At 41.8% G+C, this 72,089-nt stretch overlaps 1 protein-coding gene across 2 annotated transcripts; it reads right to left on the reverse strand.

Moving 5' to 3' along the window:
- Positions 1-11,773: 11,773 nt before the first annotated feature.
- LOC105922454 (1-phosphatidylinositol 4,5-bisphosphate phosphodiesterase delta-3-A) lies at positions 11,774-59,173 on the reverse strand. Of its 2 annotated transcripts, XM_036129817.1 has the most exons (15): positions 58,971-59,173; positions 52,712-52,879; positions 29,761-29,989; positions 29,463-29,592; positions 29,147-29,372; positions 26,096-26,297; positions 16,424-16,568; positions 15,755-15,907; positions 15,365-15,502; positions 15,129-15,288; positions 14,924-15,040; positions 14,385-14,563; positions 12,921-13,056; positions 12,683-12,832; positions 11,774-12,573 (listed from the first exon to the last, which is right to left on the reverse strand). In XM_036129817.1, exons 1-15 carry the CDS (start codon positions 59,044-59,046, stop codon positions 12,491-12,493), a joined length of 2,292 nt encoding a protein of 763 aa, XP_035985710.1. In that variant the 5' UTR covers positions 59,047-59,173; the 3' UTR covers positions 11,774-12,490. The 2 variants fall into 2 exon arrangements, with proteins under 2 accessions (XP_035985710.1, XP_035985711.1); XM_036129818.1 differs by lacking the exons at positions 52,712-52,879; positions 58,971-59,173 and adding an exon at positions 38,065-38,626.
- Positions 59,174-72,089: the final 12,916 nt, after the last annotated feature.

A 72,089-nucleotide genomic window follows, 5' to 3' on the forward strand; every position in this document is an offset into this window, starting at 1 on the left:
AACAATACAGAATAGGTTACAAAACAGGATCAAGACGCTGGGAGCTCTTACCAGGAGGGGACCACAAACAGGGGATGCACACATGGAATAATAGGTGACGACCCGACAGGTAGCAGAGGACTGAGGGAGGTTTAAATAGGCGGATAGACAGGTGAGCGGAGGGAAACTAATCAAGGACAGGCGGGAGTGATTAAGGGAGCAGACAGGACACTTGAAAATAAACCTAAGACAAAACCGAACAAACCAAGCACAGAACTAAAAACAGAGCAAAAACAGGGACCAGATAACACACACAAAAAAGGGGCTAAACTAGAATCCAAAAACGGAAATAAACCCAAAGGCGGAAAGAGCTATTAAACCAAATAATAAACATAGACCAGAACAGAACGTGAGAATAACTTGTATTTATAGAGTGCCATTTTGAGGGAAATAGTTTATTAGAAACCCACAATATTTGTACTTGGAAGTCTGACTTCACTGGACCATTTCTTTAACCTCTAATGCTAACATTTTAGCTTATAAGTTAAAATATACAATTTTTGCTGGCTCCTTCAACTAAACCTTCTTATTAAATGCTTTGTTCTTTACATAGTTGAATGTGCTGACAACAAAATCACAATAATCATCAATGGAAATCAAACCATGGAGGTTTGGATTTGGAGCAACACTCAAACTTTAAGTGGAAAAACACACTACAGGCGGATCCGACTTTGATGTAATGTCCTTAAAACATGTCAAAATGAGGCTCAGAAGCATGTGTGGCCTCCATGTGCCTGTATGACATCCCTACAGTGCCTGGGTGGCCTCCTCCACATCTCTTGATGTACTGGCCTGTCTCCTGGTAGCCCCTCTATGCTCTAGACACTACGCTGAGAGACACAGCAAACCTTCTTGCCACAGCTCGCAATGATTTGCCATCCTGGATGAGCTGCACTACCTGAACCACTTGTGTGGGTTGTAGAGTCCGTCTCATGCTAGCACTAGAGTGAAAGCACCGGCAGTATTCAAAAGTGACAAAAACATCAGCCAGAAAGCAGAGGAACTGAGAAGTAAAGGTAAGTTTATTTGTGAAACACTGCTAGTAAAAAGTGCCTAAACATCCTAATAAAAACTGCTTCTCTAAAACAAGGCTGAACAAATAATATTAAGTCAACACTCTTAGACTTGGCGAGGAGACAGCTTGAAAAACAGCTTGGGAAAGTAGACAACAAAAACATTTTAAAAGATTTTTTAAAAGATTCTTTCGCAAACCCAAAAAAAAAAATACTGAATGGGACTAATCTAAAACATGTTTGGAATGTCAGTTTCACTAAAGGCAAAATATAAAGAATGAGGGATCTGCACAAACCAAAGGTCTGAAAACAACAAATGATTCACTAGATGTGAATGTAACCAAATACCGGAATGTTCAAAGACACAGCCACAAGATGACCCGATATACACAGTGGTGCAGGCATTTACATGACAAAAAGACCCCAAAATATTCACAAACTGATTATTTGAGATTTACAGCAGAACAAGCGAATACAGGTTTTCACCGACCTTCTTTAAATCATATAGTTTAAGATTATCTTCACATAGAAATAATGAGAGTCATGTATAAAACATGAATAACCTATGACACCTTATTTGTCAGACAAAAATAAAACTATCCAGGATAAAGTTTTAACATCCAAATAGCATGCTACACATTTCTACAATTAACCTTTCATGGCAAAATAAAACTGCATGTAGGGAATATTACCACTATGAGAATGTATGACAATATTTTAGCCAACAAATAAAGCTGAAGGCATGAATCAGGCTCATCATTATCACGAACATGAGATCATGAATAGGACATTTCCCAAATGGAAAAACTGACCTTCGTCTTAAGGTTGATACCAAATACTGAATACCATACAAAATGAAAGAAATTATGAGCCTTGAGAATAAATAACTGTTAGGGATGTCTCCGAATTTAAAAAGTCACCAGCTTGTGTGGGGTTTATGTTTGATTGTTACCCGGTTTATGGATTATTAAAGCATGTGCTGAGGAATACTGTGGAAAAACTTGTGTGCCACAAAAATATGGGTTTGTTAATTTTTAGGCTGATATTTCCTCCTGCCACTCTATCCCTCTCACATTTTATTTCTTTATTATATTATTCTCTGAGCTATAAATAAATAATAAAATCTAAATAAGTTCTGATTACATTTCTAAATGTATCCTTCAATTCTTGAAACCTTTTCCTCTCAGAATTTTTCACTATAGTACAAAAGGCTGTTAGACCCTTGTAAATGTCAAATGGACTGAACTTATATAGCACCTTTCCAGTCATACTGACCACTCAAAGTGCTGGACACTACAGCCATTCACTGAGTCACACTCACTAACACACAACCATATACACTGATTAGCAGCTCGGTAGGCAACTTAGGGTTAAGTGCCTTGCCCAAGGGCACATTGCCATGTGACAAGGGGAAGCTGGAATTGATCCCACAACCTTCCGATTGCAAGACAACTACTCAACCCACTGAGCCACAGACGCCCATTCAATTCTTAAATGTTGAGTCAAGCATACCTGGCTTAAAATCTGTGTTGAAAGCTATCCATTTTAGTATTTTCCTTTCCTTGTTAAATTTTAGTTGTCTTGCTATTTTGAACTTGAACCTGAGAGCACTTCACTCTCAGACTGCAGGTCTGCTGGTGGTTCCTAGATTCTCTAAAAGTAAAATGGGAGGCAGGCCCTTTAGTTATCAGACTCCTCTCCTGTGGAACCAACTCCCAGATTTGGTCCGTGCGGCAGACACTGTGACTACTTCTAAGACTAGGCTTAAAACTTTCCTTTTTGACAAAACATATTAAGAATGAGTTAAAATGGCTTAGTTTACCCTAAGCTATCTCCACAATTATGCTGCTATAGGCTTAGTCTGCTGGGGGACATCAGGGTCTATTTTTTCACTCTGCTGATTTCTCCTTCTGTTATCAAATTTGCATTGATTGTTGTTATTTCATATTTTACCTTTTTGTTCTGTCATTTTTTCTTCATAATAGTACACCTGGTCTGGCACTCTGTTAGCTGTGACATCATCCAGGGAAGACAGCTCATCCACTATTACCATATAACATAGAAAGGATTCCTAGATCAATGTGTGCTTGTGTGCTTTTTGTGTCTCTGTTCTGTCTTCTCTAACCCCAAGGCGGTCGAGGCAGATGGCCACACTGAGCCTGGTTCTCCTGGAGGTTTTTCCTTCCCGCAAAAGGGGAGTTTTCCTCTCCACTGTTGCTTCATGCTTGCTCAGTATGAGAGATTGTTGCAGGGTATTGCTGCATCTCAAGTGCCTTGAGATGACATTTATCATGAATTGGCACTATATAAATCGAATTGAACAAGGTATCCAATGTGTATTTGGTCACTGAGTTAAGAGCATTTTTTTCAAAGGATCAGGTATACGGTCCTCTCCCAGGAAAGTCTGTACCTGTTGCCCAGGGATACATGTCTTAACCTCTTTCCATCTGGCAAAAGAATTAGGGTCACACCAGTAACACAGGTAACAAAGTTGTGCTGCATAAAAATATAATTTCAAATTATGAAGGGCCATACCACCATTGTTCTTAGGTACCTGTACTGTTGAATACCTAATTCTGGGTCTGTTACCACAGTGGTGGTATCTTATCCTACTCTATGTATTGTTTAGATGGTACGTCAACAGGGAGTGCTTGGAATAAATAAAGCAGTCTTGGTAGAAGTTTAATTTTTATCACATTTATCCTGCTAGTAAAGTCTAATGGGTACATGGACCATCTTTCATTATCTGCTTTCAGATTTTGATTAATTGGGTTATAATTATCCTCATATAAAAGTGATGGATCCTTAGTCAAAAACACTCCAATATATTAATTTTTTTTGCATCCTACTTGATACAATATTTATTCACCACTGCAGCAGAGTGGGCATGGTTGAAAAGTAAAATTTGGGTTTTTGAGATTTACAACTTATATCCGGCATATGTATTACATTCTTGTAATAGATCTATTAGTCTAGGTAAGGAGATATTAATATCTTCAATGTACAACAAGACATAACCAGCAAACAATCCAAAAGTTTGGTCTGTTCCACCTATACTGACACCCTTCAGGTCAACACACTGCCGTATCGCCTGGGCTAGCGGTTCGGTGTATGGAACGAATAGGATGAGGCTCAGACAACATCCTTGTCATGTACTCATGTACTCAGCTAAAACGCTTCATTAATGAACCATTCACTTTTATTCTTGCTGTGGGTTTTTGACAGATTTCTTTTATACACCTAATTGAGTCTTCAGTAAAACCAAACTTTTCTAACATTTGATATAAAAAGCCCCAATTCACTCGATCAAACGTCTTTTCAGCATCTATGCTGATCAGGGCTAAGTTTGATTTTGTAATGCTCTGTATTATGTGGAGGGTTCTTCTAATACTGTCATGACTTTGCCTACCTATTATAAAGCCAGTCTGGTATTCGTCGATTACATCAGTGATAAATGTGCTAATTCTTTTGGTAATAATGGATGTGTATAATTTGTAGTCAACATTTAAAATTGATATTGGCCTGTATTTGGCACAATTTTCTTTAGTTTTGTTTTCTTTGGGGATTAAAGTTATAATTGCCTCCTTCCATGATGGAGATGTTCTATATTCCTTGTGAATATAGTTGAAGGATCTAAGAAAAAGTAGCTTCAGTTCCTCCCCAAATACCCTATACCATTCCTTGGGGAAACCGTTGCTACCTGGAGCCTTACTTGCTTTTAATCTGCTTATAGCCTTATTTAACTCTTTCATAGCAATTTCAGTTGAGAGTTTTTTGCTTTGTATTTCTCCAATGCCAGGGAGGTCTAACTGATCTAAGAACATTTTAACTGTATCAGGGTTCTCTGTTTTCCGTGCTTTCCAACTCTACTTCACAGGTGGCTGCAGTTGACGGGTGGGCGTGGCCCGCACCTGCGGCTCATTAAGGAACCCTCGTCTCAGGCTTAAAAGGAGTGCACAGACAGCTGGAAGACGCCAGAGTGTTACCCTGTCGTGGTATGCCTAGGTCACAGATCTGTCTCCCAAGCTTCGTACCCGTGAGTTTTTGGACACCCTGTTTTTGGACTAATCCTGTCTCCTGTCTTCTCCAGTTTGTCATGTTTTGAATTTACTCACCTGTTTTGGCTCCATGCTCTGAGGACCAGTCATCCAAATCCTCACTGCTCAGAGTTTGCTCTGACATCTCCACTCATACTCCCTTGGTGGTACCAAGCCGGGCGTGAGAACCCCCTTCCTGGATTCTCCTGGTTCATCAGTCACACTTTGGTTCTTCCAGCTGCTCCTCCTGCCTGCTGCCGCAGTGGTGCTGTTCGGGCACCCCGCCTGTATAACATCTGCCAGCCGTTCTGTCACTCAACCACCACCTACCATCAGAGAGTTATGGTCACAGAGTTCCTTTTTCACCCATCCCCCCTGGACAGATCTCCCAATCCAAACGGTAAGCGGCGTCGCTTCTGGAACATTTCCCCCTGGTTCGACCCTATGTAAACATATCATCTTTCTTCCCGCAGTCATTCCAGCCCTGACATTCAGACCTCACCTGTCGCACACAGCGTGTGCTTCCCTCTTTGTTGAGCCTTTAAATAAATATCTTAAAACTGTTCCTGCTTCCGTCTGTGTCTGCATGTGGGCCAAACACTTAAAAACATGACAAACCAATTCCTTGTCAGGAGCCCCCTCTTGTGAGTATAATGTGTTATAGTATTGATGGAAGTTTTTTTTATCTCCTTTGGGTTTGTCTGTAGTTTTTGTGAAATTTATTCTCTTATTTTAAGGATTGTAGCATCAGCTAGTTGTAAGATATTTGGCTTTTTTTCCCCTACTTCCTGATCTAGAAAATTTACAAGCTTGTATTACAAATTTTGTGTTTCCTTTCGTGTCCTTTGGTCTTTCTTTAATTGAAATCTATGTTTTTGCTCTCTCAAATTATTTGTTAGTTTTAGGTATTGTTCAGTTCTGTTTTTCTTTATGTATGTTGCCTTGCCTTGGCTATTTCTTCCACAAATTACAGCCTTGAGCGAAACCCACAAGACTGATGGGTCAACTTGACCCTTATCATTCTGCTCAATAAATGTTTTAATTTCTTGTTTTATTGGCCATCAAGTGACTGATTGTTCTTAGGCCAACATTAAGTCTCCATACAGTATGTCAGGACTCAGCGAGCAGAGCCAGACAGTTTCTGCCGTCCCTGCTCTCTCCCTCCTCTTTTCCCACAGGTGACGGCAGTTGACTGGTGGGCGGGGCGCGCACACCTGCAGCGTGTTCTGCAGCACTATAAGATCTGCGCTCGGACAGCGGGAGGATGCCAGAGTATTAACCGTTGTCGGTATGCTAGACGGCCTTAGTCCTCTGACAAATTGTTTGATCTTTTCTAAGAAGCTCCTTTTTTTGTCTCTAAGGTTCTCCCTTGTGTCCCGTGGCTTCAGCCTACGTAACCTCACCTGCTCAACGACTCCCATCGGATCAGTCTGGTTCCTCCCGCTACCTGTATTTTCGCCAGTGCTGCTCGGACCCTGCCTTGCGCCTACGCCCCCGATCATCTGTCCGCACCACTCCGTCTGGAGCTGAGTCCGTTGCGCCCCCCCCCCCCCTCCGGTCCGGCTTCCGAGTCTAAGTGGTAAGCTTACGCCGCACGTCCTCACCACCAGTTCCGTGTGCTGACGCGCCTAACTATTCTCTCCCTTGTCCCTTCAGTCCCTTCAGATCGTTCGTGCACCCATCCGAGTCTCTCTCCCCGTGATCACTCCATTGTGAACCCTTTTCGTTCTGCAATTACTTCCCCGAACATTTTTCCTGCTGTTATTTTCAATAAACTCCGTAAAACTATTCCCTGTGAGCCAGTGTTCTCTGCATGTGGGCCAAACACATCAAACCGACCATGACACAGTACTTTTCCAACTTTTTTCTTGTTGTCCGTCCGTCCGTTTTCTTCCGCTTATCCGGGGTCGGGTCGCGGGGGTAGCAGCTTCAGTAGGGAGGCCCAGACGTCCCTCTCCCCGACCACTTGGGCCAGCTCCTCTGGTGAAATCCCAAAGCGTTCCCAGGCCAGCCGGGAGACATAGTCCCTCCAGCGTGTCCTGGGTCTTCCCCTGGGCCTCCTCCTGGTGGGACGTGCCCGGAACACCTCACCAGGAAGGCGTCCAGGAGGCATCTTAACCAGATGCCCGAGCCACCTCAACTGGCTCCTCTCGATGTGGAGGAGCAGCGGCTCTACTCTGAGTCCTCCCCTGATTACTGAGCTCCTCACCCTATGTTTAAGGGAGAGCCCAGAGACACTACGGAGAAAACTCATTTCGGCCACTTGTATCCGGGATCTTGTTCTTTCGGTCACGACCCAAAGTTTGTGACCATAGATGAGGGTAGGAACGTAGATCGACCGGTAAATCGAGAGCTTCGCCTTTTGGCTCAGCTCTCCTTTCACCACAACGGATCGGTACAGCGCCCGCTTCACAGCAGACGCCGCACCAATCTGCCTGTCGATCTCCCGCTCCATCTTCCCCTCATTCGTGAACAAGACCTCAAGATACTTGAATTCCTCCACTAGGGGCAGCACATCCTCCCCAACCCGGAGAAGGCACTCTACCCTTTTCCGGTTCAAGACCATGGTCTCGGATTTGGAGGCACTGATTTTCATCCCGGCCACTTCGCACTCGGCTGCAAACCGCTCAAGTGAGAGCTGTAAATCACACCCTGATGAAGCCAATAGGACCACGTCATCCGCAAATAGCAGAGACGCAATCCTAAGGCCACCAAAACAGATCCCCTCGACACCTTGGCTGCGCCTAGAAATTATGTCCATAAAAGTTATGAACAGAATCGGTGACAAAGGGCAACCTTGGTGAAGTCCAACTCTCACCGGAAACAAGTCTGACTTACTGCTGGCAATGCGGACCAGACCTGACAGCCCTTATTAAAGGGCCTTGTACTCCATACTCCCGGAGTACCTCCCACAGGATCCCTCGGGGGACACGGTCAAATGCCTTCTCCAGATCCACAAAACACATGTAGACTGGTTGGGCAAACTCCTATGCCCCCTCCAGGATCCTGCTGAGGGTGTAGAGCTGGTCCAGTGTTACACGGCCAGGACGAAAACCACACTGCTCTTCCTGAATCCGAGATTCGACTATCCGACGGACCCTCCTTTCCAGAACCCCTGAATAGACGTTACCAGGGAGGCTTAAGAGTGTGATTCCTCTATAGTTGGAACACACCCTCCGGCCCCCCTTTTTAAATAGTGGGACAACCACCCCAGCCTGGCAATCTAGGGGAACTGCCCCCGATGTCCACGCAATGCTGCAGAGCTGCGTTAACCAACACAGCCCCACAACATCCAGAGCCTTAAGGTACTCAAGGCGAATCTCATCCACCCCCGGAGCCTTGCCACCGAGGAGCTTTTTAACAACTTCGGCAACCTCAGCACCAGAGATGGGAGAATCCAACCCAGAGTCCTCAGGCTCTGCTTACGCAATGGAAGACGTGTTGGCGGGATTAAGGAGGTATTCCGAAGTATTCCGCCCACCGACGCACGACGTCCCGAGTCGAGGTCAGCAGCACACCACCTCACAACAAACAGTGTTGGTATGCACTGCTTCCCCCTCCTGAGACGCCGGATAGTGGACCAGAATCGCTTCGAAGCTGTACGGAAGTCTTTCTACATGGCCTCTCCGAACTCTTCCCACGCCCGAGTTTTTGCCTCGGCGACTAGCCGAGCCGCCTGCCGCTTCGACTGCCGGTACACATCAGCTGCTTCCCGGAGTCCCACAGGCCAATAAAGCCCGATAGGACTCCTTCAGCTTGGCGGCTTCCCTCACCGCTGGTGTCCACCAGCTTGTTCGAGGGTTGCCGCCGCGACATGCACCGACAACCTTGCGGCCACAGCTCCGACCTGCCAGATGTTCCCACTAAACCCTCACAATACGTTTGGGCCCTCCAGGTCTGACCGTCTTCCTCCCCCACCATCGGAGCCAACTCACCACCAGGTAGTGTTCGGTGGAGAGCTGCTCCCCCCTCTGAACCCGAGTGTCCAAGACATGCGGCCGCAGATCAGATGAAACGGCAACAAAGTCGATCATTGAACTGCGGCCTAGGGTGTCCTGGTGCCAAGGGCACATGTGGACACCCTTATGCTTGAACATGGTGTATGTGATGGACAATCCATGAAGAGCACAGAAGTCCAACAACAGAACACCACTCGAGTTCAGATCAGGTGGGCCATTCCTCCCAACCACGCCCCTCCAGGTCCCAATGTCATTGCCTACATGAGCGTTGAAGTCCCCCGGCAAAATGAGGGAGTCCCCAGGAGGGGCACTCTCCAGTACCCCTTCCAAGGACTCCAAAAAGGGTGGGTAATCTGAACTGCTGTTTGGTGCATAAGCACAAACAACAGTCAGAACCCGTCCCCCCACACGAATGCGGAGAGAGGCCACCCTCTCGTTCACCAGGGAGAACCCCAACGTGCAGGCACCGAGATGAGGGGAAACAAGTATGCCCACCCCAGCTCGGTGCCTCTCACCAGGGGCAACTCCAGTGTGGAAGAATGTCCAGCCCCTCTCGAGGAGACTGGTTCCAGAGCCAGAGAGGTGCGTCAAGGTGAGTCCGACTATCTCTAGTCAGAACCTCTCAACCTCACGCACGAGCTCAGGCTCCTTCCCCACCAGAGAGGTGACATTCCACGTCCCAAGAGCCAGCTTCTGCAGCCGAGGATCAGAACGGCAAGGTCCCCGCCCTCTACTGCCACCCGCTGCACAATGCACCCGACCTCTTTGGCCCCTCCGACAGGTGGTGAGCCCATCAGAAGGGGGACCCATGTCGCCTCTTCGGGCTGAGCCCCGCCGGGCTCTATGGGTAAAAGCCCTGCCACCAGATGCGCGCAAACATGCCCCACGTCCAGGCCTGGCTCCACAGTGGGGCCCCGGTGATCCGCGTCCGGGCGAGGGAACACGAGATCCATTAATGTTACTCATTATAAGGGGGTTTTCTTGTTGTATGGTTAAATAAACTGATTTGTGGTCTGATACATCTGCGGCTCCGATTCTACATTCTGTTATTCTGTAGTGATCCTCTTTTTTCACTAGAAAATAATCTATCCTTGAGTGTACCGAGTGACGTATTGAATAATGGGTCAGGGTCTTTCTCAGCTGAATGAAGATGTCTCTTAAGTTGGGCTAATCAGATAAATGGATGAAAACAATCAAGCCATTCTTGGTAGGATATTATTCAAGCAATTCTTAATCCAATATTATTTTTGAACTAGTTTGTATTTTATTTTTTCCCATGTGTTCTGATTTTCCCAGGTAATTCAAGTGTTGTTAGGTTAAAACTCCTGCAGGCGTTCTCGTGCTCGTTGAGTTGTGTCTCTGTGACGCTGAATGTGTTGCCATGGCAATGCCTGCTACAGGCCTTTTAGCGCTACCGTTGATGAACTGTTGGTGTCTTCCTCAATGCCTATCTGACAGTGAATCCTCTGCGATGCAAATCCTCTTCGGCTTCCTTTGCGCTGTTGTAAATTTGTGATCCGCTCTCCCAATGGATACGCATATTTGTGAATACCGTCAGGAAGCGAACACCCTTCTCTTTCAAAACAGCTTTCACACACTTATATGCTTTGCGTCGCTGCACTACATCTGATTTATAGTCATGCTCAAACGACTGTCATTTTGCCAAGTAGGAAATTTTTTGTCAAGCTAGCTTGAGAATTGTTTACTTTACCTTGAATTGGAGAAGGTTAACCACTATGGATATAGGCAGTGCATTGTGACGCGGCTTTAATGCGAGTCAGCGGCGTGCTCGTTGTATTTGAAGATCTGGCCCGTCTTTGATTAACTTCTCATCTATTATCAGTTTCTCCACAAACTCTAGCACTGAGTACCGCTCCGCCCCTTCAGGCACCCCATAAATTCTCAAGTTATTCCTCCTTGACCTCGATTCTAAGTTGTTGATCTTGTCCATCAGTGTCCTCTGGTCTATAAGTGTTTGTTGAAGTGCAGTATGTACCGTGGCTGACTATGTTTCCAGCTCGACAATTTTCGGGACAGCTCGTCACTTCTCCAACTTTTTCAAGTTAGTTTTAAATTCAAAGTGTTAGATCTTGCTTGAAGTCATCTCTAAGTGTGTCCAGGTCTGTTTTTAGCTCAGTTCGAAGATAAATTTTTTTATTTTTTTTTTTTTAAAGATGCATCAATGTATTCTGTTGAGTCACCGCCGTGTTCTTTCCTCTTAGCGTTAGCATTAGCTGCAGGTTCTTTGCCTGAACTTGTTTCTTTCTTTGCTTTTTCTGGCTTGCTTTTGCTCTTGGATTTGGTTCCCCTACTCATATTAGAATAGCAAGTCATAAATGTCTCCTATTAGATGAATGAGAGTGGGTTAAATAGCCCAACTGCATGGGGCTCCATTTAGGCATCCATCTTCTTCTGCTGCAAACCCCTCCCCTCAACAGAGCTCAATTTTTACCCACGGAGTCACAGTATAAACTGCTTGGCATCAAGAAGTCTTTGATCAAAATGTTTCATATGTGACACCGAGCTTGATACACTGAACTGGACCAAGAAGGTGCACTGTAACAGCCCCTCTCTGTGCTGGACTGATAGGTATGTGGTAGGGGCCTGCTGGAAAAGAAACCGCTCTGGAAGTTCAACAAGCTAATTGCTAACATCCCTTCCCCCGCTTCGTCCCACTGGCAGAAAGTGTGGGAAATGTAAGAATTTGTTACAAGAAATGTTAAGGTTTATGCTCTGATTTATGTTTTTATTTCACAGATTTGTAAAAGGAAGTGATGTATGAATTGGTTTTGTCACGTGGTATGGTTAATAAAAAGCAGAGTTCAGGTGGGTCGGGTATGCCCCGGCCCTCCTCTCTCAGGGCACAAACGCAACTAGAGTGTGGGGTCCTGTTTCTGCTGCCAAAATATATCTTCTGGGATAACAGGTCTAGCTGCTGTGTAGCCACTTCTGCCAACAATAGATATGCATGACTATGAATGTTAAAACGTCCACAGAGAGCCTGCACAGTATGTGTACAGTACGCCCAAGCATGTACGAGTCTTTTTTGAGGTTCAGTAAGTATACTGCGTATTCCAAAATATCAAAGTGGGGTCATTGTCTCATGGAATACAAAAGTGTGAACAATCATGAATCAGAGTTAAAAATAAAGATGTCTGTCTTCAAGTATCAACCAATAACAGTGAATCTCATTTTTACTGGCATTCCTTTAAAAACATGCGTGGCTGTAAGCTTTGCAAAGCCATCATGTGAACATATTAGAAATTGAGCTCAGTTTGACTGCATCAACAGTTCAACTCCTGATGTTTAGAGGTCAGGGGCCAGATCCTGTAATTACATCCAGGCACAAATCTTCAAACCTCCAAGTTGCACTAGGGTGGAGATGAGGTCATGGCTTCTCTGCTCAAGACTTGGCCGTTGACCGAGCCCGTGGTTCTGCTGATTAAGTGACCTTAACATGGATAAAGAGAGAGGCCGGTGAAAGGCTGGAACCATCCGATTTCAGCAGACGCACATGGCGATACCCTACAGATGGGTAGGGAATAAAAATACAGTTAGTGACAAAATTCTGGAAACCCCTAGGAAGTCTTTGCTTCAGTGTCCTCCATTTTAAACTAAATGTGTGCACACACACCTGTGCGAAGACTAGTGAAAGGCAGTGTAAACTGTCCTAAGAAGTCATTACTAGAGGTATAGTCATGATCCTCCACTACGAACCGAACCAGAGCCAAGTCAGGTACATGAACAGTGAAGTTAAAGGTACAGTCCCACCGCGGGTTAAAGCCTGAAACAAAGAACAAAGTCAAACATGATCCTACAGCAGGATGCTCTCATTCAAAAGTTCTACAAGCTTATTCATTCAGTACTGGTACCATTGTTGTCCACATGATTAGTTTTCTTCTTAATGTTGTCAATGGGAACTCCATGTATCTCCACCCACACCTGAGGGTCCACTATGGAGCTGGGTTTGTCCCATTCTGGTTTGGGCAGCTGTTGAGCTGAAATTACCTATTGCAGGAGAGATATGAGTGGCAAGAGCAAAGATGGGAGAAATGTGTAGTTAGTAACACCCTTTCCTTTTAGTTCCACATTAGCAACATTATTCGTTCTGCTTATTTCCACCTTCACTCCATAAACCACCTCCAGCCATCCCTCTATCCACAATCCTCTTCTATCCTTATTCATAGCTTAGTCAGCTCCCGTCTTAACTATTGTAACTCTCTCCTCTACGGTCTTCCACAGAAAACCCTCAATAAGCTTCAGTTGGTTCAGAATTCTGCTGCCCGTTTCAAGACCTTAACCTCCTCTTTCCAACACATTACCCCTATTCTACAACAGCTGCACTGGCTTCTTATCCAATTTAGGATTCCGTTTAAGTTACTCCTCCTTACTTTCAAGGCCACCCATAACGTTGCTCCTCCTTATTTGTCCGACTTTATCCTTATTCACACCCCACTTCATCTCTCAGTTCTTCCTTTTCCATCCGTCTCTCTGTCCTCTCCATTCACCTTAACATTAACATTGCGGATGTTAGTAGGCAGTTGATTCCTGACCTGTCAAGCTGAATAGGAAAAGGCCCTCCATAGTCTATGGAGGGCCTTTTCCTATTCAGCTTGACAGGTCAGGAATCAACTGCCTACTAACATCTGCAATGTTGTCTCCCTCTCCCATTTTAAAAGTTGCCTCAAAACTTATAATGTTAAAACTGTCTCTATAAATGTTTTATTTTCTATTTGTTTTATATTATTGATGCTTTGTATGTATTGCTATTTGTTCTGTTTTGAATTTGTTGAGTGTCCTTGAGTGTTGTGAAAGGCGCTTTTAAAATAAATGCATTATTATTATCTATCCATTTTCCTTGTGGGGGAGTACCTGGAGAAAATAATAGAAACCCACACATGCACAGGAAGAACATGTAAACTCCACGCACAAAGACCCAGGGTCGGACTCGAAACCATGAACTTTTTTTTGTCAACAGCGCTACCCACTTCACCACTGCGCAGCCCATTACCATTAGTGATAATCTAAAAAACGTACAACCTTCTACAAAGTTAGGCTTTTAGACATCAGAACATAGAAAAAAGTATCTGCTTTTTTGCAGGTTCTGTATTTACTTACATATAACCTCAAGTATAAAGATACACAACTAAATCACACACAGTCATTATTTATAAAATAAAATAAACCCAAAATGGAAAAGTACAACCTTGATGCACCCACATAATTTAAGAGGGAATGTAGCTGCAGATGTAAACTCTATAAAATTAAAGGGCATAAAACTAACAGTTCTGTTTTTTATTAAAACCTTATTATGAAATAATAATGTTCCATCTCACCTGAACAGTGAGCAGGATGGGTCTGTGGCCAGGACCACCTCCAACATTCTCTGGGTTAAAAGAAGTGTTGGGCTGCCTCATGAAAGAGGGCTTTAGGACATATCCACAAAGACCATTCTGCAAAAATCTTCCTCGATTTAGGTCCATCTGTTCACCAGCTGTCTGGAAGTTCAGGGCAACTGCAGAGGACACATCACAGCAGTGGGAGTTGCATGAGTTGTCCACAAGGGGGTGAGCTGGGAGATGGCAAGCTTATGGAGGGGTACAATTATTTCCATAGATATATGTGTGACCAGGGCTGGACTTGTATGCATGTCCTCTTTCTGGCCTTGAGCTACTCGTGCCAGTCTTAAAATAAGAACAACAACACTTTAGTTGTGCTTCGAGCGAAGGTAAAATACTTTATGTCTTTGCTTCAGCAGTTGGCAGAGGAAAATTCAACCGTGTCCAAAGTTTTGCCTGAGTGCAGCCCTGTGTGTGGTTGATAATTTGCCTGTTTGCTATTCATGTAACAGAATAACATGTAAAACAGCTCCTACCAATCTGACAGCCAGCATTCCACATTTCTTGAGGATTGTAGTTGGATGATTGAAGGCGCTGGCCTGAGGGGTAGATCCTGCTGATCTGATGGCAGTTGTGACGTACAAAATACATCCCTGCAGAAGCAGGACGGGGAACACTTGTTTAGTTTTGGTGCCAGCTAAAGACAGGCTGTGTGGGTTTTGCACATACTGTATATCCTACCTGAATCCTTGATAAGCCTGAGGGCTTCACTCTCAGAGAATGAAGACATGTCAGTTGGTGGGTTTTTGGCAGCATAGTCGAAGCTTTTAAAGGGAACACTGCGAGTATACACCACCAACGATGATAACTCTGGACTCAGCTTGGACACGCCTGCCTGGGCTTGCAAACATTTATTGCATTATTAAAAATGCTATACTAAATGTGCTAAGGAAGGGGAGCCAGTGATGCTGTACCACCTTCTTGTCTTCTTTCATTGCTGAGGATTTTCCAACACTGCCTTCCTCTTCTGATGAGTCCAAGTCTGAAGAACCGGAAAACCCTTCTTCCATCATCCTCTCCTTCTTACCCTTGACCAAAATTTTACCCTTCAGATCCTGCAGATCAAATCAACATTCCACATCAGATATCTTTTTTGGCATTCAGAAAATAAATATTTCTTCTATTTTAACTTTCCTATTAGATGCAACTGAAATAAGTTCAAAGTAGTCTTCAATCTTTATTGTTTCTGGGCTATGAAACAAAACAAAAAATAAGCCAGTCAAACAAAATAATAATCTGTACAACCTATGAACTTTTGTTTGTTTTAACAGAGAATAAATAAACACCTGCCTAGTCATAATATCTACCTCTGGATATGGCAAAGAAGATGATTCCAGTTCACTGAGGGGTTTAAGGAGCAGCTTGTCCCCCAGTATGGATTTCAGTTGTCGAGCCATCACAGTCTGCTGTTCCACAGAGCAGTGGTTCTCCAGAGACAGGATTAGGGGATAGGGAGATGCCTGGGTGACAGGAATCATGGCAAAAGGAAGACATAGCTTGATAGCTCAGACTACAGGATATCACATTTTATAGTTGTATTCTATTAAACATACTTTTCATTAAGCCAATATTTCTGTATTAATTTTTCATTGGTTTGAAGTAATACTAAAATTTTTAATTCCATTTTTGATTAACTGTATGTGGATAATCAGAATTAACAACAATAAAGGCTTAAAAACAGTCTGTGTGGAATTGATCTATATAAGATGTTTCACCTAGTGACTGAGTTACTTAATGTTTCTGTAACATTCTCATTTATTGAATATGACTGCATAAGGCTGATCTAAGGAAAATACACAGACTACACTTGCTATAGGTGGTCTACACCTGACAGGATTAAGATGGATGGATGGATGGATGGATGGATGGATGGATGGATGGATGGATGGATGGATGGATGGATGGATGGATGGATGGATGGATGGATGGATGGATGGATGGATGGATGGATGGATACTGATTCCACATATCCTCACCTTAAAGGCATACTCGTCGATGGTCTTGATCACTTCCACAAAGGGCACTTTAGATGTAAGCGTGTGGCCATGATAGATGAGAGGTTCTCCACCATCTCCATCCCAGCAGTCCAGCTCCACACAGCGGCAACCATGACTCAGAGCTCTGAGAGAAAACCCAACAGTTTGTGTGTTCAAGTAGAAGCGGTAAAGTGGTCAGAGCAGCTGAGCTTGACTGTCAGTTTTTATAAACAGCATCTTTTACTTTTGTCTATACTGACTTTTACAAGGATATTTTAAAACATGTCAATTTAAAATAAAAGACCTCTGAAAATAAATCTGAAAACTAAGTGGCATGAAGTTTTAATGAGTTGTTAAAGACAATCATAATTCCTTTTATGCCACTACGTAGCACGTCTGATCTCCAGATGGGGAGTGTGTGACGTAGTCCCTTAGAGAAGGCATTGTGAGCTAGTGAGATCACTGCTGAGGGACCTTAAACAGGCCTGAAATAACTAGAATTGTGAATTGTAGAAGTGATATCCCAATTTTCTCAGAGCTAGCAGGCAAATTTTGAGGAAGTGGGAAAAGAAAACATATAGATATACATATATACATATAGATATACATATATACATATATATATATACACACACACACATATATATATATATATATATATATATATATATATATATATATATATATATATATATATATATATATATATATATAATTATTTGTCAGGGTTCTCTGTGTGTTCCGTGCTCTAACTTTGCTTCACAGGTGGCTCTAGTTGACTGGGGGCGTGGCCCACACCTGCGGCCATTTTCCCGATTGTCGGTTCTTCGGTTGTACGTGTTTGAAATTTGATTAGTGAGTTTAAGAGGGTCTTTTCAGCCGAGTTGGATCCAGTTCAGCAATCACGCTCATTACTCTCTCTAAAGCAACGCGGACGACGCGTCTCTGCTTTTTCAGTAGAGTTTCGCACATATGCTGCGGCCGCCAGCTGGGAGGCTAGACCGATAAACGCAGTCTTTTTCCAAGCGTTGGATGAGAACTTAAAGGATGAGTTAGCTCGAGTTGAAGAACCGAGTACGTTAGAGGAGTTACTTGCGTTAGCCATTCGGCTGGATTCTCGGTTACGTAGTAGGAACCGGGGTCCATCTGCACTGGGTATGGGGTTGCAGCGACCCGTTGTAGCACTACCATCGCCTCCCGAACCCATGCAGATACGCCGCATTAATTTAACTAGTGAGGAACGTCAACAATGATTCTCGGGTAACCAGTGTCTGTACTGTGGCAGAAATGGGCATTTTGTAAATTCCTGCCCAGTACGACCAAAAGACCGGGTCTGTCACCTGTAGTGGGGAAGACGGCGGACCGTTGTCGAGTTTCCTCCCCCAAATCTTTGGATAATCAGGTACCGTCTCATTTTTGTCTGCCTGTAACATTGATTTTTGATCAAGACAGTCTGAATGTCTCAGCCTTAGTTGACTCGGGTACTGATTTTAATTTGATTGACCAAGGGTTAGTTACCCACAAATTAAGACCATTCCATTATCTGCGCCCCTCCAAGTTTCCGCTTTAGATGGAGAGGAATTAACTCTGATCACTCATCAGACTAAACCTCTGGAAATAATCGTGTCTGGTAATCATTGAGAACAACTTTCCTTTTTTGTTTTCCCGATAAGACACTCTCCGGTGGTTTTAAGTCTAGCTTGGTTAGCTATTCACAATCCTCATTTAAACTGGGCTGAGGTTCGGTTAGAGTCCTGGTCTCCTGCCTAGAGTCTGCTCATCTTGTTTCCCATCCCTCTATCTCTTCCACTAGGGAGGAGGACATCATCGATTTAACCCTGGTTCTGGAGCAATATAACGATCTGCGTTTGTTTTTTAGTAAAAGCCAAGCGTGCTCTCTTCCTCCACATCGCCCATATGATTGCGCTATTGATCTGTTACCAGGGGCTCCATTACCCTCCAGCCGCCTCTACAATATCTCGAGGTCTGAACATCAGGCACTCGAGAAATATATTGGTGAGTCGCTCTCAGCTGGATTAATTCGACCTTCCTCTTCTCCCTTAGGTGTGGGGTTCTTTTTTGTAGGGAAGAAAGATGGTTCCCTCTGGCTGTGTACTGACTACCGAGGGCTAAATCAAATCACCGTTAAAAATAAGTACCTACTTCCCCTGTTGTCTTCAGCCCTAGAACCAGTCCAGAAAGGCGTCATTTTTAACAAGCTTGACTTGCTTACCATTTGGTCCGGGTTTGACAGGGTGACGAATAAAAGACGGCCTTTAAGACCCCGCTGGGTCACTTTGAGTACTTGGTCACGCCTTTTGGTTTGTGTAATGCTCTGTCCGTTTTTCATTAGTCAATGACATCCTATGGGATTTTCTGAATGTTTTCGTCTTTGTTTATCTAGATGACATTTTGATTTACTCTAGTTATCCAGATCAGCACCAGAAACATGTTTGCCTAGTCCTTCAACGCCTCTTAGAGAACCGTTTATTCGTTAAAGCGGAGAAGTGCGAGTTCCACCAGGATTCAGTTTCCTTCTTGGGGCTCATCTTAGAGGGAGGACAAGTCAGGTCCGATCCCGAAAAGATTAAAGCAGTGGTAGAATGGCCAACCCCTGATTCTCGGAAACAGCTCCAAAGATTCCTAGGCTTTGCTAACTTATAGACGATTTATTAAGAATTACAGCCAGATCGCATCCCCTGTGCATGCTTTAACCTCTACCAAAGTCCCTTTTGTCTGGGGTTCTGAGGCCGAAGCCTCCTTTGCCGCACTTAAGTCCATGTTTTTACAGGCTCCCATTCCTATTCATCTCGCCCCAGCTAAACAGTTTACACTGGAGATAGATGCATCTGATACTGGTGTGGGTGCAGTATTATCTCAACTATCGAGTTCCGGTAACAAGTTACATCATTTTGCCTTTTTTCTCGCCGGCTGTCTCCAGCTGAGCGAAATTATGACGACAGGGACCGTGAACTGTTGGCTATTAAGCTAGCTTTAGAGGAGCGGCGACACTGGTTAGAGGAGTCCAAGCAGCCCATAATAATCTAGACTGACCACAAGAACCTCGCCTATCTTCAGTCTGCCTGACGTCTAAGCCCCCGTCAAGCCCGATGGTCTTTGTTCTTCTTCAGATTTAATATCTCCATAACCTACTCCAGAAATATCAAGCCTGATGCCCTCTCTCGACAGTTCGCAGAACAGGAACCTGCGCCTATTCTTCCCCCCTCATGCACCATTGGAGCGCTACGTTGAGATCTGAAGGACCGGATAAACCAGGCCCTGCTCCTTGACCCTGATCCAGGCACTGGACCCGCTGGACTTAATTATGTTCCCAGATCTGTCCGCCCCGAGGTGCTACGTTGGAGCCACGACTCCAAGTTCTCCGCTCACCGAGGAATCTACAGAACACAGTCTCAGGTGTCCCCTCGATTCTGGTAGCCTTCATGGATTAAAGCTGTTCGGGAATACGTTCGGGCCTGTCCCATTTGTGCACAGAACAAGCCCTTCCAACCAGCCTCCCTCCGGGTTGCTCAATCCACTCCCTATCCCCAAACACCCTTGGTCCCACATCGCCTTAGACATCGTTCCCGGACTCTCATCTTCCCAGGGAATGACTTCTCCAAATCATGTCACCTTATCCCAATGCGCAAACTACCCAACGCCCTGCAGATGGCTCAATTACTCATCAACAGTGGCGGCTGGCCCATAGGGGGTGCTCGGGCGCTGCCCTCCCTAGATGTGGAGGGGAAAAGTCAAAATATATATAGATTTTAAAAGTATTATTAATGTCAGTGTTTACTTAATAGTACGTGGCTACATGTAATAAGAATTATTAAAATACTTCTACTAATTGACTCTACCAATTGACTCTCATTTAACAGTGCATTTCCACCAACAGAACGTATCATTTCTCTTCTTCTACACTTTTGGGGCTATCACTCAAGGCGCCCCACAAGTGTAGCGAAATAACCAATCGTATACTGTTGCTAGGGAAAATTTATAAATATTTGGCCAATCAGCATCGCCAAAATGAAAGGCTTTGGGGCTACTGGAATCTTTGCCCCTGCTGCACAGTGATAGGTGTATATACCAGTTCACGCCTGACGTCACAAGCTACATCCGGGTCACGGTGGTAGGTGAAAACAGTACTGTTTTTGCCTACCACCGTGACAAAACGGGTGAATTGGAGCGTACTTTTAGTTAGTTTATTTTTGGAATCTAAACAAGGCCTACGACTTGTTATGCTCCCGGTTGCACACAAAGGCATTCCAAATCGTCGGATGTACGTTTCTTTCATTTACCGAAGGATGAAGAAAGAAGAAAGAAATGGATAATTTCAATGAAAAGGATGCAGGCAGACAATCCCAATCGACTGGGGGAGCCATCTTACCACGACAGCATTTGCAGTCTACACTTCATCTCTGGTAAATACAACTTAATTTTGCACTAGTCATTGTTCTACCTAAATCATTATATAAATAAAAAATTAGGATATATATTTAAGTCAAGACGTAAACATTCATTTCGTAATAATATACGTACATGTACAATGTATGCAAACCTTCTGGCATGAGTCTGTGAAAAGGATTAAAAAGACAAAAACACCAAAATAATCCTTTGTGAACAATGTTTTTTTATTAATTAAATGCTTATTGTGGAATCGTACTAATTTTCTGACTTTTAATTTCAAATGCATGCACTGGGTTAGGCAGGAAAATCTATTGGCCAGCCCCACCAAGATATTTTTTTCACCAGCCGCCACTGCTCATTAAACACATATTTAAACTTCATGGCATACCTGTGGACATCCTTTCTTACCAGGGTCCCCAGTTTGTTTCCCAGGTCTGGCGGCACTTCTTAGTTATCAACCTCCCCTCCTACCTGCCGATGTACTTCAAATACCGGTTTCATCAGTTAATCAGTACATCACCTGTTGTCAGGAGATCTGGAGATCCACCGTCACTGCTCTCACTTGCACCGCAGAGCAGAACAAGAGGTTTGCTGACCAGCACCGTGTTCCTGCCCCTCAATATTGCCCCGGTCAGAAGGTTTGGTTATCATCTAAAGATGTTTTGACTAACCCATCAGCCAAGAAACTTGCCCCCCGATTCACTGGACATTATGAGATCGAGACCGTCATCAGTCCCACCTCTGTCCGTCTGCGCCTGCCTTCGCACTTCCGAGTACACCCTACCTTTCATGTTTCCCAGATTAAACCAGTCATAGACAGTGAGCTTTGAGGGGGGGGGGGGGTAGTGTCAGGCTTCTCTGTGTGTTCCGTGCTCTAACTTTGCTTCACAGGTGGCTCTAGTTGACTGGGGGGCGTGGCCCACACCAGCGGCGCGTCTGGAGTCATCAGCATGGGCTTCTTAAGGAGTGCTCAGACAGATGGAAGACGCCAGAGAAATAACCCAGTCGTGGTATGCCTAGACCTCCGACCTGTCCTCTGAGCCTTGTATCTGTGAGTTCCTGGAAAACTTGTTTGTGGACTAACCTTGTCTTCTGTTCTCCAGTTTGTCGTGTTTGGATTTACTCACCTGTCTTGGCGTCGTGCTCAAGGAACCAGCTTCTAAGAATCCCCACCGCTCAGATTTTGCTCTGGCATCTCCCCTCATACTCACTTGGTGGTACCAAGCTGGGCGTGAGATTTCCCCTTCCTGGATTCAGCTGGTTCACTCACAACTCTCTGGTTCTTCCATCTGCTCCTCCTGTCTGCCGTCAACTGTTGTGCACTTTGGATCCCTCGCCAGTTTACATCAGTCAGCCCTCCAGTCACTCAGCCACCTGCCACCATCAGCGAGTTACGGTCACAGAGTCCCCGCATCACTTACTCCTCCCGGATAAATCTTCCCGACTAAATGGTAAGTGGCGCAGCTTCTGGTATTTTTCCCTGGTTCGGTCCTCAGTAACTCAACCTTCGTTGTTCCCCACAGTCGATCCAGCACTGACGTTCAGATCTCGCCTGTTCTCCACACCGTGCGATTCTGCGTTAACTGAGCCTTTAATAAACATCTTGAAATTGTTTCTGCTTCCGTCTGTATCTGCATTTGGGCCAAACACTTAAAAACAATGACATTATTATTATTATTATTATTTTTGATAGATGTGGCAAACCCTGCTGTTTTCTGAAACAATAAAGCAAAGTGTAATTTTCTTTCTAAAAAATATCTGATTAAAGGCTGGGTCAAGGGTGCACTGTGGACCAGGTATAAGAATTGTTGCCCTGCAGGCAGAAGGTCACTGGTTCAAACCTGGAATCTTTCTGCATTGAGTTAGCATGTTCTGCCTCTGCAATTTTGGGTGTTCCCAGGGCACTCTTACTTCCTCCACAGCACAAAAACTAGAATTGGAGGTTAACTGCTCTTTATAAATTTCTTGTAGGAGTGAGTGTATGGGAGTGGTTGTCTTAAAGGGGCCATGACAATAAAAAATTTTTTTTTTGAGGATTTGGGGAGGATTTCTGAGGATCTGTTGTGCACTGATGAGACCGTGTGAATGTCAAGACGGGTACCAAAGGATCGGCTCATGGGTGGTCAGCTTTGTTTCTTTGCTCACGGTCAGATCCGAAAACAGTTTATCTTTCTATGTAGGTGGTCTTTCTACATAATTCATATTTTCCAATTAGAGCACACCATCACACCCTCCGCACCCCAGCTTATACACCGGCCAACTAATTTAATGGCGAGCCGTGCTAGCATGTCTGACTGAATCACTTTAGCAGAGGATGGTTATCAAAGATGGGAGCTGTTCTGTCTAAGAGTGCTGAAAAACGGAGGGATGTTTCCACTTGACATAGCACGTCATTTGTTTCCAAAATGAGAATGGCTGAAGTTCATTAATGAGGAGGTGCTACACAATTATAAATCAAAGTCGAGCTGTGGTGAAGTTAGTTTTAGGTTCGATTTTAGATATTCGCACGCCATGGCTTAAGCAGTGTCCACCTCCAGTTCAAGCCGATACAGGAGGCTGATCTGGGGCTGCTGCTCTCAGTCTGCTTGCTCCAGTGACGTGCGGTAGGGTTCATAGCTGGTGAGGCACTGACGTCATCAAAGTCAGATTTACAAATATATACACTCTACAGAGTAGACTCATTGCAAAGTGCTGAAGGATACTGATTGACCCAAATAAATTTACCAAGAGACATGGAAAAATGTTGATTCTTTGATGAAAAAATTCTAAATTATTTGTCATTTGATTGGTAACAGTTTATGAGTTATGATGGATTTCTGCATTTGTAACACATTCTAAAAATATAACACACATTACACACACTTCCCACTCCCGGCTGGCCTGGGAACGCCTTGGGATTCCTCCTGAGGAGCTGGCCCAAGTGGCTGGGGAGAGGGACGTCTGGGCCTCCCTACTGAAGCTGCTACCCCCGCGACCCGACCCCGGATAAGCGGAAGACAACGGACGGACGGACGGACATTACACACATTTCATCACAAATACAAACCATGAATAATTAGCCCTGTCTATGTGGCGCTCTTTCTGAACAAAAATATCGGTCATTTTCTGGTAAAAGTTCTCTTTATCTTCTTCAGTTTTAAAACTCTCTCAGTCTCAGTGGAGATCACTGCCAGGGAGGAAAGCCTTCCTTAATCAGTCCCGTTCCGGCTGTATGTTCCAAACCCTAACCCTAACCTTAACCCACGAGCATTGCTCCTTGAGCAGATAATTCAGCAGTTAAGTTCCTCCTCAAGCTGCCTTGATGTTCTCCCCACAGCTTTCTTTAAAAAAGTTTTACCTGTCATAGCGTCTGATTTGACTCAGATAATAAACGCGTCCCTTCTGTCAGGTGTTTTCCCCCAGTCCCTAAAAACAGCAATTATCAAACCACTGCTGAAAAAGAACAATTTAGACAAACTTCTACTCCAGAACTACAGGCCCATCTCAAACCTCCCCTTTATCAGTAAGATCATTGAAAAAGTTGTATTTCAACAATTAAACACCTTCTTAACTACGACCAGCCGCTTTGATGTTTTCCAGTCAGGTTTCCGTGCTCACCACAGTACAGAGACTGCCCTTATCAAGGTGTTTAATGACATCCATATAAATACAGACTGTGGAAGAACCACCGTGCTGGTTCTATTGGACCTCAGTGCAGCATTTGATACTGTCGATCACTCCATTCTGTTAAAGCGCCTGGAGAACTGGGTCGGTCTCTCTGGTACAGCTCTCAACTGGTTTAAATCCTACTTAAAGGACAGGGACTTTTTTGTATCAGTAGGTAACTTTACATCAGAGATGACAAAAATCACATGTGGGGTTCCCCAAGGGTCCATCCTTGGTCCCCTCCTATTCAATATCTACATGCTCCCTCTAGCTCAGATAATAAAAAACAACAACATCAGCTATCATAACTATGCAGACGACACACAGCTTTACATCACCATGTCACCAGGTGACTATGGACCAATTCAAGAGCTGAGTAAATGCCTAGAAGAAATCAATACGTGGATGTACCACAATTTTCTTCAACTGATTAAAAACAAAACTGAAGTAATAATATTTGGACCAATAGAGGAAAGATAGCAGACAAAATACAAAAGTTAGCACACAGCTTCAGTCGCTTCAGCTAAAAACCACTAATCAGGCCTGAAATCTGGGTGTAGTGATGGACTCAGACCTGAACCTTCAAAAGCATCTAAAGACAATTACAAGGTCGGCTTTCTACCACCTGAGGAACATTTCCAGGATTAAATGATTAATGACTCAGAAGGATCTGGAAAAACTAATCCATGCGTTTATATTTAGTAGAATTGATTACTGTAACGGTGTTTTCACAGGTCTGCCTAAAAAGTGGATCAGACAGCTGCAGCTGATCCAGAACGCTGCTGCCCGCGTCCTCACTAAGACTAAAAAAGTAGAGCACATCACCCCAGTTCTAAAGTCCTTACACTGGCTCCCTGTATCTCAGAGAATAGACTTTAAAATACTTCTGTTAGTCTATAAATCCCTAAATGGCTTAGCACCTAAATACATTACAGACTTGTTATCAGTTTATCAACCCTCCAGACCACTCAGGTCTTCTGGCTCCAACCTACTCTGCATACCTAGAACCAGAACTAAACAAGGAGAAGCAGCATTCAGTTCCTATGCTCCACTTATCTGGAACAAACTTCCAGAAAACTGTAAAAGTGTGGAAAGCCCGAGTTCCTTTAAATCGAGATTAAAAACACATTTGTTTGAAATTGCCTTTGAATGTTCTAGTCAAACTGTTTTACTATTTTTAATGTTCTTTTTTGTTTCTACATTCCATCCCTACTTGCTTTTATTCCTATATTTTAACCATGTAAAGCACTTTGCATTGTCTCTGTACTGAATTGTGCTATATAAATAAATTTGCCTTGCCTTGCCTTGTTAACCATGGACTCATCATTACAAACTGTATAAAGAGGAAAATGTTTTTTCCTCCCAGCTTCCTTTCTTGTGGTAATATCCAACCTTTATTGACTTTTCATATTGCAATACATTCATGCTGTTACCTCTCTGTTATGATTCTATTCCTTCTCACAACAAATGAAAGGAAGTTGATGAGACAGAAAATGGGCAAACTGGGCTCATTGTGTCTGCACAACAATGGTGCAAATAAATCTATGCTGGATGTTTTCAGATGCATCTTTCAAACCATTCCAGCATTTTGTTGTGATGTTATAAGATGTTACTCACCGTATATATGACTCTGTGCTGCTCTCCCCAGTCAGCTGGTCCTTGGTGAGGTAGGTGTTGTGGGAAGAGGAAATGAAGTAATGTGATAGCGGATGTTTCATGTCTTGGTAGACTCTCAGGTGTTCGGGGTTGAACACACAGTTCTCTTTAGACAGCATGTACATTGTAAAACCATTAGGGGTCATGAAATGGTTTCTCTGGGCTGAAGAAGGTAAAAGGTGCAAACAGGAAATAGTAAAAAATAGTCAGCAAACAATCAAAGTGATGTAATCAGTCACAGTGTTTAATATACCTGGACATTTTCAGCTGTGTTTAAGCTGGTAAATATTGTCAGTTGGAATTCTTTTTAAATGGGCATTAAAGCTGCAGTAGGTAACTTTAGTACAAATGTATTTTTCACATTTGTTAACACTGTTATTGCAGGAAGCACAGCACTGTGGCTATTGTGGGAGCAAGGCATGCTCCCACAATGGGCTAAGTCCCCGTTTTTATCAAAACTCCCTACCGCAGCTTTAAGTGACTTGTGAGTTGAAAGCATATATTTCCAAGCACTGTTTAAAGAGATACATAAACTGTTTTTATCAGTCTGAAATCAAATCAGAGTAAACTTTTTCCTATTTTAGGTCAAGTAAGGTTATCTAAGTTATTTCTATTTGTTAAATTCAAGAATAACGAGAAAGAACATTTCTTGGGAGATATTTTTCTACTTTATACAAATTCAGAAGTCTGCTTAGTCAGTCTCATAATCTGAAAGTCGGGAGTGAGCCAGAGTATGTCCTGAAAGGAATTTCACCACAGTAACACTCGTTGACAATAAAGAATATTGAACCTTGAATTGAATCTTGAATAGTAGTACTTATTTAGTATTTGGCTACAAACAGGCGTGCATCCACTTAAGTCAAATGTTGTGAATTAGAATTAACACAGAAGCTTCAAAACCCATGGCATTATGAGCTTCCTCAATTTGTTTAGAGACCTAGTCATATGAAAAGGTCTGACTTTGAGGAGAGCAATAAAAAAAGTTCTCACTGTAAATATTCTGACATTTACATGTATACAGCCATGTTATATCCTTATAAAAAAAAAAAAGACCAAAAAGCGTTTGATCATGATACAATAAGGTTATATACATCAAGCCTCCATCTTTGCTAGTGTTCTGATAGTCCTTTTTGAGGCTGGATAAGAATACAGCACTGGGCGCCATGAACAGATATACATAGATGTGGCGCCATCTACTGGCAGTATTGCAGAATAGGGCTGGACGATTTAGAAAAAAAAGCTTATCGATAAAAAAAATGCATATTGATCGATATCGATAATTATTGAAAATATTTAAAACCATATTTTATGTGCATCTCTGCCTGGACATTTGACATGATATTGCTAAATTATTTAATTTTAATAAAGAAAACAAACACAGAATTCCAATTAAATCTCTATTTAACCAACTTTTTTAATCATAAGATTTTTTTTTAAGAAAAATAACTTAAGAGACCTGAGTTATGTTATTAAATAAAGACTTTATTATTAAATAAAGACCAAAATAAATATACCAAATAAATAAATAAATAAATAAATAAGCCTATTTAGGTGGGAATAGTACACTAGTTACTTCTCAGGTTTCATAATTGAGAGGCTGACGCAGGGCTGAGTTCTGAGGTTGTGGCGTGTAAGGACACAGACTGCAGCTCATTTTGCACTGACTCCCTGCACTGGTTGCACAATTTAGGGAGCGCTGTTAGAGAAAAACTTGCATCCTGGAACTTTATATCGTGGACTTTATACCTCGCGGAGTGGCGAGTAATTGTTTGAAGCCAGGTTTTTTAACTGCAGACAACAGTAGCATGCCCGCGGTGCCGCGCGTGGCTGCACAGCTCGCGCAGCAGCGCGTGCGGTGTGAGCGGCTGAGCGGCTTACGTGATGAAACAAGTTGGTTGCGTTACCAGACTTTGTTTTTACCGGTTCCTTGCAAGTTTTACAAATCACTGGGTTATTTCTGTCAGACTGGCGAACTAGTAAAACCCCGTTTTGGGACCGTTTCCTCCGCCGCTCCTTGCTGCGACATATTCACGTGCTCTGTGTTGTGGTTTGAGAGGGCGGCGTTTGTGACGGCGTGCCTGGGTCCGCGGTTACGATTGGTCGAGAGATAGTAGTGACTGTAGCATCAAGTAATATGATAGGCTGAAAGGAAGGAAGGAAAACTATTTCTAATGAACTTTTATCGACCCTATTTTTTCCTATCGCGCCACACGTCTATCGATCGATATATATTGTTATTGAATTATCATCCAGCCCTATTGCAGAACTATCATAATGCCGGTTTGCTTAATTAATAAATCACTTGTAAATAATGCCTGAACGAGCCTGACCCTATGCAATGCCTCACAGCTTGGTGTGATCAAAGACCAACTGTTATTAATTAAATACACCGATCTACAGCAACTGTAAGAGCCTCATATCACAACGTTTACTCACATCACCGCTTCAGTGAACACCAATGTTCATACTGTATGGCCAGCAACATTCCAGTCTTTTCCCTCTTGGAATCATATATTTTTTTTGCTTTTTTTCACCCCTGAATCTTGGACCATTCTTCATTTTTTTTGCTGGGTGATCTTAATAGCCATTAGATGCTTCCTTGTTTTATCCCTTGCTGTGCATGCACAGTGTCAGACTTCCTCTGTTATTAAAAATAAACACGGAGGGCTTTATTTACCAACCAATTGAGCTTAAACAAAGCATAAAATTGCTAAAACTATATTAATTTACGAAAAATAATACGCCAGCAGGACGTGATAATCTTTCATATAAACTTTGTATAGAACCAGAGTGAGTTACTGACATAAAAATAAATAAAAAAGTAAAATAACGTTTAAGCAAATAGAAATAATGTTGATCATCCTTACTGACATTAAACAGGAAATGTTTAGTCTGATTTCATGTTAGAAACAGACTTTTTTGTGTGTGTTTTATACAGTGTCTGGTTTTAACTGTATATTTAAACACATTTGCAGTTGACTACATTAATTCTTTATCAATAAGGTACCACACCCCACTCATTGAGTTCGTAGGTGAGAATGAGGCTTTGAGCATGTGTGATTGAGGCATCTTCCCCCTGGTCCCTCAAGAAATCCCTCAGGTCCACAGTGGAAAGGACACAGCCATTTGCAGAGTAACGAATGAAGACAGCGTCCAGTTCTGGACGGCGTAGCAATTCTTTGCAGAACACTTCAATCTCTTCATTGTCTAGACGTCCATCAGTGGACCGGTCACATTTCTGTCAGTCAGACAGAATGTTGCTGTAAGCTGTGTGTTACTTAACAGTGAACAGTTAATGCCTAAAAGCTCAGATTGTTAGTTAGCCTACCTGAAAGAGGCTGCGAGCGTATTGTTCACTGAAGTCAATGTTGATCAGCTGCAGCAGCTTCTTCGCCTCTTCATAGCTCATCTTGTCATCACGGTTCTGATCTGCCCGACTCAGAAAAGCATGGATCCAAGTGACACAAAACACGGTTAAGGAAATCAGCAGTTACCATTCCACTCATACTTTGTGTCATGTAACAAATACAACTTATATCGAAAACAGATTTGATTGGATTGGATTTATGTTTTTAAAGTTTCCTCTGAGAAATCGCTGCTGTTTGAGCCCAGCAGCTAAAGGATATTGGTCCAGTTTCTCCCTGTGGGTCATGTTGTACACTCTCTCCTGCAGGGTTCGGAGGCCCCGGGCCCAGCGCTGAGCCTCCTCCTCACTGCTACAAAGGAGATCCAGGCTCTTCCGGGGTCCTTTGAAGACCACAGTCAAACAGCGGGCCTCTGGCACTGAGCTTGCCATCTGCCGCAGGGTTTCTGACTGGCAGCCTTCACGAACACACTCCACTTCCATAACAGAGACTAAGGGATAGAAAAAGAGAGCAGAGGAATAAGAAAAAAGAGCAAGTTTTTTTTTTTTTTTTTATTCTGGAGATATTTAGTCCAGGAAGAGCTGAATGAGTAGCCTTAAAAACAGAGAATTTGCTTTTTTTAAACAAACTGTGCAGAATTAATGTACCCAAATCTAACTGAGTTCTCCACCCCCAAAAGAGGGTTCCATTATAGTAGATCTTTATCGGACAATGCTGCATCAAACTTTAAATAGTCTGTCCCCCTCTTAATGTCGTCGGTATTGCAGAAATACCCTGCAGATAGCAGCAATCTTGTTTCTTCCCATTCACAGTTAGATGTCTTTGTTAACAGTGTGACTTTGTCATTGCGTTCTGCATTAGACAATGTAGCTCCCTCAAAAAAGAAGGTGATTATTCACAGGAAGCTGCCTCCCTGGTTTAATTCAGAGCTGCTTTCCTTGAAGCACAATGTTAGGAAATTGGAGAGAAAATGACGCTCTACACACCAAGAGGAATCCTACCTAATCTGGAGGGACAGTCTATTGTTGTATAACAAGACTCTTCGAAGAGTTAGAGCAGCATATTGTTCATCATTAATTGAGGAGAACAAAAATAATCCTAGATTACGCTTCAGTACAGTTGCCAAACTTACACAGAGTCATAGCTCCGTTGATCCATCCATTCCCTTAGCTCTGAGCAGTAATGATTTTATGGGATTCTCCATAAATAAAATTGATTCCATTAAAAATAAAATAATTGGCATCCTCCCAAACATGACTACCTCGTCCTCAGTAAGTGAGGCAGTGTTGGAGGAATCTTTAGAACCTGCACAGTGTCTGAACTGTTTAGACGAAGTAGAGCTTTCTGAGCTATCTAAAATTTTTTGCTTCATCTAAACGTTCTACCTGTATGTTAGACCCAATTCCAACCAAGTTGTTTAAAGAGATCAGTGGCACTATTTTAGACATGATTAATCTATCCTTGGTAAATGGATATGTACCACAGGCTTTTAAAGTAGCTGTTATTAAACCTTTACTTAAGAAACCATCTCTTGCTCAAGATGAGTTAGTAAATTACAGACCTATATCTAATCTTCTTTTCTTATCTAAAATTCTTGACAAAGTAGTTGCTAATCAACTTTGTGAACATTTACAAAGTAATGACCTACTTGAAGAGTTTCAGTCAGGCTTCAGAGCTCATCATAGCACTGAAACAGCTCTGGTGAAGGTCACTCATGATATTCTCATGGCCTAGGATAATGGACTTGTGTCTATACTTGTCCTGTTAGATCTCAGTGCTGCATTTGACACAGTTGATCACAATATTCTCCTACAAAGACTTGAGCATACTGTAGGGATTAAGGGGAAAGCATTAGGCTGGTTTAAATCTTATCTGTCGGACAGATTCCAGTTTGTTCATGTTAATAATAAATCTTTCTCAAACTCTAGGGTCACCTGTGGAGTACCACAGGGTTCAGTCCTTGGACCAATTCTCTTTACAATATATATGCTTCCGATCGGCAAAATTATCAGACAGCATGGGATTAATTTCCACTCTTATGCTGATGACACTCAGCTATATTTATCCATAAATCCTGATTAATCCAATCAGTTACTTCGACTGCAGTCATGTCTTGATGACATCAAAAGCTGGATGACTTTAAATTTCCTGCACTTAAATTCTGAAAAGACAGAAGCTGTAATCTTTGGACCAGAGTCCTCCAAAAATAAACTTCTTAATCAATCACTTAATCTGGATGGCATTAACTTGGCCCCTGGTAATAAAGTAAAAAATCTTGGTGTTATTTTTGACCAAGACATGTCATTTAAATCCCATATTAAACAGGTTTCCAGAGTTTCATTTTTTCACCTCAGGAATATCGGCAAAATTAGAAACATTCTGTTCAGGAGCGATGCTGAAAAACTAGTCCATGCATTTGTTACTTGAAGGCTGGACTATTTTAACTCTTTAGTATCAGGAAGTCCACAAAATGCAGTTCAAAGTCTTCAGCTGATCCAAAATGCTGCAGCAAAGTTCTGATGAAAATCAACAACAGGGATCATATTTCTCCAATTTTAGCTTCCCTTCATTGGCTTCCTGTTAAATCAAGAATATAATTTAAAATTCTTCTTCTAACGTATAAAGCCCTTAATAATCAAGCTCCATCATATATCAGAGCTCTGATTACCCCGTATGTTCCTAACAGAGCACTTCGCTCTCAGGCTGCAGGTCTGCTGGTGGTTCCTAGAGTCTCTAAAAGTAGAGTGGGAGGCAGATCCTTTCGCTATCAAGCTCCACTCCTGTGGAACCAACTTCCAGTTTTGGTCTGTGAGGCAGACACCCTGTCTACTTTTAAGACTAATCTTAAAACTTTCCTTTTTGACAAAGTTTATAGTTAGAGTGGCTCATGTTACCCTGAGCTACCTGTATAGTTATGCTGCTATAGGCTTAGGCTACTGGAGGACATCAGGGCCTATTTTTCTCACTCTACTGATTTCTACTGTTCTCCAGTCTACTGTTCTCTAGTTTTGCATTGCATTGCATTGAAATGACGGCTGTCATTTCAGCTTTTAACTTTTGGCTCTCTCTCTTTATCTTCATACTAGGTACACCTGGTCTGTTAACTGTGACATCATCCAAGGAATACAGATCACCCACTATTACCATCTAATGTAGAACAGATTACTGGATCAATGTGTGCTTCTGTGCTTTTTGTCTGTCTTGTTGTGTCTCTGCTCTGTAACCCCCAGTCGGTCGAGGCAGATGACCGTTCATACTGAGCCTGGTTCTGCTGGAGGTTTTTCCTTCCCGTTAATGGGCAGTTTTTCTTTCCACTGTTGCTTCATGCTTGCTCAGTATGAGGGATTGCTGCAAAGCCATGGACAATGCAGACGACTCTGCCTGTAGCTCTACGCTTCTCCAGGAGTGAATGTTGCTTGTCGGGACTTTGAAGCAATCAACTGGTTCCCTTATATAGGAAATTTTTGACCAATCTGTACAATATGATTGAATTTGACTTTGTAAAGTGCCTCGAGATGACATGTTTCATGAATTGGCGCTATATAAATAAAATTTAATTGAATTGAACCAGATTCTAAAAAATAGTTTTAAGATAATTTTATATTTCTTTCAACAATATGCCGTTTGTAGTCAATACCTTTCCATTTGTCTGAATAAGCTTAGAAATCTTTTTTGAATGATTTTTTGTTTGGATATTTAGAAAAGATTTTGAACACTTCTCACCTTTTTTCATGCAAGTTGCTCTGTTGCAAGTATAACTTTTCTGTAATTGTTTTTCAACTAAGTCGGCTAACTCCTCTTGTTTAGTTGTTAAGGAGTTCAATAGCTCATTAGTCAGATAATCATTACCATCAATAACCTGTTGTAAATCCTCATTTTCTTTCTTTAATACCCATTTTGCTATTTTGAGTTGTTTTTTATTCCCATGAAGAATAAGCAATGTCATATCCCCTAAAACAGCATTTGAAGGCTTCCCAGATTTGAAGATCCTGCGTGATGTTTAAAAAAATCACTAATAAATTGGTTAGTTTTCTCAGTAAATTCATCATCTCATAGAAGCATTTGATTAAACTTTCAATATCCGGGCCCACGTGTATTATCTTCAATTGCAATGTTTAATCCTATACAGTTATGATCTGCGCGCAAATTGTTATCAATTAGTATTGCAGTCACTTTGTTTAACAATGAAAATGATATAAGAAAATAGTCAATACGACTTGCCTGGTTTTGTCTTCTCCGAGTATACCGTACTACCTTAGGATTTTTAAATCTCCAGATATCTATTAGCTCAAATGCATCCATAACATTTCAAATCTTTTGTAAATATTGACGATGATAATCTATTGAAGAATTCCCTTTTCGGTCCAGTACCCTATCTAAGGCAACATTAAAGTCACCCACAATAATAATTTCTCCTTGTTGTTCCTGCAACTTATCCCATATTTCTTCTTCTTCTTCTTCAAAAAAAAGCTTTGTCTACATTTGGCCCATACAGATTCAAAACGCACATCTTTTGACCCTGAATAATTATAACCATTACCTGCCATGGTTATAACCATTCGCCTGCACTGCGGGCTTGGAACCCTAATAATAATAATAATAATAATAATAATAATAATAATAATAATAAATAATTAAAAAAACACACGAAAAACAATAGGGTTATCTGCACTGCAGTGCAGATGAGTGCTTCTCTGGCACCACGGTTATGGTGAGGAGAGTGCAGGGGGTACTCAAGCTTACAATCAAGGAGGCTAAAGACAAATACAGGAGAAAGCTGGAGAATAAACTCCAGACCAACAACTTGAGGGATGTGTGGAGTGGGAAGAGAGCTATCACAGGGTTCCAGAAGTCCACTAGCATGGGGTTGGAAGGTCGCGTGGACCGGGCCAATGACCTGAACCTATTTTTCAATAGGTTTGATACTGCGGCCCATCCCCCACAACTCTCTGCTGCTGGCTTCCCTACAACGACTACTCCTCCTCCTTACAGACCCCGTGTCTGCACCTCACCACCTCAATCCACATACACCGACTCCACCCTGCCTCACATCATGTCCTCCACAACCTGAGGACCTCCCCCCTCCCCCTACTGTTACCTGTACAGTGTCCTTCACTCCTGACCTGGTGAGAAGATAGCTAACCAGAATCCACTCCGGCAAAGCTGCTGGCCCCCGATGGTGTATTCCTCAGGGTGCCCAAAGCTTGTGCCTACCAGCTGTGTGGAGTACTTAGCCTTGTCTTCAGCCTGAGCCTGCACCTCCAGAGAGTCCCTGTGCAGTGGAAGGCGTCCTGCCTCGTTCCTGTGCCAAAGACGCCGCGCCCTAGCGTCCCTCAGGGCTACAGACCGGTGGCACTGACGTCCCATATCATGAAGACCTTTGAGAGGCTAGTCCTGGAGCAGCTAAGGCCCATGGTCAGGCCCTTCACTGATCCACTACAGTTTGCCTACCAGCCCCGCCTGGGAGTTGAGGACAGCATCATCTTCCTGCTGAACAGAGTCTACACTCATCTGGACAAGCCGGCAAGCACTGTGAGAATCATGTTATTTGATTTCTCCAGTGCCTTTAACACCATCCGTCCGGCTTTACTGGGTGAGAAGATGACGGCGATGCAGGTAGAGGCCCCCATTGTGTCCTGGATTGTTGATTACCTGACGGGCAGACCATAGTATGTACGCCATAGTATGTACATAGTATGAACTGTGTGTCTGGTAGGGTGGTCAGCAACACTAGGGCCCCTCAGGGGACGGTCCTCTCCCCCTTCCTCTTCACCCTTTTCACCTCAGACTTCAACTATTGAACTTCTGAAGGTGGTCCTGCCACCTTCAGAAGTTTTCTGATGACTCAGCAATAGTTGGCTGCATTTAAAAGGATGATGAGAGTGACTATATGACTGTGGTGGGCAGCTTTGTTGAGCTGAACCATCTACAGCTCAACGTGACAAAGACTAAGGAGCTAATAGTGGATCTGAGGACAAAAAACACCTGTGACCCCTGTTTCCATCCAGGGGGTCCCTGTTGACACTGTGGAGGAGTATAAATACCTGGGAGTGTACTTTAACAATAAGCTGGACTGGATTAGAAACACAGAGGCGGTCTACAAAAAGGGCCAAAGCCGACTTTTTCCTGAGGAGGCTGAGGTCCTTTAACATCTGCAGGACGATGCTGAGTCTGTTGTTGCCAGCACGCTCTTCTTTGCTGTCACATGCTGGGGCAGTGGGCTGAGGGTCACTGACAACAACAGACTGAACAAACTGATCAGGAGGGCCGGTGATGTGGGGGAGGAACTGGACACTCTGACGACTGTGGCAGAGAGGAGGATGCTGTCCATGCTCCAGTCCATCTTAGGCAATGTCTCTCATCCTCTCCATGATACACTGGCCCAGCAGAAGAGCTCCTTCAGCAGAAGACTCCTCTTACCCAGATGCACCACAGAACGCCACAGGAAATCATTCCTGCCTGTGGTCATCAATCTTTACAACGTCTCCCACAGTGATTCAAACACCTCCCCCCCCCCCCCCCTGTAACTGACATTTTTGCATTCTTTGCACTGTTCTTGCACAAATCACTTTATTTGGATCTATAGTTATACATATGTATATATATATATATATATATATATATATATATATATATATATATATATATATATATATATATATATTTATATATGTATATATTTATATTACTTTGTGTGGAATGTTGTAGATATATATATATATATATATATATATATATATATATATATATATGAATGTTTAACAAAGCGTGTAACAAAAGTAATTTCCCTCTAGGATTAAAAAAGTATGTCTGATTCTGATTCTGAAACTACGGATGTGACACAAATTCTAAGCTATACACTCTGTTTTAGCTCTTAGAGCAGCCCGTTGTGGAGTTTTTAAAGATATATTCAACTCATTCATTAAAACATCGCTCTGTTGCGGCCACTTTCTTGACTGTTATGGTTACAGAAAATCGCCTCTGCATTATGGACATAGAGTGACGCATCGTGAACTACTGCCTCCCGGGCTGTGATTGGTCCAGTAAGTTCCACACCGGAGAGTCTGAGCCTGTCCAGACCGACAAGCTATGTAATACACATAGCTTAAGTCAGTCTGGCTGGCCAGGCTAGTAAACAGCTGGACAAGGCTTTGAAATCAATGATTGCATGACTGCAAAATGCGAAGCTATGCGGTTGCGCATGGATGCTCTTTCTATGAAAAGGCAAGTGTTGTCAGCAGGTGTCGTACTAAAATAATCTGGTAAATGTTGGCCCAAAACCACAGATGTTTGCCGCTGAGACATACTATTAAGTATATTTATTTGATTTTACTTTTCTGTCTGATGCCACGTATCAGGGGAGTAGTAGTAGTAGTAGTAGTAGTAGTAGTAATAGTAGTAGTAGTAGTGGCAGCTGTTGCTGTTGGACCTGAATAGGGGAAGGAGTGAGAAGCAAGGTGGGGGCACGTTGCGCTGCAAATCTGCCCCTTTATTGAAAGTAGGCTGACAGGAAGGGTGGCTGAGAGAAGGGGAAGACATGTGGCAAAGGACCACAGACCAGAATGGAACATGGGTCAGCTGTGTCAAAGACTGAGGTTTCCGTACATGGGCTACACTAGCGCTACCGGCACGCCCAATGTTGAAAAACGTGAAAGAAATTAATAGCAAGGAGGGTGATTTTTACTTTTAGAAACTGAAAAAACGGGGCTGCAGCAGAAAGCATATTTTTCTCATTCAGGGCAAAGGTGCAGGTGCTGGAGAATTGGCAGTCTGTCTCCATGCATGTGCCTTACTAAAAAGCATTACTATTATATTAAATAATACTATAATTACAATCGCTGGTAAAAATTAACAGAACTCAAGAATTTGTTCTGTTTTCTGTGCATTATTTTTGGCTCGTGATGATTGACGATTCCGGCTTTGAACTAAAACCCCACTACCCACATCCTTCCTATTTTGGGGTTAAAGCTCAGACTAGCTGGGGTTCTAAAGACTTCTCAATCTAACGAGTATTACCCTGTTTAGAATTCCTGTGAGACCTTTTCAGCTAGATAAGTAGGACACGACTGATCTACTAACCACCTCCGTCTAGGGCCACACCCTTCTTCAGTGGACAGGTCAGGCAACCTAGTAGCCTGAAGCCACCTGTACCCCGACCACCGCCCTAGTTAACGGTGGCTCCTACCTTAATACATCGGCACTTGTTATACGATCAGTATTTTTTAAAGACTCAAAAGTCCCTAAGGGTGTTGTTTTAAAGTTTGGGCTACAGGTAACCTTTTAAGACCTCTAAAATATTTCTAGAACCATACACCATGTCTGTTTTACAATCATAGAAGAACTCTGAAAAATGTTGACTCAATAATTGAATGTCCACAACTTCGAACTAAATTTGAAATGCTTCTTTAATTAGTATGCTTTAGCAGGGGATTAGAAACAGCATTAACAGCAATTTAACGGATTACAAATTAAAATTTAAATCAACCTTCCTATCTCTTATCTAAGGCTACTTACTAATGCGTTCAGGAGAGGATTTTAAATTTAGAGGAGCAAACTGACCCGTACCTCAGATGGAATCCCAAAGTGACTTTGATTGCTGGATAAGGAGTTGTTCAGCCGAACAACGTGCCTTCTCTCGATGGCAACCTGGATGTCCCACTAATGTCCCATTCACAAAGATCCATGTCTGGAGCCCCTTGCCTTGATGTCTGTGTCTGAGGTCTGTCTCTTCTGCTCGACAAGTTTTTCAGCTTCAGAACTGACATCTTACGGGTGCAACTCACATCTTCTGGACATCTAGGATCTTCTCATCAACCAGGTCAAAACCACAGCAGTTCTTGACAGGATTTGCAGATTGTTGGCCCCAATTTGTGGAAAAACACGAAAAATAGATAATCTGACTCAGTCTCGGCGGTTCTCAGAGACAGGGGCGCTGTGTTCTTCCTTCAACTCAACGATCATCCTTCCGTCTTGGCTCTTCTTTTCTTCTGCTCTGCGCTGCGTGTCTTCTGAGATCAGAAGCTAAGCCACGAGTACCCAAATCACCCTTCTTTTATGTGCTGAGAGAGCCGTTGGGAGGTTGCAAACCTCAACCCCCCCTCCCTCCACCGAACACTTGCACCCAGTGCCTTATCACCTCATAACGTTTTCACCCTATGCAGATCTCTGGCCGAGTCAAAAGTTCTCGCTCCTCTTTCTCCGACCCCAAGCAGCAGGTCATTAAACCAAACTGTCCGGTTCCACTTCCACTTCCTCTTCTCTTCTCGGCAGATTTACTGTAGCCAGCAGCTGCAGTCTCCTTTGAAACGTTACTTACTCATTCCATTAACCTATTTTCTCCTTAGCCTGTCTGACACTTGGACTGCACTAAAATAATCATAATTTCACTTATTTAATACATGAATGCTTGATCTTTTTAAGAAAGAAAAACAATCAGTCAAAACATGCAATTCAATAAAGAGAAAACAATTTAAACACACAATTAAAGAGCTCTTTATGTTATCTTTTTTACGTAATACCTTTATTTCCAAATTATCACTTAATTTGTGAATGATAGAGAATATGGTTGAGCTCACCACACCACCGATTTTAGAGGTATTTTGACATAATGCAGAAGAAGGTTCTGTCGTGGCCACTGCAGAAGGTCTGCTGGCAGTCATGAGTCATGTTTTAGTTGGAGCCCATGGTTTCTGCTGTTGTAGAGTTTTGGGAAAACTGAAAAAGCTTGAATCTGACCTTGTATCATTTGTGCAAAAGCCATTAAATATCCCGTTTTACAATCCCAAATATGAATAAATCTATAAACAAAAGCTGCTCAAAAAGAAAATCCAAATCAGACACCGTTCAATCGTGCAATGATGGTGGTACTGTTTGACAAAAATTACATCACTTCTGGATCTACTCCTTCAATTGTTCTTGGGGATTCAGATTTTCATGCACATTGTAGGAAATGTTATATTATGATCCTTTATACAAAAATATTTAGAACTTTGATGAATACCCGTAGTGCATATAATACATAGTATCAAATTATACAGTTATTACATAAACTAATATAGCCTTCATATGACCTTTGTTGTGCTTTGTTGTGCACTGTTTAAAGTGATTTAATGTTTAACCAATAACTCTGTCTGTTAGGTATTGTCCAGTGAATATCAGCCCAAGGGCTGATATTAGGATAGTAGTTGAAAGGAATGATTCGAGCACTGCCAATGTTTTAATAGCAAACTCTGCACATATATAGAATAAATGAGTGACAACTTCTCTTCAAGTTCAAGAATTCATTTACAAAAATAAAATGTACATCCATAGAACATTACTATAAAATGCTGTTTGTCTGAATTAGCATTAGCAGAATTAGCAGAATTAGATTTGTTGATTGAATTATATTTCAATCAACAAATTATCTCTACTAGGCTAGTGAAACTTAACTAAAACTACCAAGCAAAATGAAGATACATAGAAGCTAAGGAACTATGTGCACACAAAATAAACTAAAAAAAAATGGTTGATCATCATCGGGGCTGTTCCTTGGTGCCGGTATAAGTCTCAAATTTCTTTGGTTATAACTCAGTCTGATTTTTCCTCATGGCTTAATGGCACAACACCTTTAAGTATTCTTTATAGACATGTTGAATAAAATATAACCAGAACCAATTATTAGCAGTTAGGGAAGGAGAGAGCAGTGGCATCATGGTCCAGAAAAAGTTCTACGGTCCAAGTTATGTGTGAGAATATAAGTGACACAGAGAGGTTGAACACTAAATTTCTTAATACATGCAAGACCCCTGTTCTTTAAAATATACAAATATGTAACAGTTCCTAAACATAATGTAATGTTCTGTTTTGGTTTAGGTTTATTGTTTGGTTAAATTAGTTCTCTCCTGCCTCTGGGTTTATTTCTATTGTAGGTTCTGTCTTGTTTTAGGTTCCAGTTTAGTCTGTGTATTGCTTTAAGTTATCCAGTCTTTGTATTAGTTCTTATTTTTGCTCTGTGCTTTGTGTTATGCTCAGTCTTAGGTTTTTTCTTCTGTCAGCGTCATTATTGCTTTCACCTGCCTATGGCTAATTGGTTCACTCCGCTCACCTGTTTGTCTGTCTATTTGAGCCTCACTGCCTCCTCAGTTATTTGTCGGTTCGTCACACTTCATGCCCATGCGTCTGTTCCTCCTTGTCTGTTTCGGTAAGAGCCCCAGCATCTTGATCCTGTTTTGGTTTATTCTGCCCAGTTCTGTTCCTGTCAAGTGTTTTGGATGTCTGCCTTACCCCCTTTTAGATCTGGGTTTTGTTCATTTGTCCTTCAATAAAATCCAGCAAAAGGAAAACATTGTTTTGGCTGAATTCCGGGTTCTACTCCACACCATTCATTACACATAATTGCATGGTTTAATAAAGTATGAAGTGGAAAGCTGCTGGTCTTCTTGCAGTACGACATTTTGAATGTAATTGAAATTGTATCTGTAAGGCAAGGCAAGGCAAATTTATTTATATAACACAATTCAGTACAAAGACAATGCAAAGTGCTTTACATGATTAAAATATAGCAAACTAAAACACAATAAAAGCAAGTAAGAATGAAATGTAGATAGAAAAAAAGAACAAAAAAGTGGTGATTCAGTTAACTAGAACAGTTGAAGGCAATCTTAAACAAATGTGTTTTTAATCTTGATTTAAAGGAACTCAGGCTTTCCGCACGTTTACAATTTTCTGGAAGTTTGTTCCAGATAAGTGGAGCATAGGAAGTAAATGCAGCTTTTCCTTGTTTAGTTCTGGATCTAGGTATGCAGAGTAGGCTGGAGCCAAAAGTCCTGAGTGGTCTGGATGGTTGATACACTGATAACAAGTCTGTGATGTATTTAGGTGCTAAACCATTTAGGGATTTATAGACTAACAGAAGTATTTTATAGTCTATTCTCTGAGATACAGGCAGTGTAAGGACTTTAGAACTGGGGTGATGTGCTCTACTTTCTTAGTCTTAGTGAGGACGCAGGCGGCAGCGTTCTGGATCAGCTGCAGCTGTCTGATCCACTTTTTAGGCAGACCTGTAAAAACACCGTTGCAGTAATCTATTCGACTAAAAATAAACGCATGGATTATTTTTTTCCAGATCCTGCTGAGACATTAGTCCTTTAATCCTAGAAATGTTCTTCAGGTGATAGAAAGCCGACCTTGTAACTGTCTTTAGATGCTTTTGGAGGTTCAGGTCTGAGTCCATTACTACTCCCAGATTTCGGGCCTGATTAGTGGTTTTTAGCTGAAGCGACTGAAGCTGTGTGCTAACGTTTGATCTCTCCTCTATTGGTCCAAAAATTATTACTTCTGTTTTGTTTTTATTCAACCGAAGAAGATTTTGGCACATCCACGTATTGATTTCTTCTAGGCATTTACTCACTGGTCCATAGTCACCTGGTGACATGGTGATGTAGAGCTGTGTGTCGTCTGCATAGTTATGGTAGCTGATGTTGTTGTTTTTTATTATCTAAGCTAGAGGGAGCATGTAGATATTGAAAAGGAGGGGACCCAGGATGGACCCTTGGGGAACCCCACATGTGATTTTTGTCATCTCTGACGTAAAGTTACCTACTGATACAAAAAAGTCCCTGTCCTTTAAGTAGGATTTAAACCAGTGGAGAGCTGTACCAGAGAGGCCGACCCAGTTCTCCAGGCGCTCTAATAGAATGGAGTGATCGACAGAATCAAATGCTGCACTGAGGTCCAATAGAACCAGCACGGTGGTTATTCCACAGTCTGTATTTATATGGATGTCATTAAACACCTTGATAAGGGCAGTCTGTGTACTATGGTGAGCACGGAAGCCAGACTGGAAAACGTCAAAGCGGCTGGTGGTTGTTAAGAAGGTGTTTAATTGTTGAAACACAGCTTTTTCAATAATCGTACTGATAAAGGGGAGGTTTGAGATGGGCCTGTAGTTCTGGCGTAGAAGTTTGTCTAAATTGTTCTTTTTTAACAGTGGTTTGATAATTGTTGTTTTTATGGACTGGGGGAAAACACCTGACAGAAGGGACGTGTTTATTATCTGAGTCAAATCAGACGCTATGACAGGCAAAACTTTCTTAAGGAAAACTGTGGGTAGAACATCAAGACAGCAGGAGGAGGAACTTAGCTTGTGAATGAGCTTTTGTGGTTTATTTGGCTGAATTGGGACATTTTGTCAGGATAAGCTGCTGAATACGGCTTTGGTTCTAGAGCTGGTGTGGATGTACAGACTGATCCTCTAATTTTTTGGAATCAGTCTGGAGGAACCACCGCATGAAACATCAACATCAGCCTCTCATCCTGCACCAGCACCAAGTGACCGCCATCTTAAGGAAGATCAACATCAACAAGGCTGCAGATACAGATATGGTGTCAGGTTGGACGCTAAAATCATGTGATGAACAACTTGATGGGGTTTTTCATGATATTTTCAACCTCTCTTTGCAGCTCTCCATAGTCCCTGCCTCCCAGAAGTCCTACATCCATTGCACCTGTGCCAAAAAAATCAACCATCACCAGCCTCAGTGACTCCCTTTCTGTTGCTCTGACCCCTGTCATCATACAGTGCTCTGAGAAAATCCTCCATAAATACAGCAAGGACGCCATCCCTGCTGGCCTGGACAGCCTGCAGTTTGCTTACAGGGAGAATCACTCTATAGAGGACACTGTCTCATTGACACTTTACAGGGCTCTGACTCATCTGCAGTATCCTAACAGCTATATTAGGGTGCTATTCGTGAACTTCACCTCAGCCTCCAATACCATGCCACCTGCTGAAGAAGGCCCGAAACCAACTTTTTTTTCTCAGGAAACTGAAATGTACTGGACTTTCTGCTCAGCTGCTCATAAACTTTAAAAGAGCTACAACTGAAAGCATCTTGTGTCTCAACATGACAGGCTGGTATGGGAGCTGTACGGCACAGGAGAGGAAGGATTTTGCAATGGGGAGTGAAGTCAGAATATGGGGTTGTTGCTTGCCTGCATTTTCCTGCCTTTTACTTTTTATCTCCTTTTTATCTCTTAGCCAAAATCACAGAAAGTTGGATTTAGTTATTTTATTTTATTTATTTTTGATTTTGAGATTTAGATTTTTTGATTTAGATTTTGAAAAGATGCCTACCTTCACCACAATGAACTTTGACAAGCTTTTACAGAAGATAGCTGTTATGGAACTGAAAATCTGTCGACTCAAAGTGAATTATGATGTAAACGCCGCACATGGAAATGAAACATCCCTGCCTGTGATTCGGAACGGTGACCACCAGTCCAGCGACTCAGCGAACAAACAGTTCCCTGAGGAAAATGAGAATCCCTGGACCACTCTGAGTGCAAAACCAAAGAATCAACGAACCCCACACCTAGACAAAGGAGACTGGCCGATACTACAAAGAACTGTCCCAAGACAAGTGAAACAACAGCGGGCTGTTCTCACAACAAATGATAGGAGTAAACCTGCTGGGAATGTTGGAATTCCGTTACCAAACAGTTTCGCTCTGCTCCAAAATGTGACCCAGGAGGATCATGACATCAATCAGAGGTATGTCAAAAATCTTTTCTCTAAGCTACCAAAGAAAAGACATGCCACAGGGCCAAGGATCCTGATATTATGAAATGGATCTGTAAGTGGGATTAAACATTTCTGTAACAAGAAAAACACAGAGGTGTTGATTTATAACGATTCGAACTGTGGCCTGGTGTCTGATGTATCAGACATCCTTCCAAGGACCTTGAAAGAATGCCTGACCTTGGAAAAACTCATAATACAAGCTGAAGCCCTGGGCGACGTCACCCAGGTAAGAAAATCAGAAGTATTGAAAGAGGATTACATTCGTCTGTTGAACTTAGTTGATGGCCTTAATGTCAAGGTGTTTCTCAGCGGCCCTCGTGTCCCCGTTAATTGTGGAGATGAGATTTTATCCAGAGTTCTGATGCTAAACAAATGGCCGGAAAAAACAAGCAAACAACTGTAACCTTCATAGACAACTTTAACATCTGTTGGGAGAGGAGACATCTGTTCAGCAGCAATGGTTTTCATCTAAATAGGTCAGGTGCAAAATGGCTGATTTCAAACATCTTCTATTCTGTGAACCATGCAACATTAGCTTTGTCCCAAAACAAAGCTCAACCAGTGCCAAAACAAATGATAAGTCCAGTACAGCCCGAACAAGCCAAGATAAGATGACCAAAAAGATGACACAGAAAGAGGCTACCCCAGAACTATAGAAGGATTCATCCCAGATCTCAGCAGGACAAAGACAGGACCAAAAACCTCCATCGTCACAAACACCGGTCCAGACTGCACCCACCTCCCCTTCTTCTCCACAAAGTCCAGAAGTTCCTTTTCTGGAATTTTCTCACAACATGAACAAAGTATTTAAAATTGGCCCACAGTTGGCATCCTCTCCACATAGCCATTCTGCTCTGACTAAACCAGCATTTTCCAAAGGCCTCAGAGCCTCAGATCCTCCTCCTCTACGTATCACGGAACATTCTGGTGCTCAGGACCTCCAGATAACTTTACTGTGGTACAGACCGGGCCCTGGCAGCATGTTTATCAGACATGACAGTTTCCAGCATCAGCTTGGGCCTTTTGCCGGAGATTATGGAATATCTGTGATGATACGTGGCAGAAAAAAGAAAAACAAAAGGATAAACAGGAACAAATACTTAAAAGTCATTAACTGTCAGATGCAACCTGTCACAGAGACATCATCAACAATTAAGCCATATAAACTGGATTTATTAAACATTAGATCTCTGTCAGGAAAATCCCTTTTAATTATTGACTTCATTATTGATAATAATCTTGATGTAATGTTTTTAACAGAAACATAGTTCAATTCAATTCAATTCAATTTTATTTATATAGCGCCAAATCATGAAACATGTCATCTCAAGGCACTTTACAAAGTCAAGTTCAATCATATTATACAGATTGGGTCAGATTATACAGATATACAGTTTATACAGTTAAATGAATCTAATGAAGAAGCTATTCTGTTGGAGTCAACTCCTTTCAACTACAATTTTCTTTGTGAGAGCAGACAGCAAAGGAAAGATGGAGGAGTGTTTAATGATTCACTAAAGTGTAGAAAGGGTTTTTTGGGAAAATTCGACTCTTTTGAATATTTGGCTCTACAGATAAAGAGCCCGATACAAACTATGTTTCTGAATGTTTACAGACCTCCTAAGTCCACATCAAACTTTTTTAAGGATTTTAGTGACCTCCTGTCTGTGATATGTGTTGATTATGACTGTTTAATTATTGTGACAGACTTCAACTTTCATGTTGACAACCCTGAAGACAGAAGTCAGTGTTTCCCGCAGGAATTTGCTTAGGCGAGGCGGTGAGTTGGGGGGGGGGGGGGACACGACAAGTTTTGCGCGGACCGACTGACGAAGCGGGGGGAGACGCGATGACAAGTTTTGCGCGGAGCGGGGGGTACGACAAGTTTTTTTTTGGAATCTTGCCGAGGCGGTAGCGTATGTTTGGCGAGGCGGCGCCAAACATACTCGCCAAGATAGCGCTGCAGGAAACCCTGCAAGTGCAAAAGAACTGTGTGATACACTCAGAAACACACAAACGGGGACTTATTTTAGACCTGATGATCACTAAAGGTCTAAAAATGTCTAAGGTCAATGTAACTGATGTTGCCCTATGTGATCATTTTTCTGTTACCTTTGAAAGCATAATTTCCAGTGACTCATCTAGCCAAAGGGACATTGCAAGAATACGCACCTTTAAGGACAATGCCACAGAAACTTTTATTCAAGCTTACTCTGATACTTCAACCTTGGGCAGCAACTCAATAGATAAGCTAGTAGATAACTTTTATTCTAAAGTTTTAGACATCATTGACTGCATTGCTCCAGTTAAGTGAAAGTTCTTTCCGGAAAGAAAAAATCTCCTTGGAGAAATGCTCCAGCAGTTAGAGGTGAAAAAAGGGAGAGTCAAAAAACAGATATAACTTACAATTGAAAAATGCAAGAGAATCTTTCTTCTCTGAGATCATCAAGAAAAACATTAATAATGCTTGTGTCTTATTTGCCACAGTTGACAGGTTAACAAATCCACCTGTGTCCACGACTTCCGAACTCCACTCCACCAGGGCTTGTAATGAATTTGCTAACTTCTTTACTGAGAAAATCCTAAAAAAGTTTGTACTTCCATACCAACACCCGAACCAAAGATGTATTCAGCTGGAACTTACCCTGAAAAAATGTCCCAATTCAGCAAAATAAACCACAAAAGCTTAGAGGAGATCATTCAGCAGCTAAGTTCCTCCTCCTGCTGCTTTGATGTTCTCCCCACAGCTTTCTTTAAGAAAGTTTTATCTGTCATAACGTCTGAGTTACCTCAGATAATAAACACATCCCTTCTGTCAGGTGTTTTCCCTGAGTCCCTAAAAACAGCAATTATCAAACCATTGCTGAAAAAGAACAATTTAGACAAACTTCTACTCCAGAACTATAGGCCCATCTCAAACCTCCTCTTTATCAGTAAGATTATTGAAAAAGCTGTGTTTCAACAATTAAACACCTTCTTAACAACGACCAGCCACTTTGACGTTTTCCAGTCTGGCTTCCGTGCTCACCACAGTACAGAGACCGCCTTTATCAAGGTGTTTAATGACATCCATATAAATACAGACTGCGGAAGAACCACCGTGCTGGTTCTATTGGACCTCAGTGCAGCATTCGATGCTGTCGATCACTCCATTCTGTTAGAACACCTGGAGAACAGGGTCGGCCTCTCTGGTACAGCTCTCAACTGGTTTAAATCCTACTTAAAGAACAGGGAATATTTTGTATCAGTAGGTAACAAAAATCACATGTGGGGTTCCCCAAGGGTCCATTCTGGGTCCCCTCTTCATCAATATCTACATGCTCCCTCTTGCTCAGATAATAAAAAGCAACAACATCGGCTACCATAACTATGCAGACGACACACAGCTTTACATCACCATGTCACCAGGTGCAGGGTATCCCGCAGCGCTATCTTGGCGAGGCGGCTGCCTCGCCAAACTCACGCTACCGCCTCGCCAACATTCCAAAAAAAAAAAAAAGTGACGTTAACACGCGGTTTGCTGTTGCTTTCGCGCGTGCGTGAATGGCAGGGAAAAAACACATGGAAACCCCCCGCTCCGCGAGTCGGTCAGCAGAAAACGTGTCGTCGTCCCCCAAACCCCCCCACCTCCCCCCCCCCAAACTCACCGCCTCGCCTAAGCAAATTCCTGCGGGAAACACTCACCAGGTGACTATGAACCAGTTCAGGCACTAAATGCCTAGAAGAAACAGTAAATGCCTAGAAGAAATCAATGCTTTGCTAACCCTAAACAGAAGTAATAATTTTTGGACCAATAGAGGACAGATCAAAAGTTATCATACAGCTTCAGTCACTTCAGCTACAAATCACTAATCAGGCCCGAAACCTGGGAGTAGTGATGGACTCAGACGTGAACCTCCAAAAGCATCCAAAGACAATTACAAAGTCGGCTTTCAATCACCTGAAGAATATTTCTAGGATTAAAGGACTAATGTTTCAGAAGGATCTGGAAAAACTAATTCATGCATTCATTTTTAGTCGAATTGATTACTGCAACGGTGTTTTCACAGCTGCAGCTGATCCAGAACGCTGCCGCCCGCGTCCTCACTAAGACTAAGAAAGTAGAGCACATCACCCCAGTTCTAAAGTCCTTACACTGCCTGTATCTCAGAGAATAGACTTTAAAATACTTCTGTTAGTCTATAAATCTCTGAATGGCTTAGCACCTAAATACTAGCCTCGTGAGACCATCCTGATCTCACGAGCTTTCAAGGTTTCACTCGCAGATCAGTCTGGCTACTCTCCGTTAAAGAAAATTTGGAGCCGTTCACCAAACGAACGTCCAATCAGCGTTGGCTTTGAGGCGGGTTGAGGTGTGACGCAACGAGAAGATCGACAGTTAAGTCTAAAGAACATGGCGGCTTCAGCCGATGAAACTAGCGTTAGCGTGGCTATCGAGCAAGTTTTATCGGAATTACAGAGTATTTCTTTGCTGAGCCTTTACCTGCAGCAGCAAGAGTAGCTTGGCTTGTGGTTGTGTTTTCGTCGTCGCTCGTTACAGAGCGACGACGAAGCATGTTGACGAGTACGTCATATGCTTCGTAGATCTGATTGGTTTATTTGGCTTGTCTATCACCAACATAGGCCAATCAGCTAACCAGTATTTTCACCCCTTCCCAAAATTACTTCAACGGAAGGTTTCCAGATGGATATGCGAAGCAAATCTATCTGGCGGCGTCAGGTTACCTAAATACATCACAGACTTGTTATCAGTGCATCAACCCTCCAGACCACTAAGGTCTTCTGGCTCCAGCCTACTGTGCATACCTAGAACACAAACTAAACACAGAGAAGCAGCATTTAGGTACTATGCTCCGCTTATCTGGAACAAACTTCCAGAAAACTGTAAATGTGCGGAAAGCCTGAGTTCTTTTAAATCAAGATTAAAAACACATTTGTTTAGGATTGCCTTTGACGGTTCTAGTTAAACTGTTCTACTAAAACATCAATAGTTAAACTTTTTTTAGTCCAACTGTTTTTAATGTTCTATTTTGTTTCTACATTTTATTTCTACTTGCTTTTATTCTGTTTTATTTTCCTATATTTTAATCATGTAAAGCACTTTGCATTGTCTCTGTACTGAATTGTGCTATATAAATAAATTTGCCTTGCCTTGCCTTGTTGGATGCTGTCTATAAGATCTAGACATGATTTATACTGCAAAAGTCCTGAAAATGTTGCAGAAAATTCCACGTATCTGGGCAATGCTCTAATAGTCCCACTTCCATCATGTAAACAATTCAAAATCATTGAATCAAAAACAAAAACTTCAAAGTAGCTTTTTTTCTAAAGCTGTGAGGGCTATAATCCCCTGCTGAAAATCAAATAAATCACCAGCTGAATTCATAGTCTGTTACATGTTTACAAACAACTTACCTGATCAACAGTAAATCATTTTTACACTCTCTCACATGGTAATGTGTACACTTGACACTTGTTTCCCAGGGAGTGTTTTTCTTGTACAATTGCACAATATCTTACATTGTTCTATAAACTGACTGAAACCTGTCTTTGACAATTTAAATTTTATCAGACGCCACATTTTAGCTGCTCGGGAAGTGTTGTTTGGTACATTCAACTTGAATTTTTTATTTATTATCTGATTATGCCTTATTATCAACAATTGCACAGTGTTTTCCCTTCTGATAAGTGTTTCACTTCTATTGTACAGCGTATCTTTAAATTTAGCTTTTTTTCATGGTGTGTTTTTGTATTTTGAAGGTATTCTTTAGGAATGCTCACTCTGTTTGTTCATGGATGTCTTTGATTTGGGCCTATATGTTATATTTGAATTCTGAGTGTCTGACCAAAATTTCATTTCATAACATAATGACAGTAAAGTCTCTTGATTTTTCTTTATTTACGAAGCCAAAGCCACTAAATTCCAGCTACTAATAAGTCAAGGTAGAAATTGTTGAACATCATCATAGTGCCAAATCGCTGCAAAACACATGTCCCACTAACAAAACAGTTAAACAGAAAAAAAGTTTTATAATAGTTGTTAAATCTGCAGTTTAAAATGTGTTTAGACTCTCCACAATAGTGATTAAAAACCTAGGTCTTACCTCTAACGATGATTAATACAATTTTCTTCAAAAATAGTTTTGACATGATAAACTGAATATAATTCATAAAAAATCTTTCTTTTTTCTTGTTATAAATGTTGATGGGTCATTAATATGTCACCTTTCCTAATTTATACCCTTGCATGCATGGATTGATAGATGGCTGGATGGATGGATGATTGGATGGATGTAACCTGTCCAGGGTGGAAAATATTTTTCCATATGAAAATGCCCAAGGGACTGTCTAGGTTCAGGCATGTTATTTATTTATTTTTTTTTTACAAGGTAATAAACACTTTTTTAGATGATACAACATTTTTCTTAAATGATCCCTGCTCTCAGTAGTTGTCTGCTTAGCCTTTTAGAAGAATTCTTCCCTGATTCTCCAAACTGAAATAGCTCCACTATTAGACTGCTGATGAGTACTCTAAGAAACTTTACTTTAAAATGCCAAACTCTTTCCTTTAACTCGTTCAAGATTAAACAAGAGGACAGCACTACTCCATAGGCGTTTCCAAACTATGTCCTTTGGGATTACTAATTTAGACCCTTCTTTATTCTATATGAGTAAAAGCCACAAGGGCAAGGAACTAAGAAGTTGGACCACCCAGCTATGCACCAACAAATCCAGGGGATCTACAATAAGTGGCACAAATTACAGGACATGTATGATAGGTTCTCACAGTCTGGTGTCCACATGATGTTAACAGACATCCGCTGACATTTTTCAAAAACATAAATGACAATGTGTGTAGTCTTTGAAGGATGCAGATGAGCAAGGGAAAAAGTTCATATATTCTAACTAAAAAGAGGTCCAACCTTTAATTAAGCCAAGTAAGCAGAACACGGAGGACGCCTAGTCATCAGAGGTCAGAGGACACGTTCTGTGAGACACATTCTCACACTTCAGCAGGGCTTCCACTGTACTGGTGATGTTAAACATATTCTAGTAATTATACAGTATCAAACCACACACCCCATGGGCAACTCCCTGCTTCCAGTGTTCTGTAATCTAACTCTTTGAACTGCAGCAGAATAGGCAAGCATCTTAAAATAAGTACAAGCTCTATAATCAAGGTAGACTCCACTCAAATAGTGCAGCAGTAGTCAGATACTCTGAATACAGTAAGTAGCATTTAAATCCAACAAAAATAGACACACTATAATTATATTTTACTGAACACACCCAGCCAAAAATCAGCTCATACCAAAGTGCCAGACGTCCTCCAGACATGGCTCCCAAATTTTAAACAAGGTCTCAAGAAGGACTGTTGCTGACCAAATGCCCAGGGGTTTGATTACTGCCTTCCCTTCTGTTCCCTCCTCTATTTATTCAGCCAGTTCGCTATGCTACACCTACACCTTGTCAAGCTTCTTGTTCCATGCCTGGTCCTTGTCTTCACCTTCGCCTGTAATTTTTTTTGTTTTGGGATTCAATAAATCCTCAGTTGCAAGACAAGGTCTATATCTACAGCTGGTATCCTCTCAAGCATCAGCTCAGAATGTTGTTTCCTGGTTTTTAGGAAGTTAAAAAAAAGTTTAAAAATAGAATAATTAAAGCCTTATTTTTATAGCACTTTCAAGATATAAAACAAAAAAAGGGTTTCACAACAACCAACAATGAATTAACACAAACAAGAGAAATCCTTTAATAGCAGACCTAAAAGGATGCTTCTGTTTTTTTTGTTTGTTTGTTTTTTTTGTTTTGTTTTTTCTTTAAACAGAAGCATCAGTTCTAAAGGAAGAGAGTTCCACAGTTTGGGGGCCACTGAACAGAAGGTTCTGTCTCATTTTGTTTTCAGCTTAGTATGGGGAACAATCAGCAGACCCTGGTCACAGGACATCAGGTACATATGCGTGTAGAAGCCCTCTAATGTAACTTGGGTCCTGTCAGTGAAGAGTGCTCCAAGTCAGTAAAATATTAAAATGTGCTTTAAAATAAACTGGAAGCCAGTGTAGTAGGATCAAGTTTGTAGTTACATGGAAAAACCTGGAGGACTGTCAGAAGCCTGGCATTAGCATTTTGAACAATTACAACACTTCTAGGGAAGTTTTGCTAAGCGAGTACACTGCATTGTAATAATCCAATCATGATGAAACAAAGGCATGAACAATTATTTCCAGTTCAGGCATAACAGACATAATGGAATTTGGTTTGAATTTTCCAGTGATAAAAAATCATGTTGTATTGTCAACACTCTAACCATTCTAGTGGTGTTGTTTTGCTAAGAGTTCAGCTTTAACAGTTTGGCAGCTAGGGTTAAACCAGGAGCTAAGCCCCTCTGTGTCAGCTGTCACATTGGCCCTTCTTAGACTCCACAATGGAAGCACTGAAAAAATGGCACAGTAAATGAAAGTATCGAGAAAGTGATGTTCGGGCAAAAAAATGCTTCATATCTCATAGTCAAGACATGCCTATAGTTTCAAATGTAATAGATAAAAATAACTCAAGGCTTTCTCTGAAATCCCAGATTATCCCCTATATGATGTCATTAACATTCTGTTATAATTGGATCAAGATGCATACAAAAAGAAAGAAACTCACAGGATTGTTGTTCCTTGGCCCGGCTGGATGTTTTCTGGGACTGACACCAGACAGTCACACCATCCTCCAAAAGTTTTAAGGTCCGTTGTTTCTGCCAGCGAGCTGAACGAACTTTTACCATGCTGGAACCCTGCAACATTTGCTTCACATCCTCATCATCCTGAACTCCTGAGAAGAAAATGGATGGAACAAGAAAGATATATGAGGACATGTAAATTGAGTATGTACTTCCAGTTGTTGCAAGAGAGTGTGTACTTGTGGAATTGTTGGAATCACCTTAGTGAAGCTCTGAATACGGTGGTTTTAGTAGCAGTCTCTGTTGGCCTATGTATTTTTTCAGGTGAGCTAAAATGGACAGGTATCTGCTAACATTGCAAGTCATACTCTACATTTGTTGCTAACACATGGGGCAAACAGCAAACACTTAACAGGGGCAAACAGTCCAACTTTTTCAATCTCTGATTTCACAATAATTAACAGTGTAAAATAAAAAGCTGTTTCTATTATAAAAAGTTGTAACTACAATCGAATAATTATTTTCTTTTATGTTATCGGCTAATCTGGCAGACAGCTAATGTGATGGAACTAAGTATTTTCCGTTCTGGAGTTTTCTGTTCTGTAGCTTTTGCACCCCCTAGTGGTTTATTTGTGCATTTTATTCTTCCAAGAGCTTTCACAAGTTGGAAAATGGTATTGTCTGCAAGTAATACTGTTTTTTTTTTATATCTTTTTTTTTTTTTTTTTTTCCAGTGTCCTGTCCAGCAATGTGGCAATAAGAATTGATGTCTTAATGCCAAATAGAGCTCGACAGATTTTGCTTTCACAAGTGGAGCAAACAGCTTTCGCCATAATGCTCCGCTTGATTTGTGCATGTAAATAGCTTTATTGTGATTCCTGCAAGGAGAATTTCAAATTATATGGACACTACAAAGGGAAAGTGGGAGAGTAAAGGAAGAACAAGAAGAGAGAGAAAAAAAAGAAAGAGAAGAGGTGAAAGAAAGAAGAGATAAAAGGAAGGGGATGATAAAACGTCCTCTGTCTGCTCCATCACCTGGAAAGTGATGCAAAAACAACAGCACAACCAACGGACTTAAAGCAACAGATACAATCGAGTAACACCTTGATACCATTGCTAAATCATATGTATTATTATTTAAACTGGCATGTGTAATGTGATACCTTAAAAAAGAAAGTGAAAGAAAATAAATAAATAAATTATAGGCTTTCTGTATATAAGTGAACATTTAATACCTGGGACCCAGCACCTGTGGGAGTTTGTGAGAGAGCACTAGGGGGTGCAAAAGCTACAGAACAGAAAACTCCAGAACGGAAAATACTTAGTTCCATCACATTAGCTGTCTGCCAGATTAGCCGATAACATAAAAGAAAATAATTATTCGATTGTAGTTACAACTTTTTATAATAGAAACAGCTTTTTATTTTACACTGTTAATTATTGTGAAATCAGAGATTAAAAAAGTTGGACTGTTAGCCCCTGTTAAGAGTTTGCTGTTTGCCCCATGTGTTAGCAACAAATGTAGAGTATGACTTGCAATGTTAGCAGATACCTGTCCATTTTAGCTTACCTGAAAAAATACATAGGCCAACAGAGACTGCTACTAAAACCACCGTATTCAGAGCTTCACTAAGGTGATTCCAACAATTCCACAAGTACACACTCTCTTGCAACAACTGGAAGTACATACTCAGTTTACATGTCAGGTGACAATTATCCAGAAGGAAATAGCTTGATAGTGGTTGTGGAGAACCAAAGACCCGCCTTCCCCGAGCACAGAGGCAGGGGACCCATAACCCCGGACTCCCAAAGGGGCCCCCAAAGCAATGCGCCCGAGAGGGGCCATCACAGGAAATCTGCAACCTCCCCCCCAAGGAAAGAGGAGAGATGACACCGAGGAAATCCCCCAGCCACCGCAATGCCGACGCCCCCAAGAGCCACGGGGACGAGCCCGTGGGCTCCGCCGGCAGCCAGCCGCGCTGAAGTGGTCCTGGCCATGGGCCCTGGGGGCCAGAGGCCCCAGGGGCGCCCCGCCCCCGCGGCAGGGTCCCCGGCCGCCCCCCGGGGGGCCAGGCCCCGCAAAGCCGCCCTGGGAATGGGCCGGCGCCCACCCGGGAACCCGCCCTAAACCCGAAGCCCACCAATGCGCCAGAGGGCCAAGGCGCCCGCCAGCGCAGCGGAGGAGGGCAGGACGTGGGGGGATGGGCTCCGCACCTAGCGGAGACTTGAGATGTTCTTGGGAGAGGGAGCTGAAAAAAAAAAGGAAAACTCATTCACACCATCCCTCCCTTGTGCCCCACTCACCACACACAGATTTAAAAAAAAAAAAAGACGCTGTACACACATTCCCACATAACACATAAGATATAAAAAAGATTTTTTATATCTTTGAAGCGCCCTGCGATGGACTAGCAACCTGTCAAGGGTGTACCCCGCCTCTCGCCGAATGACAGCTGGAGATAGGAACCAGCACCCCTAGCAAACCCATGAGGGACAAGCGTGTAGGAAAATGGATGGATCTTTGAAACAACTTTTGAGCATTACTATTTGTCTCGGAAAAGTTGTATGTTTTGTGATTGACATTGAATTTGAATGAGTATAAACCTTAAGCTAGTAATGGTTGATTTAAGTCATATGCCATGTGGTTTCTGTGAAATTTTTATTTTAAATGCATCTAAATCAGTTAAATTTCACTTTATGTTTATCTGAGGACTCATTAAGTAGATACATAGGGTATTGATGTTTAGTGGATACATGGCTTTTCTGTATTATATTGTATACTGATGCAATATTTATTGGTTTGTTTCTGTTTTGCCAACAGTTTCACGCTTTATCCTTATTAAATCATTCAAGTCAACACATCAGCCTGTTCCTTTGATTTTGATTAGGAGAGGATTTAGCTGTCTGTATAGCTAAATCTACGTTAAGAGGACAACACTTACTGAGGACAGAACACCTAATATTAAATTGTCGATTGTTATACTAGAGTCCACATTTTCTAAACAAGCTCAGGGTTCTTGCCAGTGCATTTCAGCGTAACAGCATTATGGTCAGTATGACACCAATGTTTGAGACCAACGTAGAAAGGTCAGTACATTTCTAGAATGTGCATCAGCACAGCTATAAACCTCCTAGACAACAAAAGCTAATGCTAGCTGTTATTAGCTTGATGCTGAAAAAAATCCTGGTAAGGACCTGAAGCTTTTACTAAATGCTTTAATTTGTTCCTTCATTCCAGGAAAAACGTCATCCCTAATGTCACAGAGTTGTGTATATGTAAACAAGAATTTTCAAGAGCACTCATAGCCATTAAAAGGTTTTGGCCGTGCTTAGAAACATACTCAGACATATTTCCAAATGATTTCCTGAATTCAAGAAGTAAAAAGACAAGTCAAACCCTCTGTGATAGCTTTAACACATTGTATCACTGTCAGTGACTCACTACTAGCAAAGAGAATGGCAAAAATAGAGTTGTATTTTGTATTTTAAAATGTCTTATCATCATAATAAAACATTTGTATGTTTTATTGTTGCTGCAGGTCCCTTCCCGTCATCAATATCAAGAAAGCATTTATAATTACACATGTACCCATCATGCATTGCCAAATATATTATAGATATGCAGAGCCTAAAGACATGATGACACTTGCAATCTTGAATACATTTGTTCAGCTTTAATGTACTGTATACTACTCTATTTTGCTTGGTATTACCCCCGACTGTCATTGACAAGCTTAATAAAATGATGTTACATAATGAAAAACAGAAAATGGGGAGACAGCATGGCCAGCATAGATTGTATGAAAGTAGGAAATCGGATTGAATTCCCAGTTTTAATTCCCCAGTCAGTGTCCAGGTAGTCTCATCATTTCAGCCTCTGAGTATATACAGCTCTAAATCTGGTAGCAGCATTCAGACAATCACTGTTTCCAGGACCTAATTCTCTGTTTTGAGTCCAAAGGGTTATTACTACAGCGATTTTCTTTGAACAGGAAAGAACTCAGATGTCTGAACAGACCAACTGCAACATGCTAAAGATGTTGTGTACCTTCTTTGCCTACAGATTACAGTAAAGCATGCATGACAATTTGAAGCGCACTCACTCTAAATTACACAAAGAGTATTGATGGCTTTGTCAGAATGTGTTTTAACCAGCAAGATGATGACAGCTCATCATTTTCCTCAGCAGCACTGACTGGGAAGGGAGCTGCAGGTCCATATACTATAAAGCTTAGTTTGGCTTAAAATTTGTTGCAGCTTTAGTAACAGTTCAATATTATTGGTCTTAGCCCTGTTTCACTTCCAGTGTAATAACATGATTTTAACTGCAGTTCCTTGCACACTTCTGTAGCATTCAGTAGCGTTATGATTTGGGTTTTTGTTTGCTTTGCCTTTGGACTTCTATTCAGTCGTCACCTCTCAGCCACCAGCCACTATCCTGTCAGCTCTGCCCCAGTCAATTAGTCCACATCTACTTCACCTGCTGCCATTAATTAGATTAAACTGTGGTCACCTGTTTACCTTGTCGGACCGTCTGGTCTCTCACATCACTTCGCTTCTCATCTTGGATCGGCCTGTGCGACATTTCCTGCTCTACCAGATCTTGTGTGCTCAGCCAGCAGGACTCTTCAGTTAAGCGCCCAGAATAGCACTACATTTTTCACATGGTGTCCACCTCAAACCTACTGCTTTTGTCAAAGAAGCACATTTTACACAAAGCAGCAGTATTAAACATATGCAACTGTTTTAACAGCATCTTTTCTCAATATAGAAATGGGTATTTTTCCAAAGTCAAACAAATGGAGAGATGGATGTATTGGACATGGAGAAAGATACTTTGTCTGCAGAGCTACTCTCAGAATCAGACTAAAGAGAAGGGACTTTTTTGTCTCATTAGTTTTGAGAATTAACAAGGAAACTCCTGTTTAATTAGGCCAGCGAAAAACATATCAAGAGCAAATAATGAACATATAAAATCACGAAAAATAAGCATTATACAAAAAGAAAATGTGTAAAAGTTATAAACCACCTCCAATGAGAGTTTTCTCTCTGAAGTCCTTTCAAAGTTTTACTTTGGAACTTGGTTGTTCTTTCTCTCTTTTTGTCATCACGTCCTCATGCCTGATCATAGCAGCACGATATGTAGAATGTGTTTAAAGAACCAGCAAACAAGCAGCTTGGACCTTATATACTGTAAATACAGGGGAAAAGTCTGGCAAAGACCTGAGAGAAGACAAGAGAAACTTAATTTTTCAGCGGATCCCAAATCTGGGAGCAAGGTGTCTTTCTGTGACAGACGGAGGTTTTGATGCTGCAATGTCTCATAGGTCAAAGTTTACTGCTGAACAAGCCACAGGCCTACATAAAAATAAATAGAAATAAAAAAGAAGGAGAAAAAATTAAGAGGTTTAAAGTGTCCAATTTCTATGGTTGACAAAAGTAGGAAGAGTAAGAATATTTTTGTAGATGAGCAGAAGGTAGCTTTAGTAAGAAACTGAGTAGACACAGATTCTCTAAATTTGGGAGGAACCTTTATCAGAGGAACAATCACTAACTTTTTTTCCTATTTAGCAAACATTTAGAGTTTATTCAGTTCTAACATTGTTCTCACTTAACTGCAATTAAAAACATAAACATTAAAACATTTACTCAAGAAAAAGCGGCCAAAACGAGTACACGTCTTTTTAATTGCTGTAAAATATGAAATAAATAAAAACATTAATGCTGCTGTCGTCAGACGCCTCCAGTTGCGTAGTCGGGGACTATAACAACTTCTCAGTCCATCAGTAATAACTTCTACTCCAGTTTGCTGGTGAATATTCTCAGTCATCCAGGTAATTATGATTCCAAAAAAGGTAAAAAACAAAACAACTGGACTTGTTTTCCGAGGTTTAAAGACGTTTCGCTTCCTATCCAAGTCTGGAGTAATGTGGAGCATCAAGCTTTTTACTACTGCTCAACAAAGGCCTTGTGATGGCTTAGATAACATGCAGATTAAACAGAAACAGGATTCTACTCCGGTTGGCTTTGAACGGAACATTTGATGACCCTGGCCAGGTTTCCTGCCGTCTGTCGGCAGCCTTGATCCTGACTGCAGAGCTGTGATTGGCTCTTGGTCTCTACCGTGGAGGACTTTACCGTGGACTACAACGGGACAACATAACGGTCTTGGGTTCTGGTAAATGTTCTTAGATTTGTGGGCCAGGTCTTTTCAGCTGACCGTGCAGAGAGGAAAACACTCACCCAGATTCCTTAAAGGATCGATGGCCTTTATTTGGGACGCCCCGGCTCGGTTTTTCTTCTCTTTGCTGCCCAGCATGATATGCAAAAGCTCCAGGCGCGCCGTCTATGCGCAGGATGGAAGGTGACAGGACGCTCCTCACGATTTTGTACTGCTCAGGGGTCTTAGAGCCCCACTTCTTCACAATGACGTCACCGGCATCCATCTAGCGTCAGAGCCGACTAAGCCTTCCCAAGAAGATTTTCAAAATAAAAGTTAGGTGTATATGGACCTTAGAGCGTAATTAAAGACAGAAGCACAGTATTTGTACGTATAAAGCAGAGGTGGAGGAAAGATACCGAAGAAAACATTATTTTAATGAAAAATAACGTTCTGTTGTGAAATTATTTGAGCAGCCAATAGGTGAGACACAAGCAGGTGGTGCTGATGACCTGTTTTCCAACACTTAGGAAAGCTTAAGAAAACTGTTCATAACATTACTGCGCCACACTGCACAGCAGAAATACTCTGATGATTCCCTTTTGAAAATAGACATTTGTTATTGATCATCTAATTAAGTAAATAGTAAGGTTTAGCATCTTTCTCAGGCAACAGTCACATAGTGCTTCACAGTAAAACTCAGTTTAAAACAGTTAAAATAACATGAAGTCAAAACTGTTACACCAGGAGGCCTAAACAATGAGCCAGATGATATTACTCTGACAATAATCTATGACTAAAATAAAGCACTTAATTTCAAATCCCTTTATGTAAAAAGAGAACTCATTGAGGACTCATGGAAAGACTGGACACTAACACAACTCTGGCCACAAATAAATAGCATGCTACAACATTTTTGGTTAAAATGACAACCAATCAACAGGCCAATGGGAGAGAGCAACATGCAACATGCCAAGAAATCCCAGCATGCTGCTGATGCTAATGGGGATCTAAAAACAATAAATAAACAATGCAGTGAGCAGGAAGGATCTTTTGTAGTGCTCTGTCCTGGGAGTCTGAGGAAGCCTCTGGTTGAGGACACTGTTGTTGTACAATAGAATGATCAAGAGGATGCTGAGGGTTGTTTGTAATGTTATTCATTTTAACAAAACTCCTTCAATTAATTGAGGAATTAATTGAGGAAAGATCACATGTGTTTATTAATAATGGAAGAGGTTCTAGAGTGGATGTTACACGAAATATAGTCTCAATTTTGGATCTTATTCTGGTTTCAAGTTATCTGGGTAACTTGTGTGAATGGAATTTAAAAGATGATAGTGATATAGGTAGTGATCATTTTCCTAAATTATGCTGTGTGGATTTTGACATGCATCTTCAAGAAGGTTACATGATAGAAAGATTGTGCTTTGCTAGAGCTGACTGGGAAAAATTTAGACATTGTTGTAATGTGTCTTTTAAAGGAATAGTAATAGAGGGTGATGTAGATAGCAGCGACTACTGTGATTATCAGTGCTGCATCTAAATCCATTCCTAAGAGTAGGATAAATGGCAAAAAGAAAATGGTTTTGTGGTGGAATGATAAATGTAGAGAAGCTATAAAAGAAAGAAACCAAGCTTTTAGACCTTTAAGAAAACATTTAAATCAAGATAATATCATTGATTATCAAGGAAAGAGAGCTATGGTAAGGAAAATAAGAAAACATCTAAAAAGAATGCATGGAGAAAACTTCTGCTCTTCCACTGGTAGAGAAATAAAACTGGATGATGTTTGGTCAATGATCAAAAAGATGAGTGGGAAAAGAAAAATGCTAAAATCCCTGTGTTAGTAGATGGAGGTACAAATGAGGAAGGTACAAATGAGGAAAAGGCTGAACTACTGGGGAAGAAGTTTGCGGTTTAGATGAGTAAATACTGATATAATAAAGAAAAAAACATCGTAATTGCTCAACATTGGACATGGAGTTCACAAAACATGAGATTAAAATTATTTTGGTAGTAAGTGGATAAACAGCTCCAGGTCAAGATAAACTTTGCTGTGCGATGTTAGGCATTTACCTGAAAGAGCTTTGAACATTATTTTAGAACTGTTCAATAAGACATGGAGAGGAGGGAATATGCCTAGCAGCTGGAAAAAAAGCCTGGTAAAGACATAGCTGATGCAAGTAACTATAGGCCTATCACATCTGTGTGAATGGATGGCAAAAATAATTGTTAAAAGATTATTATATTATTTCGAACAAAGAGGACATTTAAGTAAAACACAAAGTGGGTTCCATAAAGGAAGATCAACAGTCGATTTTTTCAGTCAAGGTTAGCAATGAGGCAAAAAAAGCAATTAGAACGAAATATGTTATGGCTGTAGTATATTTTTATATTGAGAAAGCTTATGATTCAATGTGGAAAGAAATGGGGATTGGTGGTAGAATTTACACCTGGGTTTTGGATTTTCTCTCTTGTCGGACATTTCAAGTTAAAGTAGGAAATGCTGTGTCAAATGAGTTTGATATTATAAATGGTATTCGTCAAGGGAGTGCTATAAGCCCTATTCTTTTTGACATAATAATGAATTATATCTTTTTAAATGTTGGTGCAGATATTAGATCATCACTTTATGCAGATGATGAGGCTATATTGAAAAGAGGGAAAAACATTAAACATGTGATTAAAAGTATACAGGGTAGCTATACAGAAGGTTGAAAGATGGTAATTTGACTGGGGATTTAAAATGTCAATTGCAAAATCTTGCTTCATGTTGTTTACCAGAAAGAGAAGAATTTATTATTTTCAGCTCATATTATATGGTCACAATATGGAAAGGGTATCAGAGTTTAAGTATCTAGGGTTGTGTTTGATGAGAAATGTTTATGGACTCATGTTAAAAATGTTGAAACAAAATGTGTTAAATCTTATGAAATCAGTTTCTGGATATCAATGGGGAGCAGTTAAATACTTAGATTAGATATTTATGGGCTTTGATAAGATCATGTGTTTATCATGGATGTATGGTGTATGGATCAGCAGCCAAGAGTACTTGGAAAAATTAGACAGAATTCAATTTCCGAGTGCTCAGACTCAGTATAGGTGCAATTAAAACAACTCCTACTAATGTATTATTGGTGGAAGCTGATGAATTTCCATTAGAATTAATACGATTAAAACTGTCATTTGCATACTGGGTGAAATTAAAGAGATCTGGAAAGGAACCACCTGCAACAAAGGTTTTATGTGCATGTTGGGAATATTCCCAACAAAGTAAACATGAAGGATTTGGATGGACTATTAATGCAGAAGCAGTAAAATATGGTTTGAATACCAAAGAATATAGACCAAACACAATGTGTAGAAATGTTCCTCCATGGATATTTCCAGTGTCCAGTGTTGACTTACAGGTTGTAGAAAAGAAGAGAGAAAGGTGTGAAGGAAGTCTAGATAATACTGTATGGTACAAGAATATGTCAAGAGAAATTACTACAAGTATTGGACATTATTTACTGATTGTTCGAAAAATCCAGAAAATGGACATGTGGGTTCATGTGTGTTTAATGTAGGTATATGTAAAAGAATTATTGCTAAATTGTATTTACAGCTGAAATAACCGCTATAATTTTAGGGTTACAGTGGACAGAAGCGGTAAAACCTGAAAAGGCTGTCATTTGATCAGACACTACATCAGCATTAAGCAGTTTGATTTAAAAATAAACAGAAAGAAGTGATTTGTTGATGGAAATATTTACATTACTTTTAAGAATACAAATAGCTGGAATTGATGTTCATTTCTGTTGCGTTCTTGCACATGTTGGTGTTGAGGAAATGAAAAAGCAGATGAGATTGCAAAAAGAGCATTAAAATAAAAAAAAATAACGAATGTTCCGTTTGGAAATGGTGAGGCCAAATCACTATTAAGAACAGTAGTGAGGGACATATGGCAGGAGAAATGGGACACTGATACTAAAGACATTACTACAGAATACAGAAATCAGTTAAGGTGAAAGTCTTTAAAGGAAAGTGCAGAAGAGAGGAAGTAATCTTTTCAAAGTTAAGGTTGGAGCATAGAGGATTATAATCAACTCTTTATTTAATGGCCAAGTGTGCATCTTATAAATGTGAGGTACTTGGTGTTCCAGAGAATGTAGAACATATTTTGAAGTGTAGTAAATATGATTATGAGAGGAATATTTTGCGTGATAGGATGTATGAGTTACTGCGGAGATGGAAATTTTAAGGACTATTAGGTGTTAAAAAAATAAGGGAAGGATATGAAGCGTTAATTATATTTCTTAAAGATACAGGCTTAATCCATACTATATCGTTCTTTATTTAGTTGTGTTTTTATTTTTTTTTATTTTTTGAGAATGTGATCTGAAGTATTAATCCTGGATTACACAGTCCGGTACACTAGGTAGCGATATGTAACCTGAAAATGTTGGTTGCGATTTGCCATTAAAAACAGAGAAGAAAAAGAATAAGGAGAAGGTTTTTTTCAGATCCTAAAAAAACATTTATTGATACAATAAATTAAAACACTTTTAAAAACATTACCAGAACCTCAAAAATAAACAGTTACATCAGGTGCTTGCTGTATTTTAGTACAGTCTGATCACAAACTGTACATACAACCCCCTTAATAATTTAAGTTTCCAGTGGCTCTGTGGAAGTGAAACTCCAGTCTAATCCTGGCCTTTACATTGCACTTCCACAGAACCACGGCATCAAGATGAAGTCCAGCCTGCAATGGCCATCTTAGCTTCAGCAATTAAAAAAAAATAAAATCTGAGATTTTGCCTTGGTACAAACCACACCAAAAAGGCAAAGAATTCTCATCAAAAGACAAAAAAAAAAAATTTGTCAATCTCACACATTCATAAAATCCATAAAAACATGAAAAACACTCAGACAAGCTCTAAAAAGGACACGAGTTTAAAACTCCTGGACTGATGATAGATAAAAAGGAGTTTGTTGCAATAGCACCGTGGAGGATTCCCCATTGAAGGTAACCAGTCCGCTTCCCCACCGGAGGCTAGTAAAAAGTCCTCCACTGGCATCTCTGTCCTCCAAGCTTGTCTCCCCACACGCTGACAGGTCTGTCTCTCAAAGTTTGTTTATTCATTACTTTTACTTTGAACTTGTACAGCCCCTTTGGGCTCATGCTGCACAAGATCATCTTGGGGGCCATGTTACGTAGCAGAGAACCACGGCCTGGCAGACCAGACCCCCAGCAGCGAACCCGCCGCCTGCCGTGCCAGACCTACACAACGTCTCCAACAGACTCGGCAGAATCTGGCTCCACACAACAGAGGTTCTTCTAAAAGAGAATTATACATTTTGGATCTGTGTAATGCCACGTCCCTCCGCACGATGCCAGTGTGGCACCTGAGTGGTGAATTTAATAAATAGGATCTGCAGGGACTGTGGGCAGGGTTTTAACGAAACAAGCCGATAAGGATTCACAATGATTTACTAAAAAAAGGAGTCCGTAAAAAAATGTAAGGCAGTAAGGAGCAGCAGAGTCAATAGAAAGGTCTGGATAAGGACACATTGTCTCTTAGCTAGCCCGAAGGGGGGCATGGTCCTCTTTTCAGCTCAGTCCTTCCCGTCACCAGCTGATCGATCCTCTATGATCACGGCGAATCTCGACGGCGATCCGGCCACGGTCCTCTCCGGCGGTCAGTCCCTCCCGTCACCCGCTGACCGGTCCTCCACGGCCACGGGCGAATTTCGGCAGCGATCCGGCCACTCATACTCCAACGCCCGGTCGTCCGTTCCTCGGTAGCGACCGGTTGGACAAACCTCTGCAGCAGCCAGTCCTCCAGCCTTGCTTGTCACCAGCTGATCGATCCTCCACGACCACGGCAAACCTCGACGGCAAACCGGCCACTCGTACTTCAACGCCCTGTCGTCCGTTCCTCGGCAGCGACCAGTTGGACGAACCTCTGCAGCCATCAGTCCTCCAGCCTTGTCGCCCTGCCGCTCCCACACCTGTGATCTGTCCGGCTCCGTCTCCCGCTTCAACTGCACAGCTCTCTTTATTACCGGCCTCACAATCTGCATGCAGTTTTGCTAATAGAGAACACCTGTGATCTGCGGTGGGCGTTGCCAGGTATGGGTGGTCACTTCAAAATCAAAACACAATCAAAAAGACATGCAACACCAAAAGAACTCCAACTTATAACAAGCAAATCCAAATCAGAAAAGTCAAAGACATGCAATTAACTTCAAGAAAAACAAGACCACATTACTACATCAGGAGGACCGGCCAGGTACTTTTGGAGGACCTGCATTGGGAAAACAGCTGTTCTGCTGGCCAGGTGGACGGGGCCCTGACCCCCCCACCTCTCTTGACAAAAATAAGACAGATTGTGGCACCCAATGTAAACCCTTCTAAAAAAAAACTCCACCATCTCAGACTGTATTTTCATCAGCAAGTGAGGGAGAACTGGGGGCCAGCCAAGCCATTCACCCGTGGCAAAGGCTTCGCTCTTTCCCCAGTTCACCCTCGCGGCAGACAGGACACAAAACCTTTTGGTGACATTATGCAGCACATCGGCATCCTTTTGGTCTTTTATAAAAACAACGATATCATCAGCATAGGCGGATAAAACCACATTACTGTTAAATTCAGGTAAAACCGGACCACGAAAACTCAAACGTATTTTCTGGTGGAGGGGTTCCAGGGAGAGTGTATAGAGCATTCCAGAGAGCGCACAGCCCTGCCGAACACCTCTACACACTCTAAAAGGAGCACACAGGCTACCGTTGATCTTCAGCACACTCTTAATGTTACTGTACAACACCTGAATCTTGGCTATAAAACCAGCGCTGAACCCAAACTCTCGCATGGGTTCCCAGAGAAAGCTGTGTTTGAATCGGTTAAAACCCGTTTCTTGGTCAAGTGAGACCAAAGCTGTCTGCAAACCCAATGAACTGGAGACTTCCAAAACATCCCGAATCAGGTGGACATTGTCCACCATTGACCTGCTGGGGATGCAGTAGGTTTGGTCTCGGTGGATGACCTGCTCCATTGCTCCTCTCATCCTGATTGCCAGGGCCTTGGAGAGAATCTTATAATCGGTGCAAAGAAGGGACACAGGGCGCCGGTCCTTTTTTGGGAGGAGAGTGATGACCACCCTGCGGCAAGACATCGAGAGCAAACCGGTTGTCAGGCTATCGTTAAAGACATCTAGCAGGTCTTCTCCTAAGATGTCCCAATAGGCCTTGTAGAACTTCTCTAAGGAATGCAGCCTTCCGGGCCTGCATTCCTTTGAGGGCTGTGTGGAGCTCCTGCACCCCCATGGGGCGCCCCAGCTGGGTGATGGTCTCAACGGAGACCTGGGGCAGTCCGCAGCAGAACTCCCCAAACAGCTCATAATTTTCTTGATATTTGCTCCTGAATAACAAAGAGTAAAACTCCACAGCACTTTCCTGATCTGGCCCGCCTCACTCAACTGCTGCCCTGTGTTTGACAGCAGAGAATGATTCAACTTCCGCAGCCCACACTTCTTCTCCAAGTTAAAGAAAAAGCTGCACGACATTCTGCATCCGAGACGTAACCAACACGCCTTGAACTCTTGTGTCCAGCAGGTTTGCGAAGACTAGCCTTTTAGATTTGAGAGCTTCAAAATGCTCTCTGTTTCCAGTGGACTCACACAATGCTCTAATTCCACAATGTTCATCTCCAGATCCTTAAAAAGATCCAGTGAGGTCACGAGTAACATTAACAGTGTGCTGTTGGCACAGCAGTTTTATTTGAACTTTGCCGTAGTCTCACCACTGTTGCAGACAGTTGAAATCACTCTTTCTCTGTCTAAAACCAGTCCAAAAATAACTCAGAATCTCCTTAAAACTGCGGTCATAAGTTAAAAGTTAAAATGCCAGTGAGCTCTTTTAGGTAAAATGTTTCTAATAAAAACAGTATCTAAAAGCAGGGAATGATCCACAAAAACTACTCGTAATATCTGGAAAGTTTTAAACACGCTAAAATGGTGTTTAAAAAAATGAAACCGGTCAAGACGAGCTAGTGAAATGTGGTTTTCTTTCATGTGCGAGCCTGCGTGCATCCTCCTCTACATGTCCACCAGGCCAGGAGATGAGACCAGCTGCCGCAGAACGCGCTGGCCTGCTACATGCGTCTCTGCATGATTACAATCTAAAGAATTGTCTTCTGTACAATTAAAATCCCCTCCTATAAAAACGTAATCCTGAGACATAATCCCCCAATTTCTTTTGAAAAACTTGTTTTCTCTGCATTGGCACATGGAGCATAAATATTAATAAAAACCATATTAAATATTAAACATATTAAAATTTTCAAGACCAGCTCGGACTAAAACACATCAACCCTTAATAATGTGCTGTACTTCAATTGAATTAGGACTTACACCCCCCCCAAATAGAAGAAGCCCACTCCAGCGCTCCGGGAGGTGCCATTATAGACATAATATAAGAGTATCGACCGGGCACTGACGGGATTTGGGGGTGCCATCTTGGGGCGGTCGACTCAGCTCAGCTCAGTGTATTGTGTTGACCAGGTACAGAATCAATTTTAATCAACTATAACTCGTTGAGTATTGAACAAATTTTCACTTTTTTTCCTTAAAACGTTAAAACTATAGCTATTATAACAAATGGTCCAGTGCGTTTAAATAACCTTAGTGGGGTTAAAATAAATAGAATATTCTGAGAGGATGTGTGTATGTTTCAAAACACAGCCACTCATACATTTTTATAAATTTTTTATTACTATATAAATAAACACATTTGTACATGTACACATATATATGTACATATACGTTCCAAAAAGAACCCGTGATGGGCGAAATCCGTGACGTAGTAACCTTTTTTTTTCTTTTTTCTTTTTTACAATTATTATATACAATGAAATACTGTATTATATACAAATGAAATACATTGAAACCAAAGAACAAAACCTTTTTACAGGCCAAAGCATTTGTTTAACAAAAAAAAGGTAGCCTACTATATAAACGTTTTTTATTATTATTTACAGATAACTACTGTGCTGTAAAATAATAATTTTAATCATCAATACAAAATGAAGGTTTCAAATTGCGGAGATCAGCAATGCGACCCGAGTAATAGAGCCTGTCACTACCTGATCCGTACCGGTAGCACGATCTGTACCATCAGCTCATTTGCACGTGCGCGAACAGAATAACTTCCAGTGGGAAATATTTAGTTTTTCTTACTTTTTTATTCTTTTGTATTTTTTTGGAGGCAGGGGTTTCTTTTTGTATATCTTTGTATTTGCGGCAATAATGCATATTCTAAAAAATAAACGACAGAAATACATAAAAAATACATTAGATAGATAGATAGATAGATAGATAGATAGATAGATAGATAGATAGATAGATAGATAGATAGATAGATAGATAGATAGATAGATAGATAGATAGATAGATAGATAGATAGATAGATAGATAGATAGATAAACTTTTTTCCGGACTCATGGTCCAATAAATACATAACTAAAAACATGAATAAATGGATAAGAAGAAAAAAAAACAAAAAAAACCACACAATACAAGTACCATTATCAATTAGATAGGTGATGTAAGAAGGCAGAAAAAAAAACAAAAAACATTGTTTTTTGTTTTTTTTTAATAGCAAAAATGTTTCCCAGTTGTGGTTAGGGAAATAAAAATATATAAACCATTTCTTAAAGTACATAAACCCCCAGCTATAAACACATATAGGAGTACAGAAACATATTTGATTTTGAATTTTTTTGAAGTTTGAAGTTTTTTTATCATTTATTTGATTTGCATATGTATGTATTTTGTGCTTAATAAATGTATTTTAATAAGGTATGCCTTTGCTTTGTGTGTGTTCTTTGTTCTTTTCCCTGTTCGTTTTTGTAAAAAAACATAAAAACAATGCGGCTACATAATCTTGAGGTCTTCTCTAGTTTATGATGTGTACACCAGAGGGCGCTAATTTCTCAATCGATAATTTTAACTCTCTAATAAAATAAATGTTTAGAACAAGATTATTTGTATAACGAAATTCACAGTATAATTAAGGATTAAATATTTTTTTCCAGTCCTGTTTGAACAAGCAATAAAACTAACAGAGTGCATTCAGACAATACAGTTAAACGTTATGCAATGATAACTTCTCGGATTGGAGGATGCTGGAGCATATCCGATGATGACCTCAAGCAATATAATGGAGAGAATGTGAAACGTATCAATTTCTTTCAGAAAAGTCTTCAATATTTTATTTACGATATAGGTAGCATTTTTTTATGATTTAAGTATAGAAATAAGTATTTTCAGTACCGTAATTACATTTTTTTTTTTTGGCGACCCGGAAGTTATTCTATTTGCGCTTGCGCAAATAAGCTGATGGTACGGATCGTGCTACCGGTACGGATCGGGTAGTGTCTGTGGGGAAGTGACAGACCCTTTTCACATGACGTCACTCAACTTCCGTTTTGAAGCTATGTAAAAACACTGCTCGCGGAGAAAGCGGAAATAAAGATACCCTGCTTCACCGCAGAACGGAAGTGAAAAGTGAAAAGGGTCTATTGTATAAGAACGGGAGAAAATAAAAAATTATTATAAAAAAAAAAATCGAGTACAGTAGGACAAATAATGACTCGCGTGTATTTCATTGCTCTTCTGACTGAGCCGCTGCACCCTGACTTCGGTCTGTAGCGTTTTTTTCTTCTAAATCACGCGTGCAGGTGTGTTTTTTTTTTTCCGGAGAAGAACATAGTTATCGTTGTCGCTCTTTTTTCTTCTGGGCAACAAGATTCTTAACACAGATTATGTTTGAGAACTGTAATGAACGACTCATCAATGCAAATCCGTGAAGCAGCGAGACCGTGAAAGGCGGTATAGTGAGGGTTCTCTCTCTCTCTCTCATTTATCTCTCTCTCTCTCTCTCTCTCTCTCACTCTCTCTCTCCCTATATATATATATGTATATATATATATATATATATATATATATATATATATATATATATATATATATATATATATATATAGAGAGAGAGAGAGAGAGAGAGAGAGAGAGAGAGAGAGAGAGAGAGAGAGAGAGAGAGAAAGAGAGACTAAGTCACATAGACTTGGAGATGTAGACCTGTATAGGTTTTAGATCACTCTCTTGTAGTTGCAAAAGGCCTGCAAAAAGCAGAGAAATATGTTGTGACTATGATAGGTGTTTTTATGAACTCTATTCATCTGGAGTGCTGCACTGTGTGAACTGCTTGGTTTTATCTCGAAGGTTACAGTTATTTTGCTTATCCCTACCCCTTAGCTTGACAATGGGACCAGGGATTCCTTTTCCTAATAAATAGAGAGGGGGCGACGGATTTGCTTCTGTTAGGATATTTTTCTAGGATGAACCCGGACACAGCACGCACACACAGAGTCAGTTCTTACGAGTGAGTTTTATTGGATGGTGTGGAAGATGGATGATGAGACCAGAGTCTTTCAACAGACGGAGGTGTAGGGTGTAGAAGCTGGCCGGCAGGAGGCGTATGGAGAGACTGACCGGGAGGAACTCTGGAGCCGAACACTGGAGAGCAGAACATCTGAGCCAAGCACTGGAGAGCAGAACATCTGAGCCGAGCACTGGAGAGCAGAACATCTGAGCCGAGCACTGGAGAGCAGAACATCTGAGCCGAGCACTGGAGAGCTGAGCATCAGAGCCGAGCACTGGAGAGCAAAACATCTGAGCCGAGCACTGGAGAGCAGAACGTCTGAACCGTGCAGTGGAGAGCTGAACGTCAGAGCCGTGCACTGGAGAGCAGAACGTCTGAGCCGTGCAGTGGAGAGCTGAACATCGGAGCCGGGCACTGGAAAGCTGAACGTCTGAGCCGTGCACCGGAGAGCTGAACTTCTGAGCCGTGCACCGGAGAGCTGAACGTCTGAGCCGTGTTCTGGAGAAAACAAACTGACGGAAAGTCTATGGGCTGACTGTAACAAAAACCAGGTTGAAAGGAGTCTTCAGGCTGAACACAACCTCAGAACACAAGGAAAACAAAAGCCTAGGAGAAACACAGGGAGTACTAAGGCTAGAGACCACGGGGAACCAAGGAGCTAAAGAACACGGGGGAACCAAGGAGCTAGAGAACACTGATGTGCCAGAGCACAACCAGGGCGCGGCACATCAGGGAAAGGCACGAACGCTTGACTGCGCCGGGGGAAAGAGCGAGCGCTTGACAGTGCCGGGGGAAAGAGCGAGCGCAACACAGCGCCAAGGGGAAGGAACGGGCGCAACATAGCGCCAAAGGGAAGGGACGGGCGCAACACAGCGCCAAAGGGAAGGAACGGGCGCAACACAGCGCCAAAGGGAAGGAACGGGCGCAACACAGCGCCAGAGGGAAGGAACGGGCGCAACACAGCGCCAAAGGGAAGGAACGGGCGCACGACAGCGCCGAAGGGAAGGAACGGGCGCAACACAGCGCCAAAGGGAAGGAACGGGCGCAACACAGCGCCAAAGGGAAGGAACGGGCGCAACACAGCGCCAAAGGGAAGGAACGGGCGCACGACAGCGCCGAAGGGAAGGAACGGGCGCAACACAGCGCAAAAGGGAAGGAACGGGCGCAACACAGCGCCAAAGGGAAGGAACGGGCGTATGAAAACGCCAAGGATTGGGCGTATGGAAACGCCAAGGAACGGGCGTATGGAAACGCCAAGGAACGGGCGTATGGAAACGCCAAGGGGAAGGAACGGGCGTATTTAACGCCAAAGAGAAGAACAGGCGTACGACAACGACATAGGGAAGAACAGGCGTACGACAACGCCAGAGGGAAGGAACGGGCGTACTTAACGCCAGAGGGAAGGAACGGGCGTACTCAACGCCAAAGGAAAGGAACGGGCGTACTCAACGCCAGAGGGAAGAACAGGCGTACGACAACGCCAGAGGGACACCCGCCGGGGCGTGAGGGAAACACCGGGGCTTGGGGAAAAGAACGCCGGGGCGTGGGGAGAACACCGGGGCGCGAGGAAAGAGAACACCGGGACGCGAGGAAAAACGCCGGGGCGCAAGGAAGGAGATTGCCGGGGCGCAAAGGGAACGCCGGGGCACAAGGAAGAAGATTGCCGGGGTGCAAAGGGAACGCCGGGGCACAAGGGAAACAGGAATATCTAAAGCACCAGGGAACAAGAACGGAGGGCGTACTAACACGCCGGGGAACCGAGAAAAGAGGGCGTC

The sequence above is a fragment of the Fundulus heteroclitus genome, unplaced genomic scaffold (genome assembly GCF_011125445.2).
Source record: "Fundulus heteroclitus isolate FHET01 unplaced genomic scaffold, MU-UCD_Fhet_4.1 scaffold_221, whole genome shotgun sequence".
Lineage (NCBI taxonomy): Eukaryota > Metazoa > Chordata > Actinopteri > Cyprinodontiformes > Fundulidae > Fundulus > Fundulus heteroclitus.

Coding starts and splice junctions, on each gene's coding strand:
- LOC105922454 (XM_036129817.1), bottom strand. CDS start 59,046: ATGCTGGGCAGCAAAGAGAAGAAAAACCGAGCCGGGGCGTCCCAAATA. Junction 26,298..29,146: donor CTACGAACTCAATGAGTGGG/GTGTGGTACCTT, acceptor TACCTTCTTCAG/CCCAGAGAAACCATTTCATG. Junction 15,503..15,754: donor CTTCTTTGCCATATCCAGAG/GTAGATATTATG, acceptor TTTGATCTGCAG/GATCTGAAGGGTAAAATTTT.